Here is a 72,089-nt window from a genome sequence, read left to right as displayed (position 1 = left end):
ACCTGCTGATGCAGCAGCCCTTTCCTGGTGGCGCTGCTGAGGTTCCTGACCTCTTAACTGTTTGATTGGGCCAGCAGCTCTCAGAGGTGAGCTGTCATCCTGAATAGGGCAGCTGCAAAATGGAGGGGGAAGGCTGCCTGTACATCCGATCAGCAAAAAACTGCTTACATGACTTTGGGAGGCATTTTCTGAAATGGCTGTTGCCATTTACTCTGTCAAAATATTTTTTATAATTATGATCTGACCAGGCAATGTCACAGGCCATTTAAAATTAATTATATCAACAGTTATTGCATATAATAGGTAGAATTGTAGCATTCTTTGGGTGTTATTTTAACAGGGATAAAACATCCCAGAAATGACAGGCTCTCAGTCAAACTAAGCCACTGCCAGTTTCCAGAAGATCCTGCCAGAATTACAGTAGGAATCCAGCAGAACCCTAGAGAAACCCTTAGCTTTGACACTCCATGCAGCCTTTTTCAAATTAGATTTTTAAAAATAAACCTGTCCTATTAATTTATGCTTTCGGTAGAAGTCTTTACTTTTCTGTTTGTTTTGGAGAAAAGCACAATAGCTTAAAGGTGGCAAGTTAACTCTTGTGCCTGACAGTTTTAGTTGACGATTTGTAGAATTTTGCAACCATTCTTTGTGAGAATGTGAGGGAATTCCCACTGTCATTATGTGCAGGACTGTTTGATTCTATTGACTTTATGACTGTAGTAAGAGCTACTGCATGAAAAGGATTGCAGTTGTTTAATTCTTTTGCTCCATTCGCTTATTCAGAAATAAAAATTCCATGCAAGTCGGGATCCAACAGAATAAGAATAATTAAATCGGATTATTTCTTATATTTCCTTAAATTAGCTTGAGTGCCCTATTGGTATTTGGGAGTGATTGGGTTAATCCCAGGACGTTGCTGGAAATTGAATTATTGAAACCTGCTTCACAAGTCTCAATGTTCAATGTTTCTATTAATCCGACACATGCTTTTATATAGCCCATTTGGAATTAGTTTCTACCAAAGAGACAATAATCTTCTTCGTTAATTATTAGACATAGATCTTGATGTAATAATCCTTTCTGGTTGCGTTCTTTAGCTCAGGCCTTCTGCATGCAGAAGAGAACTCCCCAGAGTTTTTAAATGCTTCCATTTTAAAGGGATAACTAATGTGATGAACTTATAATTGGGGTGGGGAGAAAGCAGAATATTTCAGTGGTGTTATCCAACTTTGATTTATCTTCTCAGAAGTTCTAGGTACAGGAGATTTCTTTTGTAGCTGCAAGGCTAAATTGGAGCAGGATTAGGAAACCAAGGAGATTTGTGAAAATGTTACTTTTTATTGCTGTATAAGGATATTGGATATATGTGGACATATGTAGACCTTTGGACATAGGTGGATTTTGGTTACTGCGCTATCCTATCATTTCCCCATCATTCCATTGAGTGTGGTGATGTGTTCAATTTTTAAGACCATAAGACATAGGAGCAGAATTAGGCCATTTGGTCCGTTGAGTCTGCTCTGCCATTCAATTATGGCTGATAAGTTTCTCAACCCCATTCTCCCTTGATCCCTTTACCAATCAAGAACCTATCTATCTCTGTCTTTAATGCACTCAATGACCTGGCCTCCACAGCCTTCTGTGGCAATGAATTCCATAGATTCACCACCCTCTGGCTGAAGAAATTCCTCCTCATCTCAGTTCTAAAGGGTCATTCATTTACCCTGAGGCTGTGCCCTCGGGTCCTAGTCTCTCCTACGAATGGAAACATCTTCCCCACATCCACTCTATCCAGGCTTTTCATTATTCTGTAAGTTTCACTGAGATCTCCCCTCATTCTTCTATTCTGCATCGAGTACTCAGAGGCCTCAGATGCTCCTTGTACATCAAGCTTTTCACTCCCAGGGCCATTCTCGTGAACCTCCTTTGGACTCTCTCCAAGGCCAGCACATCCTTCCTTAAATGCGGGGCCCAAAATGGCTCTCATATTCTAAATGTGGTCTCACCAGAGCCTTATAGAGCCTTAGCACTACATCCCTGCTTTTGTATTCTAATGTTATGACTTAAGAATGTTAGAATTTGCTATTTATAATCTTTAATGTTCAAACTAAAATGCAATTATGTCTGGAATTCTCTGGTCTTGCATGCCCCGGTACCGTTGCCAGCAAGAACGGAGAATTTGGCACTCAGCCAAATCTCCATTCACTGCAGCAGGACCGGAGAATCCCAGCCACGGATAAGATCAGAGAATCCTGGCCTATTTTTGATTTTTGTATCTTTATTTATTGTATTTTACTTCCAGTATTTTCTTCAACTGGATGAATGGATTTCCCTTCACTCACTCTGTGATGTCCTACAACCCTCCAAGAACTTTGCATTCTTCTATATTAGGTCTCTTGGGCATCATCATTTACCTCACACCATTGATGGTGGCTTCTAAACATTGCCATTCCCTCCTCGTCTCCCTCCCCTCCTTTAAGATATTCCTTAAAATCTTGTTCCAAGCTTTTGCTATTATAATGGCTTCTTTCTTTGGCTTGGAGTAACGTTTTGTCTGCGTAAAACTCCTGTGAAGTGTCTTAGGGGCAGGGGGGTGATGTGGGATGGGAATGGTGGAGGGGGCAGAGAATTGAGCAGGAGAGCCAAAACAGCTTTTACACCAGTGGGATTTCCCCACTCGAAAGGCTTCGCCCCATCGCCAATGAGGTAATGGGGATCCTGAGTTTAAAAGTCGGAATCCCCAGGTACATCCAGTTTTATGTGCAAATTAGGCATTTGTGCCTGATTGTCCCTCATGTTAAACTGTCTATTCATGTCAGCTTTGAATGCTTTGAATCATGACAATTTGCCATGACATGCAAGCTACAATGCTGGCTGCTCAGTAAGGGGCCCAGCAGCACGGGCTGATATCACAAGGTGCAGCCAGTTTTCCCCTCTGAAAAGTATTTGCCCACTTTTATTAGGGAGCTGTATGCAGGTTAACGGAGCTGCTGTTCATTGTCTGTACAGACATTGGCTGCATGTAAGAAGCTGCACAAATGGAGCCCCAGGCATTGCAACAACAGTCTCCATTCCTGTTGCAGCCTATGTTTGGACAGGTCATCAAATTTTTTTTTCATTCCTGTGAATGTAGGACTTTTTAAATTATGATGTTGTGCAAATTTTCATTAAAAAATGGCTGCATGTCAGGGTCTGACTGAAAAGCGACATATTTCTCTCCAGAAACACAGCCAACTTTTCAGACCAGATTTTCCGACATTTAGTGCACAGAAAAATTTGGGGGTATGGTTAATGCCGTGTCTTTGGCAAAGTGAGGCAGGGCTTGATAGAGCCGGCAAGGCTGACTCCACTGAAAGCAGGACACCATCTTTAAAGGATGTCCTGAATTGCATTTAAAATAAGTTCCCTCAACCTCCCCACAGAGAACACCCCCCCACAAGCATTGGGGTGACCCGCCTCAGCACAGAAGCATTAGGGGGCACTCTCCTCCTTCACAGCCATTGTCCACCATACTCTCCCCCCTCCCCCATTTACTGTCATTGGGGCTCTCCCCTCCTCCCTTGCTGTCATCGGAGCCCTCCCCTCCCTCCCGCCACTAGAGGAACCCACCATTCGAGGAGGGTTGCCCACTCTGCAGAGCCCGCCCCGACAGTGTCCCTCTCATTCATATGCCACCCCCTCATATGCCTCCTGGCACTGCCCTTGGCACACAACTTGGCACCCAGTGGTTAGCTGCCTCACAACATCAGGGACCCGGGTTCAATTCTGGCCTCGGGTGACTGCACATTCTCCCCGTGTATGCGTGGGTTTCCTCCGGGTGCTCCGGTTTCCTCCCACACTCCAAGGATGTGCAGATTAGGTGGATTGGCCATGCTAAATTGTCCCTTAGTGTCCCAAGATGTATAGGTTGGGGGGATTAGTGGGGTAAATACCGGGATATGGCTTGGGTAAGATGCCCTTTTGGAGTATGTGCATATCTGATGGGCTGAATAGTCTCCTTCTGCGCTGTAGGGATTCTATGCTTTAATGAACTACTTGGCAGTGCTCCATTCATGTGCATACTGGCACTGCCCCAAGCACAGCCCCCTGCCATTATCCCCGGCAATGCCCCCTATCAATGCTTTCTGTCAATGCTCCTGGCAATACCCCTTAGAACTACAGGGGCATTGCCCAGCCTTCGACCTCAACACCTGAGGCCTCTGGGCACACCCGCCCTCAGCATGGCCATCATGATTGGTTTTCATTTTCAAAAATAAGTAATGATTTACACCAGTGTGATATCACGCTGCCAGTGGAAGAGGATTCAATGTGGCCAGACGCGACAGTGTAAAGCCGTTTAATAATATTAAGATGTATTTAAAATCATGCAAATCCAGTTCACGCCCTTTCTGTGCATGAACCTGGTCATGTCACCAGTGCATATCCCTCTATACCCATCTTACCCATCTAACTGTCTAAATGCTCTTTAAAAGACAAAATTGTACCCACCTCTACTACTACCTCTGGCAGCTTGTTTCAGACACTCAACCACCCTCTATGTGAAAAAATTGCCCCTCTGGACACTTTTGTATCTCTCCCCTCTCACCTTAAACCTATGCCCTCTAGTTTTAGACTCCCCTACCTTTGGTTGCTGTCATGTTTCATATCCTGATGGTGTGACTTATCTTCTCTGGAGAGTCTGTAGCCTTTTGTGAGTCATTACTTCAAATTGGTTTATATAAACAATTGCATTTTCTTCACAATGAGCTACAAAGTAGACACACCTCTCCTGAATGCTACCTGCTCTTCCTTCTGTACGGAGTCTCTATCACATGATTGCTGATGTCTCTGTTACCTCATGGTCTACATCATTCATTACCATAATTATTCTATTAACCTATTACACTGCATTAGCTTTGTTTGATTGACAGCCTAAAAAGAGAAAAAGTGGGTGGCATGGTGGCACAGTGGCTAGCATTGCTGCCTCACAGCGCCACAGACCTGGGTTCGATTCCTGGTTTGGGTCACTATTGGTGAAGTTCGAACGTTCTCCCCGTGTCTGCGTTCCTCCTGGTGCTCCAGTTTCCCCCCACAAACTAAAAGATGTATTGGTTTGGTGCATTGAACAGACTAGGCACCGGAGTGTGGCGACTAGGGAATTTCACAGTAACTTCATTGCAGCCTTAATGTAAGTCTTACTTGTGACTAATAGATAAACTTTTGTGAAGACATAACTGATGAGTCTTAATTGATGGTTAAATCAGGGAGCCTCATGCTCCCTATTTAAAACAGGTGTTTCAGACTCCCAGCCCGCATTCAGCAGGGAGCAACTGGAGAGCTGGCTGTGTACAGATGTATGGTGTAAATAAAGTGATGGAACTTTCGTCTCCGTGGAGTTATTACAGAGGTGTAGCTCAGTAGCGCAGTAGGTCTGAATGTCAGTTCGAATTCTTTGCCATTAAGTTCTTGATGGTCCTCACCATTCTTTTATCCTCTTCGTTAGCTTGTGGATCGAGAGTAGTACTGGTGACAGGGCTGACCCCATTGCTTTTGGCCATTGGTAAATTGTGGGCCGTTATAGAAGAGAATTTGATCTGGAAATCCACATTTGCAGAACATCAACATTTGCGTAAACTGGTTTCACGACTGTCATAGAGTCAACTTGTTCATGCCGCCTTTTTTTTAAACCCCATAAGCTAATCCCAATCGCCCGCATTTGGCCCATATCCCTCTATACCCATCTTACCCATATAACTGTCTAAAGGCTTTTTAAAAGACAAAATTGTACCCACCTCTACTACTACCTCTGGCAGCTTGTTCCAGACACTCACCACCCTCTATGTGAAAAGATTGGCCCTCTGGACACTTTTGTATCTCTCCCCTCACACCTTAAACCTATGCCCTCTAGTATTAGACTCCCCTCCCTTTGGTTGCTGTCATGTTTCATATCCTGATGGTGTGACTTATCTTCTCTGGAGAGCCTGTAGCCTTTTGTGAGTAGTTACTTCAAATTGGTTTATATAAACAATTGCATTTTCTTCACAATGAGCTACAAAGTAGACACACCTCTCCTGAATGCTACCTGCTCTTCCTTCTGTACGGAGTCTCTATCACATGATTGCTGATGTCTCTGTTACCTCATGGTCTACACCATTCATTACCACAATTATTCTATTAACCTATTACACTGCATTAGCTTTGTTTGATTGACAGCCTTATTATCTTGTAATAACTTGGTCTTTGTGTGAAGTGTTTTTTTCAATGCCTGTGTTTTTATTTGGACAAGATTAAAGGTTCTTTCAATGGGAATTTTACTGGCTTTGTTTGAGTAACAGCTTTCTTTGTAATAAGTTGATCTTTGTGTGGAGTGGTTTTTCAATACTCATTTGTTTATGTGGGCCAAAATTCCTCAGTCTCATGTGCCCCGAAACCACTGCCAGCGAGAATGGAGGATTTGGCACTCAGCCAAATCTCTATTCACTGCAGCAGAAATGCAAAATCCCAGATGCGGGTAAGGTTTGAGAATTCCGGCCATGGACAAAATTATGATCCTGTTCAAAGAATATTGAATGCCTGATTTTTTTTTTTGAGTTTTCATTTCAAAGACTTGCCAGTGTTACTATATGGCTCATTGATACTGTATCTCGTGGATACTGCAACAATACTTCCAAGACACAGCAGATAGCAGGACATTAAATCAATGTGAATACTAAACCACTGCATTGAAAATATATTTAAATCATCACAAACTCTTACACTATCACAATTGAAATTGGCAAGAACTTTTAATCTGTCGAAATTCCACAAATCCGGCTTCCGCCAAGTTCACACAACCTTCAAGAACCCACCCGCATCCACAAAAATACCAAAGGGAAACTTGATTTGGAGCAGGCATTTAAATCGCAAACCCAACGTCACTTAAAGTGAGTATCAGGTTGTGACCTGCCAAGATGATCAACCCGATGGAAATGGCAGGAGGCAGGAATCAGACAAAATATTTTAAAATGTAGCCCCACACTTCCCATTTCCTCCTCCCTTGTAGATTTTATCAGCATTGGGAAACAAAAACTCAGCCCCATATTTCTATTTCTATTTGTCCCATTAATTCATTTATTTGGTTATGAATGTTTCATGGATTCAGATGTAGCATCTTTAATTTTAACTGTTACTATTTGTTCCTGATTTGACCTTATTCACTGATTCAGTGTTACTGTTAAACTTTGTCCCTTCCTATCACACCGATTATCTTTACCATAATTGCTGTACTGCTCTATGAGCTTGAGTCTCTTTCGATTTATAAATTTTCTCTCAACTGCATACCCTCACCCTCCACTTTGCACTTCTTTCCTGGCCATATCAAATTTCAGAACTGCTGAGTCTTGGCCTTATACTACGAATTCAGTGGGCCTATTAATGGAGCCTCTACTTATGCCAAACATTTATCCTTTTAGTTGAAATAGAGCAGGATCATTTAACTGTTGAATTATTAAAGCTTTGACAACATTAATGTGCAAGGAATCCACACATCAACTGAATGTTCAGGTAATGCGCAGTCTGTGTAATTTACATTAAAAATGGGGTTCACATTTGGGCTGCCAACTGTTCAATATAAGTTCAATTAATAACCCTTTAAACTTTGCAACTCTTGGGCAGAGGTATAGTGGGATTGTCTTTGGACTAGTTATCCAGAGAGTCAGGGTAATTCTCTGGCAACCCAGGTTCGAATTCCACCATGGCAGTTGGTGGAATTTGAATTCAATAAAAATCTGGAATTAAAGGTCTAATGGTGACCATGAAACCATTGTCGATTGTCGTAAAAAAAACACATCTGGTTCACAAATGTCCTTGAGGGAAGGAAATCTGTCATCCATACAGGGCGGTACAGTAGCACAGTGGTTAGCACTGCTGCTTCACAGCTCCAGGGACCTGCGTTCGATTCCCGGCTTGGGTCACTGTCTGTGTGGAGTTTGCACATTTTCCTCGTGTCTGCATGGGTTTCCTCCGGGTGCTCTGGTTTCCTCCCACAGTCCAAAGATGTGCGGGTTAGGTCGATTGGCCAAGCTAAAATTGCCCTTTAGTGTCCTAAGATGCGTAGGTTAGAGGGATTAGCGGGTAAATATGTAGGGATATGGGGGTAGGGACTGGGTGGGATTGTGGTCGGTTCATACTCGATGGGCCCAATGGCCTCTTTCTGCACTGTAGGGTTTCTATGATTCTATGATACCTGGTCTGGCCTACATGTGACTCCAGACCCACAACAATGTGGCTGATTCTTAAATGCCCTCAGGGATGGACAATAAATGCTGGCGCAGCCAGCGACGTCCACATCCCATGAAGGAATAAGAAAAAAAATAAATTGATTGCTTTCTCAGTGATCTCACTGGAATCACTATCTGTGCAAACAGAAGTGTCCTAATTACAAAAAGGATCGCAGTGTTCAATGTAAATATGGACAGCACATTGGCACATCTGACAGAAATTTCTGGTAGCTTTGTGGACTGAGCCTCAAGTTTAAATGCTCACAGCTCTGGTGGCTTTATCTTTTGAGTATTCCTTCTCTGGTTTTAACCAATGCAGCAAAAGCAATATTTTAAATTACACTGAGAAGGTGATGGATGAGTCTTCACCTTGGCATAATGTTCTCCTTGGCGGTCCTCACATAATAGTGTTCGTCCATAATTCCAGGATTTTCATCAGTGATGATGAAGGAGCTGCAGTATATGTCTAAGTCAGAATGGTGTATCACTTGGAGGAAATCTGAAAGGTATTTGCCTTTCTATGATCTTTCTGCTCTTATCCTTCTTGCTGGTCAAACTTGTGTAGCTGAAACGTGCTGAGTGACAAACTCTGAACCATACAAGCATACAGCAGGAAAAGGCCCTTCAAATCAGATAACCTGCAACAACAAAATCATTAGCATCCTGGAGATCACCATCAATTGGAACTTAAGTGGATCAGTCATATCAATAATTTGACAAGAACAGAACAGAAACTGGGTTCTTTCAACAATTGTTTCAATTCCTAATCTTCCAAATCCTCTCTGCCATCCAAAAGGCTTGTTACAAGTGTGAAAGAATAATTAACACTCACCTGGATGGTTGCATCTGCAACAACATTTAAAACCTTGTTACCATGGAGGGCATAGCAATCGCACCATTACCTGTGCGATGCATCTGTATTGTGTATTAATCAAGGAGAGTACTTCAGCAATTCACCAATCTTTGAGAGTACACAATCTATATCCAGTTTCTTCATGGGACATCACTTATCCAGCCTGTCCTTAAAAGTGCTAGAATGTTCGACATTCTGTAAATAGGGCAGAGACCTCCTACCCACTTCAAATTCTGATTTTCTGGAGATGTTATTCAATCTTTATGCCCTCCTCTGGCTCTGGAGTTTCAGGTCCAATGTATGTTAACTAATTGCATTCCACATTCTTGTAATGAATTATGGAATAAATTTTTCGATCCTGCCCACTAAAGTAATTGTCAGGTGTAGCACGGACAATTTAGCAGAACATTGACAGGTCCGTTGACCTCGGGTGGGATGTTTTGGTCCGAGGGCGGGATAGAAAAATCTAATAATAACTAACTTTATGATAACTAAGTATCACTCCAGTTATTCATCTCTCAGGGTTTAATGTTCTACATCTAGATTGGCCTAGATTTTCATGGTGCCAAGGAATCTCTATGGCATTTCCAAAATGATGCTAGGAAACTGGATCTGGAGGACCCCTTTTCTGACATCCTATTTTTGCTAGTTGGGAACAGTGGCAGGACATGCCTCACACATGAGGGAAACCCAAATTCAACAGGGCCATCTGAATAGTTTAAACTGACCCCATTTTCACTGGAGCAAAGGCATTTTCCCTCAGGGTGCAAATTACCAATTTTTAGAGTAGACAGAAATACTCATAAGGAGTGAATAAGACCTATTGAACTGTCAAGCAACCAAGTTATTTAAATAGGCTGCCGTTTAAAAATTGAAAAAAGGTGCCTGCGCAGGATAAGCACACCAATAGCAATGTTCTTGATCAGGCTAACATCCCCAACATCTAAGCATTGACCACACTCGATTAGCTCCTTTGGGTGGGCCACATCATCTGCATGCCTGACACAAGACTCCTGAAACAAGTGCTCCACTCAGATTTTCGACATGGCAGGTGAGTTCCAGGAGGCAGAGGAAACAGTTCAAGGACATTATTGAAGCCTCCTTGAAAAAGTGCAACATCCCACTGACACCTGGGAATTCTTGGTCCAAGAACAAAGAACAAAAGAACAAAGAACAATACAGCACAGGAACAGGCCCTTCGGCCCTCCAAGCCCGCGCCGCTCCCTGGTCCAAACTAGACCATTCTTTTGTATCCCTCCATTCCCACTCCGTTCATGTGGCTATCTAGATAAGTCTTAAACGTTCCCAGTGTGTCCGCCTCCACCACCTTGCCCGGCAGCGCATTCCAGGCCCCCACCACCCTCTGTGTAAAATACGTCCTTCTGATATCAGTGTTAAACCTCCCCCCCCTCACCTTGAACCTATGACCCCTCGTGAACGTCACCAACCTGGGAAAAAGCTTCCCACCGTTCACCCTATCTATGCCTTTCTTCTATGCAAGACCACCCAAAGAGGGGGAAAAGCATCTGTGAAGGAGCTGAACATTTTGAGTCTCATCAGCAAGACCAAGCAGCAGCCAATGTTGACAGTGAAAGAAATGCGTGGCAACCCAGGCATCCCACCCTCCCACTTCTCCAACCACCCTCTTCCCCAACTGTGACAGAGACTGTAGCTTGCACATTGGATTCCTCAATCACCTGAGGACTCGTTTTTAACATGGAAGCAAGTCACCCTCAACCCTGAGAAACTGCCCAAGAAGGAGAAGACTTTCTTTATAAGAGCAGACTTAGAAATCTGGAACATTTTACTTTGGAAAAGCATCAGCTTTGAGGGGATATGATTGGGAGCTTTCATATTATGAAAGGATTAAGTTCGATGTGAATAAGAAAACTACAAGACTAAGCACAAGTTATAAAAACATAATTAGATTTAATAGCAAGAAATTCTCCTACTTGCAGAGTTCGACATCTGAAACAAGTTGACAGAACATCACTGAAAATATTCTGAAAATAAAACAGCTGGATAGATTCCTGTGAGTGGAAGCGATCTCAGCTGAAGATGGTTAAGAAGGCATTAAACTGGATTATGGCATTACTCAGAAGTCTCTTGGAGAATCCTTGATTGCCTACAAAGGTTGGAGATGAATTTCTCGAGTTTTCCTCAATGTTTCTGTTTTTCCTCTCCTAGGAGATTATGTTACTGGTGGTGTTTATAACATGAGGGGTGGGATGTTCCAAGCTCTCCTCTCTATGTTACTCTCTGTTACTCTCCTGATATCATGCTTCTTCCTCTATCATTTCAGTGATCTTTGCTAATTGCATTCTTTTCCTTCAGTGATTTCTATTGTCCATTATTCGACAAATGTTCTCACAATGCGACTTGACCCATGGGAACCAATTTGAAGCCGGTTTGAGTACAAATATTTGACTGGGGGAGGACTAATTCCAATGATTTGAAAAGGGATCTGGCCCAGGTGGACTGGAATCACATTTTGATAGACCAAACTGTGATTGAACAATGGAGGCATTTTAAAACGAGATGGTTGAGGTACTTGAGTATGTTGTATATCCAAGTATGCTACTCGATGTGTGCTACCTGAAGTGCACTGCCTGAAGTGTTGATGCGCCCATGAATCGCACGCGGTCGAGGATGTTGAAAATGGCGGCACCCGCAGGTCGCACGTGGCTGACGTCGTCGTCATAGGAAATGGCGGCGACGCCAGTCACGTGCGACCTGCGGGTGCCGCCATTTTCAACATCCTCGACCGCGTGCGATTCATGGGCGCATCAATTTTATTCACTACAAATAGGAGCACACTACTCAACAATATTATCCCAGACTAAAGACTACTAGGAAGTAGCAGTGACCTTTATACTCCTGTAAGAAGGCGGAGTCCTGGGCGGAGCCGAACGGAGTGTACCACATAAACAGTAATAACAGGTGGAACACCCAACAACCCTAACCCCAACAGCAACGAGAGTAACATATATACAAGTACCCATAGTGGTAACCATCTATGGTTCACCACAAGTGTGTTATTTGAAGTGTGTTATCCAAAGTGTGCTATTTGTTTGCAAGTGCACTATCTGAAGTGAGCTATCTGTATACAAGTGTGCGACCTGAAGTATGCTACATGTATACAAGTGTGCTACCTGAAGTGCACTATCTGAAGTGCGCTACCTGACGTGTGCTACCTGAAGTGTGCTACGTGAAGTGCGCTATCTGATGTGTGCTATCTGGAGTGTCTTTAACAAACAGGGTCAAGGAGCATCCCAAGGCTTTTTATGCATATATTAGGAGCAAGAGGGTAGCAAGAGAAAGAGTAGACCTACTCAAGGACAATGGAGGGAAGTTATGCATGGAGCCAAGAGGAAGTGGGTGAGATCCTTAATCATAGAATCATAGAAACCCTACAGTGCAGAAAGAGGCCATTGGGCCCATTGGGTCTGCATCGACCACAACCCCACCCAGGCCCTACCCCCATATCCCTACACATTTACCCGCTAATCCCTCTAACCTACGCATCTCAGGACACTAAGGGGCAATTTTAGCATGGCCAATCAACCTAACCCACACATCTTTGGACTGTGGGAGGAAATCGGAGCACCCGGAGGAAACCCACGCAGACACGAGGAGAACGTGCAAACTCCACACAGACAGTGATCCAAGCCGAGAATCGAACCCAGGTCCCTGGAGCTGTGAAGCAGCAGTGCTAACCACTGTGCTACCGTGCCGCCTGAAGCGCTATCAATTAGGCAAAAGACTACTTGTGTGCCAATACAATTGTAGGCTTTTATTCATTACAGAACTAGGAGCATATCCTAACAGATAACAGACCCGAACTGAACAAGGGGGAGGAAACAGCCACCTTTATACTAGGTGACAAGGGGAGGAGCCGGCAGGGGATGTGTCCAGGCATGACAAACACAACAACGGTGGTCCAGACAGGACAAAGGTGCAACTGTAGTCCACCACCGCCCAAAGCACTTAATGAGTACTTTGAATCGGTATTCACCAAGGAGAATGACATGATAGATGTTGAGGTCAGCTATGGGTATGTGAATATTCTTTAGAATGGAAATATATTGAAAGAGGAAGTGTTGGGTGTTCTAAATTGCATTAAGGTAAAGAAGTCTCCGGGGCCGGATTGGATCTATCCCAGGTTACTGCAGGAGGCAAGGGAAGAAATAGCTGGGGCCTTAACACATATCTTCACGTCCTCTTTGACTACAGACAAGGTTCCAGAGGACTGGAGAATAGCCAATGTTGTTCCCTTGTTTAAGAAAGGAAGTAGGGATAATCCAGGAAATTATAGGTTGATGAGCCTGCTGTCTATGGTGGGGCAGCTTTTGGAGAGATACAGAATATATGCACATTTGGAAGAAAATGGACTAGTTAGTGACAAGCAGCATGGTTTTGTAAGGGGAAGGTCATGTCTCACCAACTTGATAGAGTTTTTTGAAGGAGTGACAAAAATAATTGATGAGGAAAGGGCAGTGGATGTAGTTTATGTGGACTTTAGGAAGGCGCTTGACAAGGTCCCACAGGGCAGACGGTACAAAAACTAAAATCACATGGGATTCGTGGTGGGCTGGCTAGATGGATACAGAACTGGCTTTGTCATAGAAGACAGAGAGTAGTGGTGGAAGGATATTTTTCAGAATGAAGATCTGTAGCTAGTGGTGTTCCGCAGGGATCAGTGCTGGGACCTCTGTTGTTAGAAATGATCTGGAGGAAAATGTGTGTGGTCTGATTAGTTTGCCGATGACATGAAGATTGGTGGAATTGCTGATAGCACTGGTATTGTCAGAGGATACAACAGGATATAGATAAATTGGAGTCTTGAGCTCAGAAATGGCAGGTGGAGTTTAATTCGGACAAATGCAAGGTGATGCATTTTGGAGGATCAAATTTAGGTGTGAATTATACGGTAAATGGCAGAACCCCTAGGAACATTAACATACAGAGGGATCTGGATGTGCAGGTCCACAGTTCCCTAAAGGTGGCTGCATAGATGGCCAAGGTAATTAAGAAGGCATAAAGCATGCTTGCCTTCATTGGCCGGTGTATTGAATACAAGAATTGGCAAATCCTGTTGCAGCTATATAAAACCTTGGTTAGGCCGCATTTTGAGTATTGCATGCAGTTCTGATTGCACACTACCAGGAAGACGTGGAAGCTTTAGAGAGAGTGTAAAGAAGATTCAGCAGAATGTTGCCTGGTCTCGATGGCATTGTCTATGAAGCGAGGTTGAATGAACTAGGATTGTTTTTACTGGAAAGACAGAAGCTGAGGGGAACCTGATAGAGGTCTACAAAATTATGAGAGGCATAGACAGGGTTGATAATCAGAGGCTCTTTCCAAGGGTGGAAGTGTCCATTACAAAGGGACACAGATTCAAGGTGAGAAGGGAAAAGTTTAAGGGAGATGTGGAGGGAAAGTTTGGTGAGTGCTTGGAAAGTGCTGCCAGAGGAGGTGGTGGAAGCAGGCACATAAGCAACATTTAAGAGGCATCTAGATGGGTACATGAATATGGAGGGAATAGAGGGATATGGTCTGAATAAGAGCAGAAAGTTTTTTTAGTTTAGTTAGGGCATCATGATTGGCATGGGCTTGGAGGGCCGAAGGGCCTATTCCTGTGTTGCACTTTTCTTTGTTCTTTGTTCTTTGAAGTCTGCTACCTGTATACAAGTGCACTACCTGAAGTGCGCTATCTTAAGTGTGCTACTGTATACATTGGGAAGAAGCGTCATGTTGGTGTTTTACATAAAATCTTTCAGATACCTCAAAATAATAATTAGAAGAAGTATCAGCACCAGATCCTAAGGGCAACGAGGGACTGGTAATGTTTATGGCTTCGCAAGTGTCACTGACATTGAAGAAGAATTAAAAATAAAGGAATTGTCAGAAACTTATCTTCCACAAGGAATTGCTGAAGGAGCAGGTGCTAGGCAAGGAAGGTGTTGGGTAATGGATAGTGCAGCCTCAAGTGAATCTAGAAATATTGTGAAGGATTGTATGTACAGCAGGGAATACTTCATGCCTGCAATAGTTGCAGTCCAGGATATGTGAGTTAACAATGGAGACCTTTTTGCTCCCTGGTATCATTGAACTTTTCACAGCATCAAAGCCAGATTCTCCCAACGCCACTCTGTACTCACAGCCTCTCACACCTTCTGCTGAGCTCCATGGCCCACTGTTTCCAGAACCCAATAGTCATATTGTGGAAAAAGAAGCACAACTTCAACAGATTATTTTTAAATTCTGAAATCCCTGCTGCTTCTCCAACTGTTGCCAGCCATTTTCATGCTATCATGAACCCATCAGGTGCTGACACCATTTCCAAGGCCAGATCCCATATAAGCAGCAGGTTTTAATTCTCACCTGCTAATGGCTGGGCACAAAATTTCAGATGGCCATCCAATTTGGTTCCTGTCCACAAGATGCTAATGAGCGGAATCTAGTTCAGCCACTTGGGGTCAGTTACAACACAATATGAAGCACTCTATGTATGCTGAGGTGATTAAAGAGTGGTAAACAGGAGGTGAGGTTTTAAAAATATATTGGTAGATCTATTGAAATAGGATTTTTGATGAACTTCATGTTACAAAGGTTTTCAATAAGGTGCTTTGTGAAATTATTATATTTTTAATTGGATACTTACCTATAAAAACAGAGGTCATTTGACACTGGCGTATTGTAAAATGTTTTAACTGCAGTCATGGGTATAAACAAATAAAGGAAACACTGGGAGGAGTGCATCTGAAATTTTGCCAACCACTGTCTCCAAATTTTTTAAAAATCACTTTGTTAAGTTAATTTGATTTTAATGTTTTGTTCACTGCTGGAGCTAAAATAGGAATGAGTTTTGGTTCAATAGCTACAAGATTACATGGATTTATTACTAAAACTGCACTGTAATGCTTGTAAGTGTCTACATCATCACACATCCAGAGGTGAACTTACATTTCTCGAAATAATTTGTGGACGGATGCTGTGATGGTAGCCTTATCCTTAAGCCATTTGTTTTGGATTTAGATATGAAAGGTTTGTGCAGTCATGCTGAGCTGATAAAGCTGCTGTTGCAACAGTGAGGCAGGTCACTTTGGCTCTTGTCCACTTCATTTATTGCAGAGGATGCTTAACCCTGACATATCCCAGTTGTAGGCATTCCAAGCATAATATTTTGTATCAGCTCCTAATTATAGTATAATTCCAAACACTGAAGAAAAGTCTATAAACTAACTTCTTGTAATATGACAAGTTCTTCTTTATCATTTCTCCATGTTATTTTAGAGGGTGATAATACAGATTTGAATATTTATACTTTGTAAAATGGCAGATTTTCTATTTAAAATGTCTTGTCAAATGAAACGATTTTCCACTACAGGTTTGCTAGGTTCATTTATGATACACATTTAATGTTGGCAAAATGTGATTTTGGCTTTACACTGCATGAGGAACATAAGTAAGAAGTTTAACAACACCAGGTTAAAGTCCAACAGGTTTATTTGGTAGCAAAAGCCACACAAGCTTTTGGAGCCTTAAGCCCCTTCTTCAAGTGAGTGGGAATTCTGTTCACAAACAGGGCATATAAAGACACAAACTCAATTTACATGAATAATGGTTGGAATGCGAATACTTACAGCTAATCAAATCTTTAAGATACAAACATTGTGAGTGGAGAGAGCATCAAGACAGGCTAAAGAGATGTGTATTGTCTCCAGACAGGACAGCCAGTGAGACTCTGCAGGTTCAGGCAAGCTGTGGGGATTACAAATAGTGTGACATGAACCCAATATCCCGGTTGAGGCCGTCCTCATGTGTGCGGAACTTGGCTATCAGTTTCTGCTCAGCGACTCTGCGCCGTCGTGTGTCGTGAAGGCTGCCTTGGAGAACGCTTACCTGAATATCAGAGGCCGAATGCCCGTGACCGCTGAAGTGCTCCCCAACACGGGCATTCGGACTCTGATATTCGGGTAAGCGTTCTCCAAAGCGGCCTTCACGACACACGACGGCGCAGAGTCGCTGAGCAGAAACTGATAGCCAAGTTCCGCACACATGAGGACGGCCTCAACCGGGATATTGGGTTCATGTCACACTATTTGCAATCCCCACAGCTTGCCTGGACCTGCAGAGTCTCACTGGCTGTCCTGTCTGGAGATAATACACATCTCTTTAGCCTGTGTTGATGCTCTCTCCACTCACATTGTTCGTATCTTAAAGACTTGATTAGCTGTAAGTATTCGCATTCCAACCATTATTCATGTAAATTGAGTTTGTGTCTCACCTGAAGAAGGGGCTTGAGGCTCCGAAAGCTTGTGTGGCTTTTGCTACCAAATAAACCTGTTGGACTTTAACCTGGTGTTGTTAAACTTCTTACTGTGTTTACCCCAGTCCAACACCGGCATCTCCACATCATGAGGAACATAAGGACAGGAATAAACAGCTTCAGTCATTCAATCGGGACTAAACTTGCATCATGTAAATCTGGTGGTTAAAGTTTCAAGCCGAAGTAGTGAATTTCATTTTGCTTCACTACAGAATCAGTTTGACTTGAACCACCTGATTTGCATGATGCATGTTTAGTAATGATTCGAGTCTGAAACTCTTCACACCTTCAGTGGCTCTCACTGTATTTGGTTCTAATGTCAACTCTGGGCCTGACATTGAATTTAGACTACATTCGAAGCAAAACCACTTTGCAATGTTATAATGGGTGGCACAGTGGTTAGTACTGCTGCCTCACAGCGCCAAGGACCTGGGTTCGAATCCCGGCTTGGGTTGTTGTCTGTGCGGAGTCTGCACGTTCTCCCTGTGTCTGTGTAGGTTTTCTCCGGGTGCTCCAGTTTCCTCCCACAGTCTGAAAGACGTGCTGGTTAGGTGCATTGGTCATGCTAATTTGCCCCTTAGTTAACCCGAACAGGTGCCAGAGTGTGGCAACTGGGGAATTTTCACAGTAACTTCATTGCAGTGTTAATGTACGCCTACTTGTGACACTGATAAATAAACTTTTTAAAAATCCATTCTAAATTGAAGTAAAACTGACGATACAACTTGCTATAATGTCTGAGCCCAGTATAATTTAGCAAGGTGAGATGTGCAATAAATGCTGGCCTAGCCTGCAATGCCCATGTTCCATAAATAAATAAATAACATTCTTCAGGGGACGAATCTCCCCAGTTTGAGTTCACATTAGCTGCAAGATAATTCTGGCTTGGTACTTAAACCACATTTTGATCATTAGGCTGATTGAGAACTTGTGATGTTTGAATAAAATATTTTTCATATGAGCTGTCTTACTTGTATTCTCCAAACATTGAAATTTAGCAGGCCAGGAAGAGGTATGCTGTACACTCTCATCCAACTACCCATTGCACTCCTCAAATACGGGTCCCTGCATCGCAAAAGCAACAATTTGTTTCTATATAGCATCTTTAATTTTTAAAATTCGTTTTACAGGTGTTTGCATCACTGGATAGACCAGCATTTGTTGCCCATCCCAAATTAACCAAGTGAAGGTGTTGTGAGCTTTCTTCTTGAACCGCTGTAGTCCACATGGTGTAGGTACACCCAGAGTGCTGTTAGCAAGGGAGTTCCAGGATTTTGACCCAGCGACAGTGAAGGAACGATGATATATTTCCAAGTCATGATGGTGAGTGCTTTGGAGGGGAACCTCCAGGTGGTGGTGTTCCCAGGCAGCTGCTGCTCTTGTCCTTCTAGATGGTGGCAGTAGTGGATTTGGAAGATGTAGTCTATGGAACCTTGGTGAGTTCATGCAGTGCATTTTGCAGATGGTACACACTACTGCCACTGTTTGTCAGTGGTGGAGGGATTGAACGTAGAACCGCTACCAATCAAGCAGGCTCCTTTGTTCTGGATGAGCCTTTAAAGGGATCCTTTTGAGGGACGATCCTTGAAAACAGATGAGGAGGAATTTCTTCAGCCAGAGAGTGTGAATCTGTGGAACCCTTTGCTGCAGAAAGCTGTGGAGATCAGGTCATTGAGTGTCTTTAAGACAGAGATAAATAGGTTCTTGATTAATAAGGGGATCAGGGGTTATCAGGGGAAAAGGCAGGAGAATGGGGATGAGAAAAATATCAACCATGATTGAATGGCAGAGCAGACTCGATGGGCCAAGTGGCCTAATTCTGCTCCTATGCCTTATGGTCTTATGGATGATGTTGAGCTTTTTGAATTTTGTTGGAGTTGCACTCATCCAGGCAAGTGTAATATATTCCATCACACTCCTGACTTGTGCCTTGCAGTTGGTGGACATCAAGAGGTGAGTTACTCACTGCAGGATTCCAAGCCTCTGACCTGCTCTTGTACCCAGCATGTTGATAGTGGAGGATTCAATGATGGTAATGCCATTGAATGTCAAGGGTTAATGGTTAAATTCTCTCTTGTTGAAGATTGTCAATGCCAGGCACTTGTGTGGCACAAATCTTACTTGCCAATTATTTGCCCAAGCCTGGATACTGTTCAGGTCTTGCAGCATTTGGACATGGACTGCATCAGTGTCTGAGGAGTTGTGAATGGTGCTGAATGTAGTGCAACCATAAACGAACATTTCCACTTCTGATCTTATGAAGAAAGGTGATTGACAAGCAGCTGAAGATGGTTGGGCCTAGGACAATACCCTGAGGAACTCCTGCAGCGTTGTACTGGAACTGAGATGATTGCCCCCAACCACTACAATCATCTTCCTTTGTGTGAGGTATGAGCCCAACTAGAATTTTCACCCAATTCCCATTGACTCCAGTTTTGCTAGGAATCTATGATGTCATACTCGGTCAGATGCTACCTTGATGTCAAGGGTAGTTGCCCTCACTTCTGAAATTCAGCTCTTTTACCTGTGTTTGAACCAAGGTTGTAATGCGGTCAGTAGCTAAGTGACCCTGGTAGAACCCAAACTGAGTGTCTGTGAGCAGGATACTGCTAAGCAAGTGCAACGTGCAACTGTTGATGACCTCTTCCATCACTTTATTGATGATCGAGAGTACAGTGATGAGATGGTAATCAGTCAGATTGGATTTGTTCTGTTTTTTGTGTATAGTGCCAGGTAGATGCCAATGTTGTAGTTGTACGGGAACAGCTTGGCTAGCAGTGCTGCAAGTTCTGGAGCACAAGTCATCAGTACTAATGCCAGAAAATTGTTATGCCCCATTGCCTTTGCATTATCCGTGCCTTCAGCCATTTTTGATATCAAGTGGAGTGAATCAAATTAGCTGAAGACTGGCATCTGTGATTCTGGGGATCTCCAGAGGAGGCTGAAATGGATCATCACTCTGCACAGCTTGATAAAGATTGCTGTGAGTGCTTCAGCCTTATCATTTGCACTGATGTGCAGGGCATCATCATTGAGATTGGAGATATTTGTGGAGCCTCCTCCTTCAGTGACTTGTTTAATTGTCCACCATAATTCACAGCTGGATGTAGCAGGACTGCAGATCTTATATCTGATCTGTTCATTGCGGAATCACTTAGCTCTGTCCATCACTTTTTGCTTATGCGATTAGGCATGCAGGTAGTCCCATGTTGTAGCTTCAGCAGATTGACACCTCATTTTTACGCATGATGGGTGCTGCTCCTGGCATGTTCTCCTGCACTCTTCATTGAACCAGGGTTGATTCCCTGGCTCAGTAGTAATGGTAGAGTGAGGGATATCCCAGGCCATGAAGATACAGATTGTGGTTGAGTACAGGAGAGGCTTAGGAAGGGAATTTCAGAGTTTAAGGTCTTCGCAGCTAAAGACATGGTGGAGTGATCAAAATCAGAGGTGCTCCAAAGACCAGGATTGGAAGAGTGCAGATTTCTCAGAAGGTAGGTTTGGAGGCGATCACAGAGAAAATGAGGGGCAAGGCCATGAATATTCTGGGAGGTGATTACATGATCAAGGACTTTGGAGAGTAAAGGAAGTTGGAGATGGTGCAGCGGGGACTTTGGATCCATTGGTCGGTTCATTGAGTAGACGGGCGATGATGGAACGTTAGAGGACAGGGAGATAGTAGCTAAGATGAGAGAACCATACATAGCATTAATAGATATGTAGACACAAAATGAACACAAAGCTCTCATCTGCTTATTGTGCATTGCGTGCCAGCATAAGAGTGATAATTGCAATATGTCTGGGATGGATAAACAGTTCACAGTAGAATTCTGGCCTATTGGCTGTCCATTGCCTTCAAAAATTAGTAACCACAGTGTAATTGCTGAAGGTAAAATTAATTATTGTACCAGATTCATTACTTGTTGCATTGGCATTTGTTATTCTGATATATTTTGTTACATTTTTTACAAAACAAGTTAAAAAATCACCAAGGATGAATAATAACTTATCATATTCAGGTATAATGTTTAACCTTTTGAGCACTCATTGCATTTTGACATCACATTGAAGTTAGCTGCCCTCAATTTATATTTTAAGTTAATTTAGTTAGTTCTGTGAATTGCAGCTTTAAAAAAAATCCATGTCAATCATTGACAGAGAATCTTTACTTGCATATGTTTCATGACAGAAAACTTGTTTGTTTTGAAACCTGCATGACTGACACATTCCCACAAAGACAAGGAGCAATGATTGACAATATAATGAACACAAGGATTTTATAAATATTTTAATGAGCAGATTGTTAAAATGTCAACATGGGGAAAAAAAACTTTGGTCCAAAGGAGGCAGGAATGGTTATGCTTGCATATGCAGTTCAGAAGGTTCCCTTACCTTATTTTCCTCATATTGAATTTTCCCTTACACTCTATTTGTCAGCCTGTGTGTGTCTCTCTCTCTATGCTAAGGTACTGAGGAAGTAATGAGCCTTGACTTGATTTTACTTCAACACTTTAGTCCCTTTATCCTAACCAGGTTCCCAAAGGATAAAGTAAGCTGTTGGATTGTTTGAAAGCTGTGCTGATAGACGGGAGGAGGAGGTGATCCATGCAGTTTGGTTTTAGAGTTTCCTCTTCGTAGTGAACACTTGAATAAATTCCAAGCTCTTTCAACACTGTCAATGTCCCTTGATTGTTTCCACAAAATAAGACAGGTTGATGATGTGCAGACTTCTGGTCAGGGTTTGCTGTCTCTTTATTTTGTCACTTTACAGATACTAAACGTTGACCTTCCCATGCGATCTTTTCTTGCTTGGTTTTACCTCAGGATGACATCTTCCGACTGCAGATTTCAAGAGAGAGAAAAAAAATGGTCCAGGTAGACAGACGTGCTCCATTAGATCATTAGCCTAATTTGAGCTGAAAGGTCTTTGTTGTGAGTTGGGGGTAGGAAGGGACTTGGGGACTGAAAGAAGGCATTTTGCTGGCAAGCTTGTTGAGATTTGATTGCCTTTGTTGTGATAATCTGAAATTAATTTGCACTTGAACCTGCCTTTCTTCTGAGCTCAATTTGAACAGTGTTATAATTATGCAGCCTGCATGAAATCGAGAAGAGACATTGATATGGCAGGAATGAATATTTCAATTCCCAAGGTATTGAAAGCTTTTTTTCTCACTCCTCTCATGGAGTAATAAAACAAAAAGCCCCAATGCTTCAGCTTAAGGGAAGGGTATTCGCCTGAGGGGAAGCTGTAATAAATGGTGTATCACTACACATTTACTCATGTACATCCTCAGTAGGTCATCTCTGTAACTGATGTTTAACTTGTGCTGATAATAGTGATAAGTATTATGTAATTTATGGCGAAAGTGAAGTTGAAATAAGCTGGCTAACTTTTTCATAACACTTCTTTCGTTGATTCATTACAAGGTTTTGTTTTGATAAGGATTGAAAGATGATTAAAGACAGCTTCCAGTGTTCGAAAATGTGTCCTGCGTATTCCTAGAATGTGCTGTAATAGATCGTTATTGGTTTGCTTTTTAAGATTTATCCCGGGTTTGTGTTTGTGATATGGATACTAATGCACTACAGAAAGATGTCATCTGTAGCTCAGTTTTAATCTTGATTTTAAAATTTGGAAAGTGTTGGAGACCGCGGCAAGCCTTCCACACAACCCACCCCTACACTCACTATTCTTCTCGCTTCTTCTCAGATCACCCATCCCATCTTCTAATCCAACCAACCACCCATTCACCATCAGCCCCCAATCCGAAAATCTGATGTCCATGCAGCCAACTTTTAAAGGTTGGGTTCATGGTGCTCGTAGTTCTCCCATCCCTGCACACCCGACCTGGGAACCAGGAAGGGGCCATTATTCCGCTTACTTCATGTGGGTTCTGCCCAAAGACAGGTCCTTGGCTCATTCTCTGCTGATGCAGCATCCTGAGCTGTTTCTCTCAGTAACTTTTTTTTCAGTGGTGTTTGCCATTACCTTCCACCCTCAGAATTGGGTAGCAAGATCTACCTCAGCCAGAACAGAAGATGAACCATAATGTTATTCTTAGGTTGAAATGAAACCTGCAATATTCTGATCCAGAATTTGACTGCGTATTATCCTTTGAGCTATTGGTTTTCCTTGTGTTATAGAAATAGGTTAACATAGCATAACAATGAACAGAACAAAAGTCCATGAGTTCTTCGCAAAATCTAAATTACTCAGGAGGGTATGACATTTAACAGCATTGTAAAACCAACTTTAGCAAATTACAATAGCTTATAAAAGATCTAGTCCTAACTTTAAAAGCTTTAGGACTGCTGTTACACTGATCAACAAAGCCCCCAATGTTAAAACAGTAACTAAGCAGTTCATTAGCTGTAAAGCAATTTGGGAGGTCCTGTGAGGCATCATATAAATGCAAGCATTTTTCTTTCTTCTTAGACTCCAACTTTTGTGATAATGTAAAGCTCCTTTGAATGCTCATTGATGGGAAAATAACAGGAAATCTCAGGTATTGGACTACATAGCATCACCTGAGAATGTTTACATTATTTCAATGTCAAACTGAAGTGAGGCCTTCTGCTCACTCTTTGTTAATATTATAAATTATTACCCTGGACCAAAATTCTGTATTTAAGTCATTCCACAATATAGTTAAATTGTTTAATTGAGAGAACTTTGAGGCCTGAACAACATGCAGTTACCAGTGTAACTTCAATCTGTGAGTCAATGGTCTAAGGGCAAAAAACAGCCACAGCTGCAGAAGATCCAGACAACTTTGACAGTAGTAAAATTACCAGGAGTTTTAAGCACGAGACAAAGATTTAAATAACTTTCTTCATTGTGGAGCTAGTGTGATCCTATTTTAAAGTCATAAACCCTTACATTTCATATTTCTAGGTACCTAGATTATAGAAGAGGTTTCTTTTGCATAATTCTATCAATTTCCTAAGACGGAATTCAGTTAATAACATGACTTGTCTATGTATTTTATAATTCACATGGAAAATGTCATTCTCCAGTCTCAAAGTGCTTTATAAAACATCCCTCAGTTTCAAACTGTCATCTTCATCAATGCATGTGCATTTACTAAAGCTAGCACAGTAGAATCCTTTTTAGTGAAATCTTGATTGGCACATTTCACCATTTCAGGAGTTCACTGTGCCTGGCTAAGTAAGCACTGCAAATGTGTAGCTAGGTGAAAACAGAGATGTAGCAAGTTATAGTAAATGCATCCCCCCACTTGATCCTGTCACTGGTTCAAAAGCTCATTAAATGAAGGCTTTGCATTCTGTTTCTTTAGGTTGCCAGACTGATCTGAATCCAGCTGATATAAATCATTTGGCAAAAAACAATAGCAAGTGCCTTTTACAGTATTCAGTTCTTAAAAAGGCACCATTATGAAACTAACTTCTAGTACAGAATAGTCCAATTGTATAGCTGATATGTGGTGAAGAGATTTCCTACAGTACAGGAATGAGTTGACCAGTTTCTTCATTCCTAGTTTGTAGGAGGTGTTGGCAAGTTTGGCATCCCTACTTGACCTCTGAAAGTGAAAGATTTTCTTTAACTGCTGCAGTCCGCATGGTGCAGGTACTCCCAAAGTGCTGTTTTATCAGGATTCCCCAGTTCGTGATCCTGTGACAATGAAGAAACAGCGATATATGTCGAGATGGCTTGACTTTGCCATCTGAGGAACTGTGCACCTTTCTTTCTAGATGGTGGGGGTGACGGGTTTGAGAATTGCTGTTGAAGATGCCTTGGATAATTGCCCACTTAGAATTTCATCATGCCACCACTGGTATTAACAACTGGTGGATCGGGGGGGCGTGGAGGGGTGATGCTTGAAAAGCAAAGTCATGCAGGGTTGCTTGCCACCCTGGAGAGGAGGTGTCCCTCATTCAAAGGGACTCAGGGACTGAATAAGGAACCTGGCATCAGGAAGGGGTGGGCCCTTGCTCTTGCTGTGACACTTCTCCCCCTCACCCCCCACCCCCCCTCACCCCCACGACCCTCCTCATCATTCACCTGTGACCTGGGATCGTAGATGGATGTAACCCCCTCATGGCATCACCTCTCAGGTGGCGCTGCTGCTCAATAGAGCTGCCAACCTCTGATTAACGGGTGGCTCTGGGCAGATTGGACTTCCACCCTCACAGTCGTTGATCCAGGGAAGACCCTTCCCTGTCCAGTTCAGTGCCTGAGTAGCGCTTAATTTGCCTGCACTTTCCTAAAAGAAGCCCTCTGGGGCATCTATCAGTCCATCAGCTGGCAGGTGAGACACTCATTGCCTCTATTAAATACTGCCCAATCTCTCTGATATTATCTTTTCCCAATTGTGATGTATCATCCATGAAATAGAATTACAAGAGCATCTCTGTGAAACATTGTGTAATATAATCAAATAATTCTTTGAGAAATCTACGTATGCATTTGAAAATATTTTAAATACAGGCTCAGGATCACAGAATCTTTACAATGCATGATTTGTGTTAAATCCCTGGTCTGTGTTGAGTTAGTGGATCTCAGCCAGAACGATAAAGGGAATACAACTGTTGTTAGTACCTGGGTTATGGAAGCAGATATTGGATTAGGCCACACTACTGGTAGTAATCAAAGGACACACTCCTGAAAGATCCTAAGCCTAGGCATTGGTTGAGGCAGTTTCAAGGTTATAAAACTAGTCCGTAATTACTGTCTGCATTCATGTATGAAGAGCCATCACTAAGCCAATGTCTAAGGATAATCAGCATCTGTGTCAAAGAGCAGAAAGGAATCGACACTTTTTAGAGGTGGAGGAAAGAAAATGGATAGAATAAAGAATAGAGAAATAAAGAAAAAATGTTTCCTAATGTGATGGTAAAATTATGAAAGAAAGACTTGCATCTTTCATGACCTCAGGATGCTCCAAAGCACTTTATAGTCATTTAAGTACTTTTAAAGTGCAGATATTGCTGGGATGAAGGAAATAATGAGGGGAAGAAACTGACATGTGAGCCAACATCTGTTTTTTTTAACAGTTATTTAGATTAAATGAGTCTATCTGCGATAACAACTGATATGTGATGCTTTGCTTTATTGACACATGCAATAAACCTGACTTTAGTATAGCTGACTTCACATGCTGTGGCACTGAGGTCAGGTTTGAGGTCTTTACATGAGGTAAAAACAAAATGTTAGCGTGCACTCACATAGCACCTGGTGTTCCAGTCTCTTGGTACAGTGACAATGGAGTTGAAGAATACAAGTTTGTTCCCATGATTCAAGGCCCACTGATTTCCTGAAAGTTGGCATCTATTGAAGCAATTAGTGGAAGGTTCCTAGTCGATCCTCAGTCCTGAACTCACTGTTTTCATCGAGAGCTGCAATAGGTCAACGGTAATATAATTGGCCTTTGTGAGCCCCAGTAAGAGACACAAACATTTGTGAGGTACTCTGATGAATGATGATTAACGAGGTTTGATGTCCCATTTGTGGTTTAACAATTAGCTTATCTAAATTATGGTCACATGTGATTAACCTTAGAATCCTTAGGGAGGTCAAAATATGGCAGGGTTTCCACACCTCAGGCGGAATTTTGGGGCTAAGTACCTTGGAGGGACAAGACCATGGAATGTTTTCTGCTGCTGAGACCGGCAGGAAAACATGCCAAATATTCCAACCCCGTCCTCATTAATTATTCAGCCTTGTGTTTTGAGCTGTATTTCATGGCGGGGCAGGCCTGATGGCATGCTTTCCACTGTCCTATCCGGGTGCCATATTAAAAAGTCGCCCAACATCACTGACCCACTATTGAAAAAAGATGGACCTCTTGAAAATATAGACCTCTGGGAGCATTCTAGGACTGGAAGGTGGATGTCCTGGGACTGAAGATGGATTTCCAGGAACATTCTGAGGCTGGAAGATGGACCCCTCCTGGACACCAAATTTGGGAGGTCCATCTGCAGATGCTCCCCTGACCCACGGCTATGGTGTTCCAGGTTCCAGGATTGTGGGCGGCCTCCATCCCAAACTCCAAAGTCAGCCCCAGGCATTGCTCATTGAGTCCTGAAATCTGCATGCCATGTTGTGCTTGACATGTTTTGCACTGATGTGTTCGCCTGCTGGTGCCACAGGTGGTCGGAACTTCATCTGCATCCCATCAGCGGGAAGAGTTTCACGCTGGCCTCCAGAAGATTTTCTGACCTGCCCTGGCAAAATCCCGCTGTGAATCCACACCAATGTGAAACCACTTTTTGGGCCTCCTGCCAACTTCTCTCCCCCCTCCCTCCACCCTCACCCCCCAGCCTGCTATTGTACCTGCTGACGGGGGCTTGGGAGAATTACGTCCTTAATTGCTGTTCAGTGACTGCTACTGGAAATGAGCATTATTAGAATACGGTTAGCATCAGTTGCAGACAGCATTGAATTCAGCTGTATACATGCCAAAGTTGAATAGACTTGCTACCAGCACTGGAAAATACTCAAAGCACTGAAGCAATTAGTTAGGTTGGCTCTTCAGTGCAGTGCAGAGGATGATGTACAGTTAGAGGTGCCACCCTTTGGTGAGACATTAAACTGAGCCCCCATCTGCCCCCAATGTAAAATATCCCATGGCATCATTTGAAAAAGAACAGAGAAATTTCTTCATCATCCTGGCCAAACTTTATCTTTAAACAAACACCTTCAATAATAAATTGTTTGGCCACTCATCTTCTTGCTGTTTGTGGGAGCTTGCTGTGCACGAATTGTCTGCTATATTTGCCTGTATTACAATAGTCACTGCACTTCAAAATCAATGTACTGGCTGTGAAACAATTGTAAAATCAGAAAGAGTTTTATAAATGCATGCACTTTTCTTCTTTGCATATAGAGAAAGCTAGGAAAGAAATATTATTGGTAATGACTATATTAATGCACTAAAATAGAAAATTCATGGGGATTAGATTTTAGACATTGCATATTCTTTTTATGTGAAACTCTGAACAGTAGATACTAAATTTGGTTTAAAAAAATTTTCAGTTCTAACAATCACACCTTAATTGCATGATTTAATCTACAAATTTAGTAAAATATGAAAATCTAATACTAGTCTTTGCCACACAATACCATATTTATATATTAGAGTTTAATTAAAATTTTAAAGTGTGAGAATTTGTAAATTGGTATCATTGACCTAATTTGACCTTTGTTGTAACATAAATGTTGATTTAGATTCGCAGAATGCTTACATTTGCATTCTTTGTGATTTAAACTCATTAGCAGGTGTTGTGTAATCAAGACCAAGCAATTCAGGATTTTCCAAAACAGTGCAAAGCATTTATTATACTATTTTGCTCCACTGTTTTCTGTTCTTTCTGCTACATTTCCTTGTGACTTTATCTTGGTTCATTCAATCACACAGTGTACATTATGATCACTGACAAGGGGACCTGGCACTTGCATTCCCCAAGACAATCTTTTCCAAACAAAACATCCAAGTACTGTTTCTCTAATGATAACATCTTCTGATCTCATTATTGATTAGGCACTCTCAGTGCCTTTAGTTTCCTGAAAGTTTGATATGGGACAGCAGAGGTGACAACGGATAGGCATTTGGGCCTGGAAATTAAATGGCTGCCTATTAGATCATCAGCAAGTAAGGTGAGTCTGAAGTGTTTGGCAGCACTGTTTGAAGCAGGCATGCCTTAATCTCTCCCCTTATCTTGAAGCTGGTTTGAACCCTCCCAGGCAATTTTCTATTCAAGGCATTGATTTTTATCACTTAATGTGCCTCTCTGAAGGATTACATTTTTTAAAGGATAAAGCAGCCTCTCTTTGAAGCAGTGCAGGCCTCACTTGAATCGTGAAAATGAAATGTAAATTGCAGAAAAAGGTGCGAATTGCAATCGTTGTTTGATTTTACGTCCAAATTATTTTTAATTGGCTTTAACTTTTAAAGAGGGAAAAGGAGTAATTGATGACTTGTTCCTTATACTAAAAATGGAGTGAGAATGTTTTTCATTTGAGTTTTACAAGACAAACTTAATTTTTTTTAAATTTCTGCCTTGCTCTATGATAATAATCGCTTAAAATTTAAGGCAGAACAACAAAGTTAAGCCATAAAATGAAATAAATATATTTTTGTATCTTAAAGAGCCAAACAAAATCCACAGGATGGCAGTGTAGATGCCCGTGTAGCAAGTAAACTTTGTAGCGTTCTGGTGTTTGACCTATACTCACAATTCCACTTGACCACAGCAAATACATATATCTGGCAGACTTCATGAATAGCATTTTGGCTGGCAGGCACACATATACAAACACAGACAAATGCTGAAAGTAAGCAAAAGGAAATACTTCTTAAAAATCATTTTAGTAGTTTGTATGTAATTCTTTTTTCACAAAGCATAGTGTATCAGTAACATTTTTCATGTAATATACTGAACAAGTTAAATGCTTTAGCAAATACTAGAATGGAAAGTAAGAAATGTCAGTGCAGCGTATTGATGTCCAATGTAAATTCAAGCTCTCATCTTAATCTCAGTCACTCTATTATACAGAAATTAGACTGATCAAGCATTGGGGGGCAGGCAGGGAAAATGCTAATGGGGAGAGGGTGGTCTTTCTTGGTGAGTCTTTTGCACTTGTCTTCCTTATGTTAAACTCAGGTTCATTGCCTGAAGATTGGGAGTAAATTATCTAGCTCCTTTCAACCTTGAGAAATCCTAGAGGTGCTTTTAGATTCTTGAACCTGTTTCAGGAGAATAACCTCCACCTACTGACCTCCTCTTTTACTGTCTAAACTGGGGACCGAGATCTCTGTAGTTCTGCAGGGTCTCATGTGAATACTGAGAACCACAGTGCACAAACAATTCCTTGTATTTATTTTAATTGAGTAAATTTGGTTTTTTTTCTTTTTTTTCATAGGCCCACATTTTTTGTCATTTTATTGTAGACTTTTACTATGCTCATTTATTTTGCATAGAGGAAAATTTGTTTGTCTAGTTAACTGAAGTTTGGTGTTATTTACAGACAAGGCAGGAAATAAAATGGATTATATACTCTGCAAGAAATAAAAGTAAAGTAAAATATAAAAAAACTCAATTAAATGTGAAATTTTACAGGCAGTAGTGTAGAGAATTGAAACTTCTAAAATTATTTTTTCTGGGCCAGAGAGGCTGTTCAGCAGTGATTATGATGTAGTACACTATTAAAAATTCAAACATTTCTCATTCAACAAGGTGCAACATTGTCAATAGTTTTTATAGTGAGGGTGGCATGCAAAAAGATGGTTTGTGCCCAGTCCACTGATTTTTACGATGCATGCATTTACAAAGACAGCAAAAGTAAACAATGTAGAGAATCCTGACAGCAACTTCCAGATATTCACATTCAGCTTCAAACGTGAGGTCACCAGAAGTTTCCAGCAGTTTCACAAAATAATGACAGCAAACACTAACAATTTCACCATCATTACAACAGCAAAATCAGGCCATTGATTTTATGAAGAATGGTATTATGCTGTTATCCATTTTGTGTAGGTCCCAATACTCTACACCATGAGGCTTTTTCCAGATCTGGAGATAATTATTACATTTCTTACATTTTGGTAATGCTACAGCTAATAGTTGGTGTCTCAAAAATAATAATTATTATTCATCGTGTCAATGGATCCATCACTTGGTCTCCTTTGTTTTACAATATAACCTGATCAAGAGTATGGTCAGGTGGCATTTTCTTACACCTTTGCCAATTCACTTCGACAGACAGTGGCCTGGGAGGAATGTGTGGGGATTTGCCTTTCATTTTTCCCTCTCTTATCTGGAGTAGTTGCCAGCTGAACGTTTTACGTGCTGTTTCATTTACCACCCTGTTTTTTTAATAATGCAGATTTTTAAACAGCATTGTGATAATTCAATGGCAATGTGTACGTACAGATGTACACCATGTTACAATACATCCTAAATGGAGAAGATATTAATGTGGTGGTCTGAGCAGCGCTGGATGACAGACTGGAATGTAATGTATCCAGGTTTGCTGATAAGAACAAAGAACAAAGAACAGTACGGCACAGGAAACAGGCCCTTCGGTCCTCCAAACCTGTGCCGCTCAATGGTCCAACTAGACCATTCGTTTGTATCCCTCCATTCTCAGACTCTCATGTGACTATCCAGGTAAGTCTTAAACGATGCCAGCGTGTCTGCCTCCACCACCCTACTTGGCAGCGCATTCCAGGCTCCCACCACTCTCTGTGTAAAAAACGTCCCTCTGATATCTGAGTTATACCTCGCCCCTCTCACCTTGAGCCCCTGACCCCTCGTGATCGTCACCTCCGACCTGGGAAAAAGCTTCCCACTGTTCACCCTATCTATACCCTTCATAATTTTGTACACCTCTATTAGGTCTCCCCTCATTCTCTGTCTTTCCAGGGAGAACAAGCCCAGTTTACCCAATCTCTCCTCATAGCTAAGACGCTCCACACCAGGCAAAATCATGGTAAACCTTCTCTGCACTCTCTCTAAAGCCTCCACGTCCTTCTGGTAGTGCGGCGACCAGAACTGGACACAGTACTCCAAATGTGGCCTAGTGTTCTATACAGCCGCAACATCAGACTCCAGATTTTATACTCTATACCCCGTCCTATAAAGGCAAGCATACTATATGCCTTCTTCACCATCTTCTCCACCTGTGCTGCCACCTTCAAGGATTTGTGGACTTGCACACCTAGGTCCCTCTGTGTTTCTATACTCTTGATGGCTCTGCCATTTATTGTATAACTCCCCCCTACATTAGTTCTTCCAAAATGCATCACTTTGCATTTATCTGGATTAAATTCCATCTGCCATTTCTCCGCCCAATTTTCCAGCCTATCTATATCCTGCTGTATTGTCCGACAATGTTCATCGCTATCTGCAAGTCCAGCCATCTTCATTTCATCCGCAAACTTGCTGATAACACCAGTTACACCTTCTTCCAAATCATTTATATATATCATAAATAGCAGAGGTCCCAATAAAGAGCCCTGCGGAACACCACTAGTCACAGACCTCCAGCCGGAAAAAGACCCTTTGACTGCTACCCTCTGTCTCCTGTGGCCAAGCCAGTTCTCTACCCATCTAGCCACCTCTCCTTGTATCCCATGAGCCTTAACCTTCTTAACCAACCTGCCATGAGGGCCTTTGTCAAATGCCTTACTGCAATCCATATAGATGACATCTACGGCCCTTGCTTCGTCAACCGTTTTTGTCACTTCCTCAAAAAACTCCACCAAATTTGTAAGGCACGACCTCCCTCTTACAAAACCATGCTGTCTGTCACTAATGAGATTGTTCCGTTCTAAGTACGCATACATCCTGTCTCTAAGAATCCTCTCCAACAACTTCCCTACCACGGACGTCAAGCTCACCGGCCTATAATTTCCCGGGTTATCCCTGCTACCCTTCTTAAATAACGGTACCACATTCGTTATCCTCCAATCCTCAGGGACCTCACTTGTGTCCAATGAAGAGACAAAGATTTCTGTTAGAGGCCCAGCAATTACATCTCTTGTCTCCCTGAGCAGTCTAGGATAGATGCCCTGGGGATGTGTCAGTTTTAATGTTACCTAAAAAACCTAACACTTCCTCCCTTGTAATGGAGATTCTCTCTAACAGGTCAACACCTCCCTCTGAGACACTCCCAGTCAACAAGTCCCTCTCCTTTGTGAATACCGATGCAAAGTATTCATTTAGGATCTCCCCTATTCCCTTGGGTTCTAAGCATAATTCCCCTCCTTTGTCTCTGAGAGGTCCGACTTTTTTCCTGACAACTCTTTTGTTCCTAACATATGAATAAAATGCCTTAGGATTCTCCTTAATCCTGTCTGCCAAGAATATTTCGTGACCTTTCTTTGCCCTTCTAACTCCCCGTTTGAGTTCTTTCCTACTCTCTCTGTATTCCTCCAGAGCTGCATCTGTTTTCAGTTGCCTGGACCTAATGTATGCCTCTCTTTTCTTTTTGATCAGATCCTCAATTTCCCTGGTTTTCCACGGCTCTCGAATCCTACCTTTCCTATCCTTCCTTTTTACAGGCACATGCCTGTCCTGCAGCCTGCAGATGATACAAAGTTGGGAGAAAGCAAACTGTAACAATACAAAGAGGTTGCAAAATGATATCGAGCAGTTGAGTGCATGAGCAAGAACATAGCAGATGGAATATAATGTGGAGAAATGTGAAGTTTTGCATTTGAGTTGGAGAAATAACAAAGCACAATAGTTTTTAATAGGTGAGAAACCTGTAAGTGTTTACATTCAGAGGGACCTGGGTGTCCTCGTACATGAATCACAGAACCTAACATGCAGGAACAGCTAGCAATTAAGAAAGTAAATTGTCTCTTGGCCTTTTCTATAAAAGGGACTGAAGAATAAAAGCAAAACAAGCCATACAGCAATTTTACAGGGTTTTAGGGAGATCACACCTCAAGTGCTCGCTGCAGTTTTGGTCTCCTTACCTAAGGAAGTATATACTTTCCTCAGAGGGAGCACAACAAAGATTCACTAAACTGATTCCTGGGATGATGGTTTGTTCTATGAGGAGAGATTGAGCAAAACAGGCCTATATTTCCTAGAATTGAGCAGAATAAGAGGTGATTTCCTTGAATAAATAACATTCTTAATGGGCTTGATAGGGTAGTTGCTGAGCGAATGTTTCCTCTGGCTGGTGAATCCAAAACTACTGGTCAGTGTATTGTGATAAGGGGTCCTCCATTTCAGACTGAGATGTGGAGAAATTTCTTTATTGAAAGATGTGCAGGTTAGGTGGATTGGCCATGCTAAATCACCCCTTAGTGTCCCAAAATGTGTAAATTAGATGGATTAACCATGGGAAATGTGTGGGGTTATGGGCATAGGGTGGGGGAGAGGGCCTGAGTAAGATACTCTGGTACATTGGGGAAACCATGCAGACGCTACGACAACGGATAAATGAACACCGCTCGACAATCACCAGGCAAGACTGTTCTCTTCCTGTGGGGAGCACTTCAGCAGTCACGGGCATTCAGCCTTGGATCTTCAGGTAAGCGTTCTCCAAGGCGGCCTTCACGACACACGACAGCGCAGTCGCTGAGCAGAAACTGATAGCCAAGTTCCGCACACATGAGGACGGCCTAAACCGGGATGTTGGATTTATGTCACATTATCAGTAACCCCCACAGCTTGCCCCCTGGACTTGCATAATCTCACTAGCTGTTCTGTCTGGAGACAATAGACATCTCTTTAACCTGTGTTTAATGCTCCCTCCACCCACATTGTCTGTACCTTTAAGACCTGGCTGGTTGTAGGGATTCGCATTCGAATTAGTATTCTGTAAATTGAATTCTGTGTCTCTGTGCACTGTTTGAGAGCACATTTCCACTCCATCTGACGAAGCAGCAGTGCTCCGAAAGCTTATGGTATTTGCTACCAAATAAACCTGTTGGACTTTAACCTGGTGTTGTGAGACTTCTTACTAAGATACTCTATGACAGAGTCAGTGTAGACTCAATGGGCCGACTGGCTTCTTCTGCACTGAAGGGATTCTATGAAAGGGTTGTGAATCTTTGAAAATCTCTTCCCCAGAAAGCTGTGGATGCTCAGTTCCTTTGTTTGTTTGCTGAGCAATAATGAAATAAAAGTACGCTGCATGATGCAGACTGTTGAGATCTTACTAAATAGTCTTTGCAGGTACCCGAATATGCATTCCTAGCTGTCAATCAATGCAGCGCCCCACTAGCTACAGACAATTCATCAGTATTTAAATATATGTTAATTAGACTGAGCTGTGATTAGAGATTTTTGAATATACATGAACTTAATTTATTAACTCACAGCAGGTCAGTCTGATAAGAAAAGAAGAACAAAACATGTTTCATTTTTTTACTTCAATAACTTGCCCAAACTAAAATGAATTGGCATTGCTTGTTTAGATCATTGCATTTTTTTTCAAATTGTTCAGCAGCAAATAATTATAATCGGCACTTTAGTTGCGTGTTGATGCAAGAGTATATCAGAAAGAATAATTTTATAGATTTAAGTGTGCGATACACAGAGAACGGAATATAATGCCTTCGCCCATGTAGTGATTGGTGGCGGGGAGGACATTTAATCGGGTGGCGGCGGGTAGGATGTTGGGAGGGCCCCTGTCTTCTTCCCTCCTCCACCCTAATTAAATCGGATAGGAAGACCCGTGGATGGCATTGGCTCTTCCCATTTCCCATGTGGTCAGCCTATCCCTGAGTAATTCTTGGAGAATAAAATGTAAAAAAGGAAATTGGAATAAGTATTAAAGATTAAGAAGATTAGAGGAATCATGTCCTCCTGGGGGCAAATATTAATAATTGCCCAAGAAGAAGGCTAAAGATTTTAGTGAATGCTACCTTATAATTTATCTATTAATAATTGTCAGCACAAGTAAATCATGACCATAGCTGCGCACAATTAAATATCAAACAAATATCCTCACAATTTAATAACAGTTAGATTACATTTTATTTAAAGAAATTCTAATTTTTAATTTTTTTCTCACTGGGATGTAATAAAAAACTCTTTATGTGGCTAAGTCTTTCCAGTTAAAATAGATTGTTTCATACTCGAGAATATCCTTGATCCTGTTTTTGTGTGTTAGAGCAAATGATTAAGGTTTTTTTTCAGTGATAGTCATGATATGTTTTCATGTTGTTACAAGCCTACATAATACAGAGATACCTCAACTGTAGATTTTCTTGGTTGGTATAGATTTGCTGTCACTAGGTAGGCCTCTCTGACATGACAGAAGTTGTTGTGGGCTCAGCAGGAACATGAGGCTTGAGGGGGTTAAGTGTTGCTTACCTCCTGGCTTGCCACAGTCTCCTCCGCACACATACAGAGACAAGGTATTGCTACAGCCATCAGAGTACTGATGACATGATGGATTACTCTTGTCACTGTCAGTACAGTCAGAATTGGACTGCTGCTGATATGTGGGCCTGTTGCTTTGCTCAGAATGAATTCAGACTTTTTTATCTTAAAGAGACAGGCGCCATTCTTTTGTTAGTCTGCCCTGATTATACTTTGAAAAGTGTTACCAGGCTATCAGATTTCCACATCTTGTTTGACATAGCATGACTCCCTAACAAACCCCACACTTATTTAGTGAAAATGGACAATTGTATAATTTGGTCAATAAATCTGAAAAAGAATACTTGAAATGATTTTATAATGAGTTCGCTTAAATTAGGATTACAAAAAAACTCTTTGATGTTCAATGACTGAAAAAAAGTGCATAAATTAGGAGGGTAATTGAATTAAAATACCAATCTGCACTGAAGGCAAGTAGTGGGAGACCACTACAAGAACATATTCTCCCCACCACTTTGGTTATATACCAGGTACAATATAATAATAATCCGATATGAAACCAAGATTAAAAAGGTCCCAAGTGGTATGTGAAAAATTTAAATTTGGAAATTATGTATGTTAAGAAAGAATCAATTATTCTGTCAACTCAGGATGGCAAGGTGGCATAGTAGTTAGCACTGCTGCCTCACAGCGCCAGGGACCTAGGTTCAATTCCCGGCTCGGGTCACTGTCTGTGTGGAGTTTGCACGTTCTCCCCGTGTCTGCGTGTGTTTCCTCTGGGTGTTGGGTTTCCTCCCACAGTCCAAAGGTGTGCGGGTTAGGTGGATTGGCTGTGCTAAATTGCCCCTTAATGTCAGGGGGATTAGCAGAGTAATATATGGGGTTAAGGGAATAAGGCCTGGGTGGGATTGTTGTTGGTGCAGGCTCGATGGGCCGAATGGCCTCCTTCTGCACTGTAGGTATTCTATGATTCTTACCGAACATTACAATTTAACTGGCATTCAGGAAACTAATGTATAAAGCAAACATATATTGAGGCACTGGGCAGATTGATGTGAGATCAATCACCATAATTTGGCTTTGCTAATCTTCCAATGCACTCCACCTAAATAGCTAGAACGCATAATTGAATGAAAACACTTCCCTCATATGAAAGGGGGCAGCAAGAAAACAGCAGTTCAAACACTTCCATTGTGGCAACATGAACCAGACTGCATAATTACTATACCAAACCCACAACCAAAACATATGGCCTGCAAAATGCATGAAATATTAAGTGTACTTTCACTGTAACTTTGCAGGACTGTGCTGAACCTAGATGGATTAGTAGGCAAGCATCTACTTGGGGGTGGGGGGAGGGGGAGGGGAGGAGGAAGGGATGTGTGGATTGAGACCTGGAACTCAAAAATTAGTTTCTGACATAGAACATAGAACATAGAAAAACTACAGCACAAACAGGCCCTTCGGCCCACAAGTTGTGTCGAACGCATCCCTACCTTCTAGACCGACCTATAATCCTCCACCCTATTAAGCTCCATGTACTCATCCAGGAGTCTCTTAAAAGACCCTATTGAGTTTGCCTCTGCCACCACTGACGGCAGCCGATTCCACTCGCCCACCACCCTCTGTGTGAAAAACTTCCCCCTAACATTTCCCCTGTACCTACCCCCCAGCACCTTAAACCTGTGTCCTCTCGTAGCAGCCATTTCCACCCTGGGAAAAAGCCTCTGAGAGTCCACCTGATCTATGCCTCTCAACATCTTATACAACTCTATTAGGTCTCCTCTCATCCTTCGTCTCTCCAAGGAGAAAAGACCGAGCTCCCTCAGCCTATCCTCATAAGGCATGCCACTCAATCCAGGCAACATCCTTGTAAATCTCCTCTGCACCCTTTCAATCTTTTCCACATCCTTCCTACAGTGAGGTGACCAGAACTGAGCACAGTACTCCAAGTGGGATCTGACGAGGATCTTATGTAGCTGCATCATTATCCCCGGACTCCTAAACTCAATCCCTCGATTGATAAAGGCCAGCACACCATATGCCTTCTTAACCACCTCCTCCACCTGCGGGGCCGATTTCAGAGTCCTATGGACCCGGACCCCAAGGTCCTTCTGATCCTCTACAGTACTAAGAGTCTTTCCCTTTATATTGTACTCCTTCATCCCATTTGATCTACCAAAATGGACCATGACACATTTATCTGGGTTGAAGTCTATCTGCCACTTGTCCGCCCAGTCTTGCATCCTATCTATGTCCCTCTGTAACTTCTGACATCCCTCCAGACTATCCACAACCCTACCAACCTTTGTGTCGTCTGCAAACTTACCAACCCATCCCTCCGCTTCCTCATCCAGGTCATTTATGAAAATGACAAACAGCAAGGGTCCCACAACAGATCCCTGGGGCACACCACTGGTGACCGGCCTCCATTTAGAAAAAGACCCATCTATACCCACTCTCTGCCTCCTTTGGGCAAGCCAGTTCTGGATCCACCGGGCAGCAGCCCGTTGGATCCCATGCCCTCTCACTTTTTCTAGAAGCCTTGCATGGGGGATCTTATCGAATGCCTTGCTAAAATCCATATAAACCACATCTACCGCCTTCCCTTCGTCAATGTGTTTAGTCACATTTTCGAAGAACTCCACCAGGCTCGTAAGGCACGATCTGCTCTTGACAAAGCCCTTGACATTATTCATTTTTTTAATTTTAGAAGGATCTCCTTTGCAAACATGTCACAGATTACCTCCTGATAGACAGAGATCCAACAATCCCCAAAAAATGTCCAGCCAAATGCCAATGACAGAAGTCTTAGATGCAGCCCAAGAGACCCCAGTTCATACCAGTGTAATGATAATTAAGGGAGCGGGTATCTTTGGCAATGTTAGTGGGGTCTGGAAAATACCTGTACTCGTGCTGAGTTGTGCTACTCTGCCAAATTTCAGGTCCCGCATTCTCACTTCACCTTTTTACCTCATTTTATCAATTGAAAAACATATCTCTAATTTTCCAGCAAGTATCTATAATATGAAAAAAGTAGAATTTTTGACAATTGACACAAGTTGTGCCCAAACCTTTGAGAAGTGTTTTATTGTTCTCAAGTTGCTGCTTAAACTAATTTGAACATCACTGAATATAAAATTTGGCATGAGCCAGTGTAATTCAGCCATGGCCAGAATTCTCTGATCATTCACATTGGTAGAATTCTCTTATCCCGCCAATAGTGCACTCTATGCTGCAGGTTTCCTGGCATCATAGAGTGGCTTCAATGGGAATTCCCATTGACAACAGTGGGACCAGAAGATCTCCCCCCACCAGCAAACAGCATGCCACCCCCCATCACTGAGAAAAACACTGAGGGGAGGCCAGAGAATCTCCCCCCATGTTTGAGAATATAATTCGTTTTGAAAGATTTTCCTTTAAAACCTAATTCTTAACATAATAATTAAGAGTACTGAGTTGGTGCAGTTTGATGATACAGCTGAAAATGATTCAGCTCAGACAATAATAAAACAACATTTTGAATCACTGAACTAACCTTCTACTTTGTCAGTAATTTGATTTTAAATAGCTCATGCTGCACTGCGGTGACATCATCCAAGCACGCAGCCTTAGTTTGCACATGTGTACTGATGACAACTCTACCCCACCACCAGCTTGATCAACAGCTCCATTGTCTCACAGCTATCAGACCACTTGTCTGATATCTAGCACAGGTTGAGCAGAAATTTCATATGACTAAATACTATTGGGAAGACTGAAGTCATTGTAATTGGTCCCTGCCACAATCATGATTCCTTAGTCACTGGGGTCGATTTTAACAAATCGGCTATAAGTGCCGGGTGCAGTCGTAAATCAGACCCGCGCCCGGCAGCCGCGCTCCAGCGCCCCCATACGCCTTTTTTTGGCGTGGGTCCAGTGGGCGGGGCCTAGCGCGTTTGCATCTGTCAGAGCGCCGAACTGCGCATGGCCGACAGCACTCAGCGCACCCGAGCGCGAAAGTCAAAGGCAGCGCTGACAGCACTGCTGTCTGTGGTGCCTTTGACATTCCCTGGTGGGGGCGGGGGGGGGGGGGGGTGGGATGTGACGTCTCTTCCCTGGAGGAGGGGGGAGGGGGGGGGATCGATCTGACATCTCTTCCCTGAGGGGGGGAATGTGACGTATTTTCCCTGTGGGAGGTAAGGTGGGGGATCTGATATCTCTTCCCTGACGGGGGGCGGGGGGAGGGGGGGGATTTAATGTCTCTCCCATAAAGGGGGTGGGGGGGGGGATGTGACGTCTCTTCCCTGAGGGGGGGTGGGGGGGGGGGGAATGTGACGTCTCATCCCTGAGTGTGGGGGGGGGGGGTAGGGGGGGATGTGACGTCTCCGCCCCCCCAGGGGCAGAGATGTCACATCCCCCCCTACCCCCCCCTCAGGGAAGAGACATCACATCACCCCCCCCCCCCTTCAGGGAAGAGATGTCACATCCCCCCCCCACCCCCCCTCAGGGAAGAGACGTCACATCCCCCCCCTACCCCTCCCCCAGGGAAGAGACGTCACATTCCCCACCCCCCCCCCCCACCCCCCCTGCAGGGAAGAGATGTCACATCCCCTCCTAACCACCCCAAGCCGGGAATCGAACCCAGGTCCCTGGAGCTGTGAAGCAGCAGTGCTAACCACTGTGCTACCATGCCGCCTGCATGCAATGCAAGCAAATGCATTTAAATCGGCCCGCTGGCTGATTCGGGCGCGCACTGGATCGGCGCCCGGATCGGCCGTTGGTAAAGGCGCGATTGGCCTTGGGTCGGGTCTGGACCACGTTTTAGGCCCGACGCCCAACTGTACCACGATTTCGCGCCTGAAAACGGGCGCGAAATGTTGGTAAAATTGGGCCCACTGACTCCATTCCTTTCCCTGGCAACAGCCTATACAGAGCCTCAACGCCAAGCTCTCAAAATGAGCTTCTGACCACATATCAGCGCCATCACTAAGATGGGCTGTATCTCTGTAACATTGCCCGAGTGCATCCCTGCCTCAGCTTTACTGCTGCTGAAACTGTCATCCATTACTTCTAGCTGTGGCTATTCCATTACACTCCTGGCTGGCCTCCCAACCTTTGCACTCCAAGAATTTAACATCATCTAAAATTCTGCAGTCTGTGTCCTAACTGCTGCAGTCCCACTCACCCATCACCCCTACACTGACCTATACTGGCTAACAATTGAGCAATGACTCAATTTTAAAATTCCCATCCTTGTTTCCAAATCTCTCCACGGCCTCACCGCTCCATATTGTTATACCCTCCTTAAGCCCCACAGTCCTCTGAAGAATCTGTATTCCTCGAATTCTGGCCTCTCGTGCATTCCCAGTTTCAATTGCTAAACCATTAGCAGCCATGCTATCTGCTGCTCAGACCATAAGCTCGGAAAAACCCTCCCTAAATTTATTTGCTTCTTCAACTCTCTTTAATCCTATTAGAAGGTTTTAATATCTGCTTCTTTCATCAAGCTTTTGGTCATCTTTGCAAATACCTTCTTATGAGGCTTTGAGTGGGATTTCCTCAAAAAATAGCAAAGTGTCAGGTTCTAACTGATAACCATTGGGCAGGTTTTCTCTCCAGATCTTAAGACACTTTGCCATTTTAAACAGGGGGTGTGTTTTGTGCCGTTATTGTGTGAAGCGGGGACTAAGGATGTTATTCCCAATCTCAAATTAACATGAAAGAGCCGCCACCGCCCCACCTCGCTATTCACCAGCATTTGGTCTTCGAGGCATTGCACTCCCCACTACATTCACTGGCATTAGGTCGTCAGGGCATCATAACCACCCCCCCCCTCACCCCCCGGTTCTCCATGTAAAGTGAACCCCACTATGTTGATGTCAATGGGCCCTGCCCCTATAGGCCCAATCCTATAGCACCTGCAGAAGTGCCAACCTGGAACTGCTGGTCAGCACTGCCGGGGCCATGGCCCTGACCACCCGGGGGCTATGCCTCCGTGTCCCTGGCATGGTCATCACGACCCGTTTCCATTTTTGGAAACAAGTAGCCATTGCCAGTGGTATAGTGTCATGCCAGTATGCGGGGTGGGGGAACATATGGCAAACCCGGAAGCAATGGCATGAAGCCATTTTTGAATATTGAAATGTGTGTTAATCCATGGTTATCAGCTTCACTCCTTCGCTGGACATGGACCTAATGACATCACTGGTGGGCCGCTGGGAATATTTCATTCAGTGCAATCCCGTTATGGCCCTCTTGCAAGAGTGTACAGCCAAAATGGGATTTGTGTCCACTGTGAACAAGGCCGGAAAATGCCCCTTAGTATTAAATTTAATTTAACAAAGCTTTTGTTAAGTATCTCGAGACAGTTATGGGCCAAATTTTCCAGTTTTTTGATAAGTGTCTTTTGGGGCAGGTAAAGTGGTGAGTAGCAAGTTGGTTCCACTGGCGGCTTTTCCAATCATACTTTTCAAATCTTGGTTGGAAAAAAAATGCTGGAGGTGGGTCCTAAGCCATCATGCCGGTGGGGTGGTGGGCTTTGAATGAGCCCATCCCACCAGCAACCCCGGTCTTCAAAAGAAAGGGCACCCCAATCTAACAGAAATAAAAATAAATCAATGATCCCTCTACGGAAATGGAGACACCCTCCCATGCACACAGGGAAACGCCCCCACCCATGGATCTCCCCAGTGGAAGCCCGCCACCCGGCACTTCCCCCGGCACAACCTCTGGAATGTCCCTCTCTCCCTTTGGGATTCGTGCCGACCCAGTCAGCAGAATTCTCAGTTTTTTCCCGCCAGAGATAACACTTATGCCGATCTCGTCCATGGCTCGGATTATCCAGTGCTGCTGCAGTGAATTTTGGCTGGAACACTAACTTCTCCATTCCCACTTGCAGTGGGGCAGGTATGGATGAGATTGGAGAATCCTGGGAGAATTTGGCCCATTAGTTTCCTTGTACCCAATAAAAGCAGTTTAATTTTAAGTCTCCTTAATTGTCTTCAAATAGGCACAATGGATGGAAACTCAGCATCGTGATTAATTTAATTGGGGGATTGTATGGTGAATTTTGTTGGTGGGGTCTAGCACAAGTTTTAACTAGTGCAAAAGGTTGTGAAAACTCGATTTATGCTGGAAGTTACATTTGCTTGAAATTCTGTCAAGGTTTGCATTGGTTTAGCTTATTTTGTGCCGAAATAAAATTAAATGCATCTGAATAGGAACTCACGGCCTCAATGTGCAAATTGTTGCTGTATTTTGAAAACAGTAAACTAAAGAAAACCAAATTGCATTCTGCCTCTGGCGATAAACACCAAGTTTGTTTATACATAGATTATTTTTTAATTTGGTTACACAAAGTGATAGCATTTACCCAACACTTAAAAACATTGGCTCAACAACAATTCAAAGAATTTTAATCAAGCTAAAGAAGAATTTCTTTGGTGAGCTCCGTGGGTTTCTTTCTCTCTCAATTTGCTCGTTTTGGCTTGTGGTGTGGCCTTGAATTGCAAATATCTCTAACATGCCTAATGAGCTCCACGTTAAACTCTTTGGTGTTTTTGTCATTCACAATACCAGTTTAACAGTGTTAAATAAAAAAGAATCTGCTTGGTGAATGACAAAACCTGTCTCTGCAAAAGATGGATGTTGGGCTGTCTAAGCAAAGGTATCCATTCAGTTTGGGAAAAAAATAAATTTGCCAGATATGAAAAATTTCAATGAGTCACAAAGGAAAAATGACTTGTATGCCGTGGTGTGTGTGTGTGTGCACATGTGTTTGTGTGTGTCGGGGGGTTGGGGGAGAGAGAAGGGGGGTGGGGTGGGATTATATGGAGCCTGCAAGGGCATGAAAATGGCATGTGGGTTGACTGAATTAGGTGCAAAATGAAATTTTGATTTATGGACACAGTGGCACAGTGATTACTACTGCTGCCTCACAGCGCCATGGACCTGGGTTTGATTCTGGCCTTGGGTGACTGTCTGTGTGGAATTTGCACCATGTCTGCGTAGGTTTCCTCTGGGTGCTCTGGTTCCCTCCCACAGTCCAAAGATATGCAGGTTAGGTGGATTGGCCATGGGAAATGCATGGGGTTACGGGGATAGGGTGAGGGTTGGGTCTGGGTAGGATGCTTTTTCGGAGAGCCTCTGCAGACTCAATGGGCTGAATGGCCCCTTCTGCACTTTAGAGATACTATGGAATTGTGATGCAGAGATTAAGTCAGTGTGCATGTTCCCATTCATAATTCATTTACATGCCATAAATATTCATTCGCAAAAAACTTTCTTTTAGTTACCTCCTACCTTCAAGATAGAGACACTGGCAATAATCTTGTGGTTATTTCAAGGTGATGTACAGTCATTGGTTTTGTGAAATTGTACCTGAGGTTTTCCTTATTGCACATTGCAGCAGAAGGGAAGGAGCAGGTGAATGGCAGCTTGCTTGGAAGCTCGGGTCTCCGTTAGTCCAGAACTTATTTTTTTGTGCTGTCACAGGTACAGAGTCCAGAAAGTTTGAGGCTATTACAATCTCTTGCAGGACAAGAGAGGGTGGCACCCTTTTGCGTAACAGGGGACAACTTAAGGACCTAAGCATTGGCTATGTGAACCCCTGGCCGATGTTCAAAGGTACATTTGTAAGCAACAAGAACAGTGCCAATTGCTGTTTACGAGCAGAAGCATTTGGTAAAATCACCTTGACCTCCTTGAAGAGCCCTATAAGTGTTTATGTCTGTGATAATAGTAAAATGTTTCCTGTATATGTGTTGATGAAACTTTTTGATGTCACAGATAACAGCTAGACCTTCTTTCTCTATCTGGGAGAATCCTCATTCCATGTCTGACAAGGTTCTTGATACATATCTGATGGATCTCTCGGACCCATCCATTGTGTAGGATAACACAACCCCAACCCCATATGGTTATGCATCACATGTAAGTACTAACTTCTCAAAGGGGTCAAAGCATGTTGATTGAAGTGCCTGCTTAACTTTAAAGCCTCTTTTTGTGTTGTTTTCCAACACCATCTCGGGTGCTTCTTTAATAGTGCATGCAACAGTGCTAGTAATGTCGATAGATTTGGGAGGAACTGCCATATTAGTTGATCATTCCCAAAGAAGGATCTGAGGTCTGAGGTGTTTCTAGTGGCTGGTGCCTCTTTAATTACTCTCACTTGGTCCTACATTGGATATAACCTTTGAGCATTGACCCGATAACCAAGATAAGCCATCTCATCCACTTGGAAGATGCGCTTTTCTCTTTTTAGGTGCACTCCTGCCTTCTAGAATCTCTTCAAAACTTTGTCAAATTTTGCTAAAAGTTCCTCCTCAGTGGGCTCTGTTATTAGGAAGTCATCCAAATAAATGACAACTCTGTGAAACCCTGAAGCAAACTCTTCATAGATCACTGTAAGCTGATGAAATCCCAAATGTTAGACGTGTAATTCGATACAGCCCTTTATGCGTATTTATGGTGGCATAAGCCCTTGACGTGTCGTCTAGTTCTAACTGTTGTAAATGTGGCTTATGTCCAATATGGTACATGTCAGACTTCCCAGCCAACTTCACATCCATATCCTCTATTTATGGATTGGGTAGCTATCCAGTTTCGCAGCCTTGTTTACTGTCAGCTCGTATTCCCCACAGATACGGATGGTCTTGTTTGGTTTAACTACTGGCACAATGGGTGCTGCCCACTCCTCAAATTGTATGGGCCTGATGATACCCAAATCTTCCAGTCATTTTAGCTCCATCTCTACTTTTTCTACTAATGTGTAAGGCACAGGTCTTGCTCTAAAAAGGTGGATCTTAACTTGCAATCCTTTAATCTTTCCAAATTCCTCTTGGAACACTCTTGGGACTTCCTAATGACCACATGCAGGCCCCCTTCGTTTATCTTAAAGACCTCCAGCCAGCTCAACTTAATCTCCTGAAGTCAATTACACTCCATTAAACTTGGCCCAACACCATCATCAGCGGTAACTGTGCCGACTGATGTCTGTAACTCATGGGAGTTGTAGTTGTTTCTACTATCTTTATGGCTTCTCTGGTATACAAAGCTGGTCTTGCTGCAGTATTCATCAACTTCAGGGATTTGAACTCCTTATTTAAGATGCCTGTTGTTCAGCTCACTCACAACTGATGTTGTAGTTGATGCCCCCATGTGTACCTCCATCTTCAGTGGCCAGCCATTTACTAACAACATTACTGTGTCTGCGTCCACATTGCTTAATGACATAACGTTTTGTTCCTCCACTGGACAATCCTCCATACTATGTCCTAGGGCTGGATTATTTACTCTGCTTGTACTGGGCTGACCCTACTTGCTTTTAAATTTGTATCTCAAACAACCTTTTTTCTGCACCTGAAACATTCTGCTCCTATAAATCAATACACATCTGGAGAGTGGCTTCCCACACATCAAAAACACTGTGTTACTCCAAAGCTGCTTAAGTCTTCAGTATTTAGTGATTCTTCCCAATTCTGAATTCAACTCATTGCTTGAGCTTGATCCTGCACCCTTGCTTCTGACATCATTACTATTAGCGGCTTCCCCCCTAACTGGCAGACTTTGATGCTTTGCTCATTCTGTAACTGTGGGTGCCCCTCTTGGTGCTCTCTATCATTGCCACAATTTTCATCGTCTTTTTAAAAGTCAACTCAGACTCAGCCAAGAGTATGCTTCTATTGCTACATTATTGACACCACATACTAATCGATCTCTTAACATGTCGCTTCAAGCTGACCTGAAAAATCGCAATGCTCTGCAATCTGCTTTAGCTTTGCTGCGAAGGCTGCAATGGTCTTCCTCCCTCAGCAACCTCCTTCCCCCGCCCCGCCCCCCCCTCCGCCCCCCCCCTCCAGGAGCCCTCTCCATCGCATTAAACTTATATCTTTGCAGTGTTACCAAGGCTTTAGAGTGGTAATGCCCCTTTACTAGCTCAATGAGCTCTGCAAATGTCTTCATATCAGGAGCATCCAGGGACATTAAACTTCAGATCAAGTTATATGTCTGGGTCCCACATGCTGTAAGCAAAATTACTTTCTTCTTATTTTCACTTTCACTTAACCGCTTACTCCAATTCAGGGTCACGGGGAGTCGGAGCCTATCCCGACAGACACTAGGCACTAGGAAAGACACACCCAGGACAGGATATCAATCCATCATAGGGCACACATAAACACAGACAAATTGAGGGGCAATTTAGCATGGCCAAACCACCTAACCTGCACGTCTTTGGATTGTGGGAGGAAACCGGAATACCTGGCAAAAACACACACAGTAAGAGTTTCAACAACACCAGGTTAAAGTCTAACAGGTTTATTTGGTAGCAAATACCATCAGCTTTCGGAGCGCTGCTCCTTCGTCAGATGGAGTGGAAATGTGCAGACAGGGGAAGAATGTGTAAACTCCACACAGACACCTGAGACTGGAATCAAACCCCACATCCCTGGAGTTGCGAGGAAGCAGCGCGAACAACTGCACAACTGTGCTGCCCCGCTCTTCTTATCCTCCGCTGAAAAAATACTGCAACCATTCCACATACTGTACCCAGGTCTCTGTGGTCACATCAAAGGCTTCTAGTTTCCCAAAGAGGGGCATGTCTGCTCACTCTTTTTCAGGCTTGGATCAATCTGATTAACTCTGCAGTTTTGCAATGATGTTCTTTTCGAATTCCTTGCTGCCAATGGAGTTGCTTTGATTTACCTCATCGACAATGTAGTAATTGCAAGGATTGGCACCCAGCAGTTGGTATAACAGACTACAATGGTTTAATTACAAGCAGATAAATATACAGAGTACTTTCACGCTGTTAACAATTCCAGCTCTAGGATCTACTCTGGCTGCAAAAGCCCACATTCTGCATTGAGATCCCTGTGCTTCCCGCCCATTGGGCAATTGGGCCACGTGACCCTTCTGATGTATGCCCCTTAAGGGAGCCAGCAACTACAGATGAGAATTTTAAAATAAAGATATTGCTTGGATGTAGATCAGCAAACACAAGAGTAATAGGAGAATTGAACTTGGTGCAAGTTAAGATATGGACAGAGTTGGCAGAGTTTTGGATCATCTCAAGTTTACGGAGAGTGAAAAGTGGAAGTTAGTTATGGGATCTTTTATATCCAGTAAGCAGATGGAGCTTTAATTTAACGTCTAATCAGGTCAGCATCCCTGACAATGCAGCACTGGAGTATCAGCCAACAACTGGTTTAATCATTCATCCACCATCAGAAGAGGCTGGACCACATAACAAGCTTATCTTGTCCATAAGACCCATCTCCTGCTCTCTCAACCCTATTTCTATGAAATACAATTGCTGATCCCCCAACCTCCTATCTTAGACCCTGTGTTCGTATGATGGTTGACATTATTAATAGTTCTCAATCTTTGCCTTCACCGCTAAATGTGTTCAAAGTTTATTTATTAGTGTCACAAATAGGCTTACAATGAAGTTACTGTGAAAATCTCCTAGTCGTCACACTCTGGTGCCTGTTCAGCTACACTGAGGGAGAATTTAGCATGGCCAATGTACCTAACCAGCACGTATTTCAGACTGTGGGTGGAAACTGGAGCACCCGGAGAAAACCCACGCAGACTCGAGGAGAATGTGCAGACTCCGCACAGGTAGTAACCCAAACAAGGAATTAAACCAGGGTCCCTGGTGCTATGAGGTAGCAGTGCTAACCACTTTCATTAAGTGGTAATCATTTTCATAATGAAAACACTTCCATGAAAGTACTTTCATTATCCGTCTCCTCAAAAAAAATCAAAGCTTGATCTCACTATCCTAGCAAAGTACTGATCCAACTCCAACTTCCCTTTTCTCTCCAAAGTTGTTGAATGTGTAGCCTCTCAAATATGAGCCCATTTTGACCAGAACTCCATGTTAGAATCTTTCCAATCCACCCATCACAGTATTGCAGTGACTCTTACCAAAGTCACAGATTACATCTTATATATATCTCGTTCTCCAACTGTTTGAACCTTTGACATGGTTTACAACACCAACCTCCTCCAATGCTCATCCACCTCTGTCCTGCTGGGACTGTTCCAACCAGATTCTATTCTGATCTCTCTAAATATAGCCAGAGAATCACTTGCAATTACTTCTCTTCCTGATCTCACACCGTTACCTCTGGCGTTCCTCAAGTATCTACCTTGGCCCCATCCTGTTTCTCAACTACATGCTGCCTTCAGTGACTTCATCTAAAAACACAGCTTTATTTTAACAGGTGCACTGACAACACCCACCTCTACTTCACCACCTCTCAGGATTCCTGCACTGTTGCTAAACGTTTATGCTGCTTCTCTGACATCCAATATTGAATGAGCAGTAATTTACTCAAATTAAATATTGTGAAGGCTGAAGCCATTGTGTGGACTCTGCTACAAACTGTGTTCCCAGCCACTAATGCAATACCTCTCACTGTCAACTGTCTGAGGCTGAACCAGAATCTTTGCAAATTTGGTTTCTTATTAACCCTGAGATGAATTTTCAATCACATATGCATGCCATCACGAAGGTCACCTACATCCATCTTTATAACACCGCATGACTCCACTCCTGCTTCAACTCATCTGCTGCTGAAGCCCTTAATCATACCTTTGTTACCTCCTGATTTGACTACTCTAACACACTCATTGTTGTTCTCCCAAATTCCATCCTTCATAAACTTGAGGTTACCCAAAAATCTGCTTGTTTGCCCCAAATCCTGTTCACCCCTCACCTTGTGTTCTCTTACTCAGTTTGCCTTTTGGTTAAGTGATTCCTCGATTTTTAAAATTCTCATCCTTATTTTCAATCCCTCCATGACATCTTTGCGATCATCTCCAGCCCCACAACACTCTGAGATATCTGCACTCATCTGATTCTAGCCACTTCAACAACTCCGATTCTAATTGTGTTCCACCTTCGGAGGTTATGCTTTGAGTTGCTAAGGCTCTAAGCTCAGGAGTTCCTCCAATAAACCTCTCCACCATTTTTCTCCTTTAAGATTCTCCTTAACACCTAGATCTATGACAAACTTTTGACTGTTTGCCCTAATATCACCTTAAGTGGCTTGGTGTCAAATTTTGTTTTCTAACATTCTAACATTTGGCATATTTTATTACATTAAAGGCATTATATGAATAACGATTGTTGATGTGTTGCCCCAGGCGGAGACTTGAGCTCAGAACTGAGGCTGGGAAAAAAAGTGCTGTATTGCTGGAGGTGCTGGGCAGTAGTTTACATTCCCCAACAGACAGGAGGAATCCAGGGGAAGGAGGGATGCCTGGAAATTAACCGCATTCGGTGGGAGATAGCCTCCATTAGCAGTCTCCTTTTAACATTGGACACACAATCCCACTCCCCTGCCCCACTCCATACCGCCAACCTTCCCCAAAAAAGGTTCGGCTGCTTCCAGTACTCCCTCCACCTGGGCCTCTCCACCTACAGTCCCACCCACTTCTGCCCACTCCCTGGCCCACTTCCCCATTCTGTCCTGAGACCTCCACACACTTACCTGGCCCTGGACTCCCAGGATATAGGCTCTAAGCTTGCAGTCCCAGCCCTGTCCACTGCAGCTTCTGCAGATTGGCCAGCAGTTCTCTGAGGCAGGACTTCCTCCTGAATGAGGAATGGAGGTCCCACCTCCAGCCAATTATTACTTGTTGAAGCAGGCAATGGTTGGGTGGGCGGGGGCAGGCAGTATCAGTGGGATGCATTCTCCCATGACTATTCGGATGCTGGGAAGGCAAACCCTACCACCCTAAGAATCCTGACTGCTTCCATTCTAAAACAGACCTTAAACTGAAACCTAGCCTGCCTACTGCGGTGAAAGATCCCATGGTGCAATTTGAAGAAGAGCAGGGGAATTCTCACAATTTCCTCGCCAGCCTTTATGCCTCACTGAACTTATCAAACTATTATATCGGTCATTTATTCGACTGATTTTTGTAGGATTTTGTTGTGTGCATATTAAATCTCTTATTTTCGTAACAACACATTATACTTCAAAAATGCTTCACTGACTACAAAGTGACTTTGGATGTCTTGAAGATGTGAAAAATACTATAGAAGTCAGAGTTCTTACTTTCTATTTTAAACTTATTTCTTAATGTAAATGCATAGCAGTTCTAAATTTATCATTTTCATTTTTTCAATTACTTGCTGCCAGCAAAGTTACTCAGCAATAGCATACATTGGAAAAATAAAACTTTTACCATTTGAATACCTCCTTTACTGCCTTCTTTTTAATTTGCAGAGTTTAGGTTTCAATTTTGGGTTTTTGGGATCAATTTTGTAGCTCCTATTTGTACCTTTCCAATGCTTGTGCAAATTTTTTTGTGGCACAGTGTCCAGAATTGAACCGTACCCTCAGTTACATTCCTCCAGTACATTGTATAGCACAGCATAAGCTCTGAATATTTATATTCCACCAATCTGCTGATCACAGAATCAAATTGCATTTGTATGTGTCCTAACATTGAAAGTAAAGGCAATCACAGAATTACAGAATGGTTACAGTGCAGAAGGAGGCTCCAAATGAGCAATTCACCAAGTGCCATTTCCCCACCTTCTCCCTCCCTACAACCCTGCACATTGTTCCTTCTGAGATGACAATCTAATCTGCCAGGCACTGAGTTCCAGACCTTAATCAGTTACTGCGTGAATTTTTTTTACCTTAGGTTGCTTTTGGTTCTTTTGCTAATGACTTTCAATCTGCGCCCTCTCGTTTTTGATCCTTTCATGAGTGGGAATAGGTTCTCCCTCTCTAGTATGTCCAGACCTCTCACAATCTTGAATTCCTCTACAAAATGTCTTCTTGGTCTTCTCTTCTCCAAGGCAAACACAACTCAAATTCCTCATTTCTGAAACCATACTCGTGAATCTTTTCTGCATCCTCCCTGATGCCTTCATATCCTTCCTATAGTGTGACACCCAGAACTAGATCCAATACCCAACTGAGGCTGAACCAGTATCTTATATATGTTCAACATAACCTCCTTGCTCTTGTCTCCCAGTCTCCCTCTGTCATTGTAATTCCACTTACTGTATACTTCTTTTACCAAGCTGTACCTTTGTTCTGCCATTAACGCATTCTGATCACTCAATGGATACTTTCAACACCTTCAACACCTTCTCAGCCTTCTGCATGCTCATTTACATTCTCTTTGTCTAATTCTACCATCCCTCCCTACCCTCATAGTATAAATCTCTGTTGACTCTCTTTCCTCTCAGCTCTAACGAAGGGTCATCTAGACTCGAAATGTTGGCTCCAATCTCTCTCCACAGATGCTGTCAGACCTGCTGAGATTTTCCAGCATTTTTCTGTTTTTGTACTATATACTTATTGTGCACAATTTCTCAACAATATGGAATTATGTAAGGGGTTTATTAACCATAATGGGCAGAAAATGCTGCAGAGGCTAACATCCATGTTAAAATCTTCAATATCTGTTCTTGAATGACAAAATTCTACATCGGGGCATAAATTCATAAACTTAGCTTTGAATTTATTATTGTTTAATTTTGTTGACTTTCTGTGCCTTTTTTTTGTAAATCTTCTGCTGCATTTCTTATTTTTCCTGTTCTCCACATTTCTGAATTAGCAGCAGATTCAAGCTTACATTCAGTTCTGATGTTCAGATTATTAAGTGAGATAAGGAACAACAAATGACCAAGTACAAACGCTTTGGAAAGCCATTGAAAACTCAACCTAGTTCTAACACTACATATAAGCACCCTTCTTTCTTTTTAGATTTTCCTAATCCAATCTTTGATCAAAGTTGAGAGTACTCAAGGAAAGAAAAAGGGAATAGAAGAACAAAAAGAGTGAGGGGGAAAGAATATCAAGGTTGAACAGAACAAAAGCTTTACATTCAGCTTCAATTCCTTAATCCAACTGAACTATAATAAACAAGAAAGTTCACATTCAATCTCTGCTCTTTCCCAAATTATTTAATCTCAGCTATACCGAAGATATTGTCCACTCAAATTAGCCTCAGTACCTTGTGAAAAGCACTGGCTGGAATTCTTCAGCCATTCATGCCCCGCCGCCAACGCCAGCGAGAACAGAAAATTTGGCGCTCAGCCAAATCTCCATTCATTGCAGCAGGACCAGAGAATCTCGACTGAGGTTGGAGAATCTGGCCCATCATCTTTGTTATTGTAATAAGTATTTGTTTTAACATTACAGAACTTCAGATGGAAATTGAAGGAGTGTCATCTGAAGAAAGTTGTCATTTCCCTGACTGCATTGACAGTGCATGGACCAATCTTACAAACAGGTAATCTTAAACACAAACATAAGAACATAAGAAATAGGAGCAAGACTAAGCCATTTGACACCTTGACCCTTCCATGCTAGTCAATAAGATCATGGCTGATCTGATGTGGCCTCAACTCCACTTTCCTGCCTGCCCCCTTAACCTTGACTACTGTGTCAATCAAAATTCTGTCTAATTCAAGCCTGATTATTTCCACTGACTCAGCCTCCGCAGTTCAATGGGGGAGAAAATTCCAAACATAGAATCATAGAATCCTACAGTGCAGAAAGAGGCCATTCGCCCCATCGAGTCTGCGCCAACCACAATCCCACCCAGGCCCTATCCACATATCCCTACATATTTACCCATTAACCCCTCTAACCTATGCATCCCGGGACACTAAGGGACAATTTAGAATGGCCAATCAACCTAGCCCGCACATCTTTGGACTGAGGTTGGAGCTAACACTAACACTAACAGCTTTCTGAGTGAAAAAATTCTTCCTTATCTTCATCTTAAATGAGGGACTCCTTATTTTGCAACTGTGCCCCCTGTTTCTGGATTCTCCACGAGACGATATATCCAACTGGATATATCCTCTCAGCCTGTCAAACCCCCTCAGAATTTTATATATTTCAACAAGTCACCTCTCATTCTTCTAAATTCTAATGAGTACAGACCCAACCTGTTCAACCTTAAAATAAAAGTTAATTTATCAAAATGAGGATATAATCAAATCATTTTTTAAAAAAATCAACACTTGTATTCAATAATTAAATTAATTCAACTTGGAGTACACAGCAATTAGGCTGTGAAACCTTTTCAGATTTATTTGCAAATTAAGTCAATATTGTGAAGTGGTGTTCCATTCGGAATAATAATTGCAGGGCTGTATGTGCTCTTAAGTTATCTGAGGTGCAAATCTCAACACTCCATCATGTTGTGTAAAAGAACAGGTACGCCTGCAGGACTTGCCAGTGGGACTGGTTGAGCCACCTGCTATTTGGAGAAATAAATCTTGAAGAAATTATATAAAGAGTGCTGTGGCGGTAAATGATAGCTAAAGGCAGTTCACCTTCAGAATTCTAACTTTTGTATGTACGTGATTCATTCCACCAAACTCTTTAGTACAAGGAAATTAAATGTAACTTTGTACCGACATATTGAATGCTTCCAATAATTTATGTCTGTCTGTCAGGAGACTATTTGAGTAGGAGGCTTATGCATAAGCATATATATATTTTTTAATATGCATGAGTCATGTGCTTGAGCATGTCTTCACATGTGTATGCAGGGTGTGGTGGGTGGATGTGAATTTGTATGCTCTTGTACCTGTCAATTTTCATTTAATTTTTATTATAAAATTAAGGTCTAAGATGTGAAAAAGATAAGGGCTGGAATTCTCCGGTCCCACTGTAGTGAATGGAGATTTGGCTGAGTGCCAAATTCTCTGTTCTCACTGGTAGCAGTGGTGGGCCGTTCAGTATTGGAGAATTCCAGCCAAAGAATTTAGGCTCATGAGTAAATGGTAATTGGGTGAAGCCAAACTTTGCATTTAAACACTTGAAGATTGTAGAAGGGAAACTGAGATACACAAGGAGATCCACGTTAGGAAAGAATGAGTCAGAGAAGGAGACAGTCGAGCAGTTCTCCATTTGAATAGCATGAGAATGCAAATGGCAGAAAGAGGGTATAGATTATTTTATTTGAAACTTCAAAGAAAACAGTAAAAAAGTTGAAGAACCAGTGGCCACTTCTGTGTAATGGCACAGGCAAAATCAGAATTCAGCATGTCAGGAATCTGTGGACAAACTCACATGTGGTAAAATTTATTGAAGCTCTATCTGCAATAGGGAAAATGCTTGAATCTATCATCAAAGAAGAAATAGCGAGACATCTGGATATAAATTGTCCCATTGGGAAGATGCAGCATAGGTTCATGAAGGACAGGTCATGTTTGACTAATTTGGTGGAATTCTTTGAGAACATTATGTGTGCAGCGGAAGTTGGGAACCTGTGGATGTGGTGTATCTGGATTTCCAGAAGGCATTTGACAAGGTGCCGCACCAAAGGCTGCAACATAAGATAAAGGTGCACGGTGTTATGGGTAATGTATTAGCATGGATAGAGGATTGGTTAACTAACAGAAAGCAAAGAGTGGGGGTAAATGGGTGTTTTTCTGGTTGGCGATCAGTGAGTAGCAGTGTGTCTCAGGGATCAGTGTTGGGACCGCAATTGTTTATGATTTGCATAGATGATTTGGAGTTGGGGACCAAGTGTAGTGTGTCAAAATTTGCAGATAACACTAAGATGAGTGGCAGAGCAAAGTGTGCAGAGGACGCTGAAAGTCTGCAAAGGGATATAGACAGTCAAAGTGAGTGGGCAAGGGTCTGGCCAACATTTCCCAATGTTGGTAAATGTGAGGTCATCCATTTTGGTAGGAATAACAGCAAAATGCTGCAAGAGGATGAATTATCTCCTCTGTTCAACCAGGGCAAGTCACTATTCTCATCACTCTCACCTCATACACTTACAGATTAATCACACAATAGAGAGATCTCACTCAATGCTAGCTCAAGTATAGCATCACTTACTCTCCCACATACCACTTCATCTCTCACCACCTCTTTGGTCCCACTCACTATCCACAAATGCTAAACATTCTTATCATTTCCCTGGCACACGTCCTGCTTATACCCTTTCCATGTGTCTTCATGCAGGACAAGCTGGCTCACAACAAGAGGGAGGGATCTCAGACGGGCAGAGGGATGCCAGAACTTAAGATCCTCGTGGACTTTGAGGACAGAGCCATTCAGCTGGTCGGGGAGGGCATTGACTGCTCCTGTGCTGATGATGAGGTTGGCAGTACTGAACCAAGTGAGGATTCAGAACTGCATCATCCATCAGACAATCATGCTGAGTGATGTCTCCTGTTTCTCAGGCCCCTGTCATGCACTAATGAGCTTTCCTTTCTGTTGCAGGCACATCTGGGAAGCAGCCAAGTGGGTCCACGAGCCCTGTCCTCGACTCCAGCCCTGAGAGCAGCACAGCAGAGGATTCAAGGAGCCTGAAATAGAAGAACTATCACAACACTCACACACACCCTCCAGCAGTGCAGAGACACTCATCTTGATGGGGCCTAGTTTTAGAGCAGTCTCGGGGTCACAATCTGGTGAGAACATCGCACTGTCTGATCCACAGCAGGCACATCCCAGAATCCTGGCACTCAGGGGATTTCTGGAGGCCAGAAATCTGCTGAGCCCAAGTCAGATGAGAAGCCTCTGGACTCGATCATGCCTCAGTTCCTGGAGCTCTAAAGGCAAAGGAGAGAATAAGGAAGGGATGTCTGGTACACCCTCAGATTGCAAGGCACAATTGATTTTATTTATTTATTTTTTATTGTCACACGTATTAGTGTATACAGTGAAAAGTATTGTTCCTTGTGTGCTATACAGATAAAGCACACCGTTTATAAAGAAGGAAAGGACAGAGTGCAAACTTAGTTTTACAGTCATAGTCAGAGTGTAGAGAAAGATCAATTTAATACGAAGTAGGTCCATTCAAAAGTCTGATGGCAGCAGGGAAGAAGCTGTTCTTGAGTCAGTTGGTATGTTACCTCAAACTTTGGTATCCTTTTCCCGATGGAAAGAGGTGGGAGATTGTATGTTTGGGGTATGTGGTGTCCTTGATTATGCTGGCTGCTTTTCTGAGGCAGCGGGAAATGTAGACAGAGTCAATGGATAGGAGACTGTTTTGCGTGATGGACTGGGCTTCGTTCATGAATCTTTGTAGTTTCTGTGGTCTTGGACAGAGCAGGAGCCATACCAAGCTGTGATACAACCAGAAAGGATACTTTCTATGATGCATCTGTAGGAGTTGGTGAGAGTCGTAGCGGACATGCTGAATTTCCTTAGCCTCCTGAGAATATGGAGGCGTTGGTGGGCTTTCTTAACTATAGCATTGGCATGGAGGGACCAGGATAAGTTGTTGGTGATCTGGACACCTAGAAACTTGAAGCTCTCAACCATTTCCACTTCATCCCCATTGATGTAGACAGGAGCATGTCCTTCACCTTGCTTCCTGAAGTTTATGACTATCTCCTTCATCTTATTGACATTGAGGGAGAAATTATTTTTGTCGCCAGACTCTCTATCTTTTTTCCTGTAATCTGTCTCATCATTGTTTGAGATCCGACCCACTACAATGGTGTCATCAGCAAACTTGAAATTCAACTTGGAGGGGAATTTGGCCATACAGTCATCAGTGTACAGGGAGTATAGTAAGGGGCTGAGGACAGAGTCTTGCGGGGCACCGATGTTGAGGATGATTGTGGAGGAGGTGCTGTTGCCTATCCTTAATTGAAGAGTCCATCTGCTTTCTGACTGAGGTGATAGTGCTGATTTGCCAACGCATCGAAGTCAACACTGGGAGGGTGGTGGCTATCATAGAGACCTAGTACTCAATGGCAGAGGCACTTGTTGGCATCCACGAGTTGCACTCAATGGCAGAGGCACTTGTTGGCATCCACCAGTGTCTAAATCAGATGGGGATAAAGGCTTCTTGAGTTCACTCCAGCTATTCGTACCTCTCAAGGAGACAACCAGGGACGCTCAGGCACCCACAGGGAGAAGGCACAGCTGATGCACATTCCGGGGCCATCCACCCAGGTGACTTGTGGTGTGTCCCACCCATCTGAATCCCCTCTTTCTGTGACCGCATCAGCTTCAGCTCCACAGGCCAAGGAGGGTGGCATTCCACAAAACAGAACCCTGAAAGTCTTGGCCCTCCAGAGGATGCCTGCCAAGGTCATCACAGACAGCAGGATGTGGACTGCCTCCACCTCCACTGTGGATTTGATTTGATTTTGATTTGATTTATTATTGTCACATGTATTAACATACAGTGAAAAATATTGTTTCTTGCACTCTATACAGACAAAACATACCGTTCATAGAGAAGGAAACGAGAGACTGCAGAACGTACTATTACAGTTATAACTAGGGTGCAGAGAAAGATGTTGGGGATGCACCAAAATGTAACGGCAGGGTAAGAAAGATTGAGAAGTTGCAATTGCCCAGCGTGGGAATAGGTGTTAATTACATGTACATAACAGTCACAACTGTAAATATACTCCACTTGCTTCATCCTGTCTATGGCTCCTTCATATGATGAGCTGCGTTACTGTCAATCTGAAGTGAAAATTTTATTCCTGCACAAGGTAAGTGCAGGGTTCTCAGTCCCGGGCTTCCTCCCTGTGCTGTGTACAACCATCCCAGCACAATGATGGTGTTCCTTCACAGTGACTGAACACATCAGTCATGCCTTTATCTCAATGGAAATTATCATTGCTGTTAGAATGTCCTGGGCTGGCATCACAGAGTTTGCTCATTCTCCCTGTGTGCTCTCTGCAACTTTGGAGGTGTGGCTGCTTCCCGCCCCATCCCACCAGCTTCTGTCTCCAGTGACACTGTGGTCCTCAGGAGTCCAGCTCACAAAGGATGCCATAGGACCAGGAGGCGTTAAAGTTTCCCCACTGTATCTCCATGATATGACATTGATCATTGAGAGAAAACCAGCTGCCGTTAGCCAGACAGGAGTCAGACATTGACAGAAGCTCCGTGAGGATCTACACACTGTCCCCATTGCAAGATGGTAACATCCTCCTGCAATGTAGGTACTGAGGATATCCGCTGTGTCTCCATGACAGGAACCTTATCACAAAAAGTGTACGCTGCCATCAGTCAGATGTGAGTGCACTGCTTACGGATGCCATTTGAAGATAATGGGCTGTCCTCACTGCAAATCCTTATCACCATCCAGGAATCTAGCTGCAATGAGTGTGTTCTGAGCTTGTCTGCCTCATTGAGATATTGCCATTGCCTCATATTCTACATCCCTACATTCAAGGACCTCTTCAGCCTCATCCCCTTTGATGCACTCATCATCGGGTAAAATATGTCATTCCTCCATCTTGTCCTCAGGCAGTTCCTCCCCCTGTTATGCAGGGTGCAGCAGGTGACAATGATATGTGACACGCTCTGCGGATTATGTTGCAGGGCTCCACCAGATCAGTCCAGACACCAGATCCTCATCCTCAGCATCCCAATGCCTGCTCCAGCAAAGTGTGAATCGTAGCATGAGCCTCATTGTATCTTGTCTCAGCTGCACAGCCGTCATCAGCCATGTCCTCTGTAGCCCTTGTCCCTGAGGACCCAACATTGCCGCCTCTGTGGCCCCTGAAACGTCAGAGATCTGAGTGACTCAGAATGTAAGCGTTGTGCACACTTAAATTGCGCAGGAAGCACTTGCTATGGTCAAAGACAGGCTGAACATTTGGTGAGTGGAAGCCCTTGCAGTTCACTGCTTGAACTCTGAGTGCCACATGAGTGTAGCTGATGGCACCCTTCACCTGTGGAAAACCGGAGATCTGCACAAAGCCCATTGCTCTTGAATATTTGCTTGCCTGATCCCAGTAGAAATGGACAAAGTTGTGTGCCCTTGTGAAGACTGCATCCCTCATCTCCTGGATGCACTTGTATGCGGAGGCTTGCAAAAACCCACAGATGTCACCTGTGAAGCCCTGGAAGGAGCCACTGGCAGGGAAATTGAATGCTGCAGTCAGTTTCATTGACGTGGCAGTGGATGCGCTCCAAGTCCCAGTGGCATCAAATCCTGCAGCAAGTGGCAAATGTGACCAATGAGTTCCCGGGACATATGTAGTCATCAGCAATATTGTTTCTCAGACACCTGCAGGTATGTCAAATGATGTCTGTAGACCAGGTGTTGAGCGAGGTGCCTCCAAACGACTCTCTGGCATTCATCCTCTGCGAGGGGAGCAGTTCATGCCAACTCATCACTTGGTGGCTCTGCTTCTCCTTTTGGTGAGTCCAGCACTGCTGTTGACATCTTCCTCTTCTTCTCTCCTACCTAAAAGTGAAGGATGACACTGAGATCACCAGGTTTCATGTTTCTGATGGCCTTCTCATTGCAGTATCAAACAGAGAGACTTGACGATTAGTATCTGTCTGCTGAAGATTCTTTGCCCATTCATTATCTGCAGCTGCCTCTCAAAGTCCATGAACTCATAACTTATTTTTAAAATTCATTTATAGGATGTGAGCATCATTGGCTAGGCCAGCATTTAGTGCCAATCCCTAATTGCCCTTGAGAAATTTGTGGTGAGCTGCCATCTTGAACTGCTGCAGTCCCGGAGGTATAGATACACCCACAGTGCTGTTAAGGAGGGATGTCCAGGATTTTGACCCAGCAACAGCGAAGGAATGGTGACATACTTCTAAGTCAGGATTGTGAGTGGCTTGGAGGGCAACCTCCAGGTGGGGTGCTCTCAGGCATCTGCGGTTCGAATCCTTCTAAATGATAATGGTTATGGGTTTAGAAGGTGATGCCTAAGGAACCATGATGAGTTCCTACAACGTATCTTGTAGATGGTACATATGGTTGCCACTGTTCCTCGGTGGTGGAGGAATTGAATGTTTGTGGAAAGGTAGCAATCAAGCGGCCTGCTTTGTCCTGGAGTGTGTCAAGCTTCTTGAGTGTTGTTGGAGCTGCATTCATTCAGGCAAGTAGAAAGTATTCCATTACTTTCCTGACTTGTGCTCTGTAGATGATGGATAGGCTTTGAGGGGGGGTCAAGAGGTGAGTTACTCTCTGCAGGATTCCTAGCCTCTGACCCACTCTTGTGTTTATGTGGCAAGTCAGTTTCTGGTCAATGGTAACTCCCAGAATGTTGATAGTGGGGCATTCAGCAATGGTAATGCCACTGAATGGCAAGGGACAATGGTTAGATCCTCTGTTGTTAGAGATGGTCATGTCTGGCACTTGTGTGGCACAATTGTTACTTATGACTTGTAAGCCCAAGCCTGGATATTGTTTATGTCTTGCTGCATTCAGTATCTGAACAGTCACTGAATGGTGCTGAACATTGTGCAGCTGAAGATTGTTGGGCCTAGGGCACTAATCTGAGGGACTCCTGCAGAGATGTCTTGGAGCTGAGATGATTGACCTCCAACAACCACAACCATCTTTCTTTGCGCTAGATATGATTCCAACTTTTGGAGAGTTTTCCCTGATTCCCATTGACTCCAGTTTTGCTAGAGCTCCTTGATGCCATACTTGGTCAAATGCTGCTTTGTTGTCAAGGGCAGTTACTTTCACCTCACCTCTGGCATTCAGCTCTTTAGTCCATGTATGAACCAAGGCTTAATGAAGTCAGAAGCTGAGTGACTCTGACAGAACCCAAACAAAGCATCCATGAACAGCTTATTGCTGAGTAAGTGCCTCTTAATAACACTGTTGATGACCCCTTTCATCACTTTGCTGATGATCGAGAATGGATTGATTGGATGGTAATTGATCAGGTTGGATTTCTCTTGTTTTTTGTGTACAAAAACAGGACAGACCTGGGTAATTTTCCACATTGCTGGGGAAATGCCAGTTTTGTAACTGAACTGGAATAGCTTGGCTAGGGGCGTGGCAAATTCTGAAGCACAAGTCTTCAGGACTATAGGTGGAATATTGTCAAGGCCCATAGCCTTTGCAGTGGTCCAGTGCCTTCAGCCATTTCTTGATATTGTGGCCACAACAATGATGCTCTATCCTTTGTTTGCATGCGAGTTGAATAAGACCATTGCGATCCATCCCACATAACCGACAGCTTTGGCCACCCAACTGCATTCTGAGCTCTCATCTCTCATCCATTGTTCTAACCTAAAGCCTTGTGCTCAATTTTGCCCATTGTGGGAGCACTTGTAAAGAGACACTTAGGCATAGAGTCAAGAATTAGGAGGACTATCCTTGGGTAGTGTGCTACAGCCACCTTTCTAAGGTGATATAACCGAGGTGTGCTCGGTTGTACAATGGTACAGTCAAGCCATAGCAGTCAGTGAACTTGAAAGTGTGTGTGCCAAGGGAAATGCTGAGCAGCAAACATTGGCACTCTCATACATAAGTGCAGGTTGAATGGGCACAAGTACATGACTAATCTTGGGTACTGATCATTGATACATTTTTCCATTAGCGTTGCCTTGTCTAAATCCCACTTCCAAAAGCCCCACCTCCCTCTCCTGTGATTGCGTGGAGCCTTCAGTCTGTGCTGACTCCCACCACCCCACCACAATGAAGCCTCTGACCCAGGCCTCACTTCCCTCTCAAAGAAGCCCATGGCCCTGCGCCAAAAAGTAGCCTAGAATACACTGCTGCTAAAACCTGCCTGTGACCCCCTTCACCTCCAATCTTCTCCCCCACTCTCTGCTCTGAAGACGCAAAACCACTCTGCAAGCACTGTGCCAGCTTGAGTGCACTAACCTCTGAGCTCCCCTTGGGGTTCTGCACACCAGGTCCACACCTTCTGAAATCAATCATACATCATGCCACCATGGATGCTTTATTTGATGTGGAGCTATAATTCTAGCATATGGGCCTGATAATTATATGCTAATGTATTATAATGAGGTCCCCAAAGTTGAATGGGGAGGTGACGATTGTGTCCTTCATTTATACCACTGGGAAACCTGTCGAGGGCCTTCCCGTGAGATTTTCTGCTGACACCACCAAACCCACTCAACGTGCTTGGGAGTGAAAATCCCAGCCAGTGTGATTTCTTTTAAGCTAATTTATTTTAAATTAATTTAGCTCTATTTTAAACTAATTTAATGCTGTACAATTACACCAGATATGGAGTTTAAAGTATAGTATTCATTTTTCTGCAGGAAATGACAATCAACTGCCCTTCTGCCCACTTTCCAAAGACTGAATAAAGAGCGACATTGACAGACACAGCATAACGAAGTGTGTGGCGCTAGGAGAGTTGAGCAGGGGACTTGAGAAAATAGTGATTTCAGAATGTGTTGATTACAGGATGTAGTGATTGACAGATTAATTAGAGTGCTAAAAAAGTATGAAGCTCTAAACTCTGATACTGTTCCCCTGTCAGTTCTCTTGGGAACATAGCCAAACATGTGTTATTTCCTGGATTGTTTTGCAATAAGTAATGTCAAAGACACAGTGCTCTCTAATTGCTTCCTGAGTAATGTAAATATATGTAAATATGAACGAGAGTAATATGTGAAAAATATCTTATACTTCAAACCAAATCCTTTTCCAAGATATTTATTTTTCTTCCAGCAGAGTTTGAGTGCATTTTTTGTGCAATGAACTGCAGCCTTTGCTTCTCAATCTCCTGTAATTGGTAGGAAGCAGGAATGAAGAATTGAGGTCAGCACTTTGCATACACAAACCATCCACATCCTGGTCTGAATACTAGAAATTGTGTTATCTTGATATCTGATCATACATAGATTAAGGAGCAGAATTCCAGTAAAATCACCATGTTACTCAATTGCCTTTGTGATATATTTCATGGTGCAGGCACCAGGTACTTCCTTACAAGCAAAATGCATGGTGACAGGATGACTGCACCATCCAAGTTGTTGCGACTGGAATTTATATGTCCAACAAGACATGGATTTTAACCCCTGCCCCACCTTCAATTTATGTCACGGAGCTGCATAATATATGCAGAACCTAATTTCAATGCCATTGTAATCACATTAGCAGGCCCGCGACTGAAATCTCCAGGCCCCCTAGCGCCTCCCCCCCATCCCCCGCGCCCCACCCGACAGGTATGGCTCTCTCCAGCAGGGTGTAGTATAGCTCCCCACTTGCAGAGAGCTGGCATTCCCACTCCATTGGAGTGGCATGGGGGCAATCGAGGCCCTCCCAGAGGGTCGGGCGCCAGGGCAAGTGCCCCCTGGCCATTGCCAGCTTGGCAGTACCAGCCTGGGCCCCCTGGCAGTGCCCAAGGGGCAAAGTACAAAAGCCAGGGGGGCAACTTGGCACTGCCCATCAGGCATCGGGCAGTCCCAAGGGAGTGGGGCCTAATGGGGTGGGCGGTGATTGATGGCACGGGCCATTTGGGGGTGATCGGTGGGGGGTGGGATTTCCTGTTGCCACTATGCATTTGGACTGGGTGACAGGGAAGGAGGCTAGCGATCGGGGCAGGGACAGCCTGCTGGGGAAGTCGGGGCTGCAAGGGAGAGTCAGGACTGCGGGGGGGAGGGGTCGGGACTGCCGGTGTGGGGTGGGGTGGGAGGGGGGTGGGGGGTGGAGCCGGAGATCGGGACTACGGGAGTGGGGTGGGTTGAGGTGGGCTGGGGTGTCAAGGCTGGCCTGGGCATGTTCAGGGGGCCAGCACAGACAGCAATGTGAGGGCCGCGGGGCTGGCCTGCGGACAGGGGCCACTATGCATGTGCCAATCTTGGCGCTGACAAATCGGGGCATGCGCAGTGGCCCACTCAGCATTATGCTGCCGACCTCTCCAGTGGGAATAGGCCCCACCCACTGATTTCTGGACTTATTCATGCTAGTGCACTCTGCAGTGCACAGAGTGTGGGAGATTCATTTTGAAACTCCCATTGAAAAAAGCCACTGTGATTTACTTCAGTTTTTACACAAATTCGTCACTTAGAATTTATTTGGGAGAATCACCCCCTATTAATTTCCCACTTCACTCACTGAGTCGAAGCATCAATGCTTTCAGGTTGGATACAACATTGACGACGCATTGAATGGACTTCACTCAAAACTGCCCTACTAAACATTGCAAGGATGATGTCAGATTGGAGCCATTTTATGCTGCGGTCTCTGTTAAGGACAAAATTTCAGGCTTATTTGACTGTACATGATCAATGTGTTTCGTATCTGAGTTGCAGGTATTTTCTTGCCCTCAGTGTGATTGTCCCAAGTTAAATAGTTCCAGCTGCAAACAATCTTGTGAGTTTAAAAATAAAGCTATTTATTGTTCCACACTGGCCACGGAGATTTAAAAAAAAAGTAACATCTCACTCACTTACCTCATGCACAAACATTATCACCCACACAGTGATTAGATACAGATGAAGAAAAAAAAATATGATTACAAAATGTAGTTGGCTCAATCTCATGTGTGTTGCAGGCCTGTATTTTCTTAGATGAGTTGATGCTTTTAGTTGAAATGAAGGTCTTGTAAGCAGAAGATTCACAATAAGCTGCAAGGCATCTTATTTCTGGATTTCCAACTTGAAGTGGGACAGGTTGGGGAGAGTCTTTCTCCCATTAATAAACGGCATTGCTGTTTATTACTTGGCTGTTCTGTTGACTGCAATTGGTTCTATGGCTTTCTGGTGTCTCTGGTGTATGTGCAGAGCTGCTTTTTGCTATTTTAAAAGTAAACCAGTGAGCTTGCCAGTGGGACAGAGACTGCAGTCGGAGTGAGATTCAGCGTGATTAGAAATTAGAGTAAGGGTATTGGAAATTTGGAGCGAGTGGGAATTCAGTGCTGAGAGGAAAGAGGTGCTCATTTTTGGGAGGAGTGGAGAGGCAGACCCGCGAGGGAGACTCAAGGGCAAGTGAGAGGTAGAAAGAAATTGAACCATGATGTCATTGCCAGCAGGTAAGTGATTGGTTGGTGACTGGTAAATAGATTTTCTTTTTTTTTTCTATTTTTCTCTTGGCATAGTAGTTGTTGTTGTAATTCATGGCAGGTGGTCCCAGATCCATGTCATGCTCCTCTTGTGCGATGTGGGAATTCAGGGACCTTCCAGTGTCCCTGGCTCCTTCACGTGCAAGAAATGTGTCCAACTACAGCTCCTTTAGAACGCTTGATGGTGCTGGAGCTGCAGATGGATTCACTTTGGAGCATCCAGGATGCTGATGAAGTTGTGGATAACACGTTCAGTGAGTTGGTCACACCTCAAATAAAAACTAATAGGGAGATAGGGACTGGGTGACCACCAGGCAGAGGGAGAGTAGGAAGGCATTGCAGGGGTCCCCTGCGGTCATCTTCCTCCAAAACAGATATACTGTTTTGGATACTGTAGGGGGAGATGGCTCACCATGGAAAGTGAGCAGCAGCCAGGTTCATGGCACCATGGCTGGCTCTGAGAACAGGAGGGCAGGAAAAAGAGTGGCAGAGCTATAGCGATAGGAGATTCAATTGTAAGGGGAATAGACTGGTATTTCTGCAGACACAAATGAGACTCCAGGATGGTTTGTTGCCTCCCTGGTGCAAGGGTCAAGAATGTCTCAGAGCAGCTGCAGGGTATTCTGGAGGGGGAAGGTGAACAGCCAGCTTTTGTGGTGTATATAGGCACCAACAATATAGGTATAAAATGGGATGAGGTCCTAGAAGCTGAATTTAGGGAGTTAGGAGTTAAACTGAAAAGTAGGACCTCAAAAGGTAATAATCTCAGTATTGCTACCAGTGCCTCGTGCTAGTCAGAGTAGGAATCTCAGGATAGCTAAGATGAATCCGTGGCTTATGGGATAGTACAAGAGGGAGGGATTCAAATTCCTGGGACATTGGAACCAGTTCTGAGGGAGGTGGGACCAGTTCAAATTGGATGGTCTGCACCTGGGCAGGACTGGAACCAATGTCCTAGGGGGGAGTTTTTGCTAGTGCTATTGGGAAAGGTTTAAATGAATGTGGCAGGGGGATGGGAACCAATGCAGGAAGTCAGAGGGAAATAATGTGGGGACAGAAACAAAACGCAATAAAGGGAAAAGTGGAAGGCTGAGAAATCAAAGAAAAAAGTCAAAAATGGCCACAATACAGAGTACAGAGACTGTGGAGAACTCAGTGAATGGGTCCAGTAAGGCTAAGAGAAATAAAACACAGGGAGAATGTACAGAACATGACAGGACAGATGGTCTGAGGTGCGTTTGCTTTAATGCAAGGAGCAGGACAGGTAAAGCGATGAATTTAAAGCCTGGATTACCACATGGAACTATGATGTTGTGGTAATTCCTGAGACTTGGAAGAAAAACGGGCAAGACTGGCAGCTTAGCATTCCAGGATTTAGATGTTTCAGGTGAGATACAGCGGGTGACAAAAGAGGTGGGAGTATTGCTTTACTGATTAGGGAGAATGTCACAGCTATACAGAGGTAGGACACCTTACACCTCATGGACTGCAGCAATTCAAGAAGGCAGCTCACCACCGCCTTCTCAAGGGCAATTGGGGATGGGCAATAAATGCTGGCCTAGCCAGCAATGCCCACATCCCAAGAATGAAAATAAACTCCCCAAGTATCGACTGCCTCTCCAACATCCAGTACTGGAAGAGCAGAAATTTCTGTCCAATTAAATATTGGGAAGAGTGAAGCTGCTGTTTCCAATCTCCACTCCAAATTCTGTTCCCTAACTACCAACTCCATTCTTCTGCTCAGTAACAGCCAGGTTTCAGCCAGTCTGCTCGCAATCTTGGTGTCGCATTTGATCCTGAGAGGAGCTTCTCACCTCAAAAACATGTCATTATTAAGACCATCTATTTCAACCTCTGTAACATTGCCTGACTTCTCCCCGGTCTTAACTTATTTGCTGCTGAAACTCTTGTTCATGCCTTTTGTTGGCCTGGATTCTCTGAACTCATCCACGGCTAGGATTTTTCTGCACTCCTGCTGTAAATAAAGATTTGGCTGAGTGCCAAATTCCCCGTTCTTGCTGGCAGTGGCGACATCAGTACGATATCAGAGAATTTTGGCCGGTACACTGAATGCAACTATTCCTTTGCTCTCCTTTCTGGTCTCCCAGATCCTACCCTCTGTAAACTTGAAGTCACCCAAAACTGCTCATGTCTTAATTTATACCAAAACCCTTTCCCCTCTCCCCAGTAGTCGCTGCCTACATTGGCTCCTGGTCAAACAACGTCTTGGTTTTTAAATTTTCATCGTCGTTTCCTCCATGACTTCACCCTTTCCTATCTCTAGAATCTCCTCAGGCACATAAGCCTCCAAGACATTTGCGCTCCTCTAAGTCTGGTCTCATGTACCCATTTTAGTCCCTCCATAATTGGTGCCTGTGCCTTCAGTTGCCTAGGCCCTAAGCTCTGGAATATCATTTCTACACCTCTCCACCTCTTTACTGCATTTTATTCCTTTAAGACACTGAAGCCAACTTTCTTAATCAAACTGCTGGTCCTCTGACCTAATATCTCCCTTTTTGTGTTGCTTAGTGTCAGACTTTGTTTTATATTGCTCCTGTGAAGTGGCTTGGGGTGGTTCATTACATTAAAGGCACTAAGTAAGTTGTTGCTGTGTTAAAAACACAGTAAGAGCAATGTTCAGACGGCATGCAGCCTTATACACTAGATGTTTCAATCAGGAATTCACAAACATGCTCCTCATGCTCTTCAATTCATGTCTTTGCCTCTGCATCCCTGCGAGAGCTGGACTGGGAGGTGCAAAGGCTCCAGTGTAAAAAATGGTAAGTGAGCAGATTAACTCACAGCCAGTATCGGGTGCACCCTCTCCAGTGCTGACCAGAAGATCTGGGCCAATGTTAAATAGTTGCATGTTTATGATACTCAGGTAATTATATACAGTCACAAAAGCAAATTCAAGGTGACATAGAGCACTGGAGCATTTAATTATAGAACAGAGTATTTATACTTATCTGAACCTTCAATTCTCTTTCAGTTAGGTTATGAAAGATGACTTAGCTAGAAATTCCTTGACTTATTTCAATTTCATGTGCATAGTGAACACAATTACCCATAATTTGTTATCAAAATAATGACAAGGCAAATAGGGCTCACCATTATTTATGCACAAATGCTACAGGAAAAGGCCAGAGCTGCTGCGAGGTTAAACACAGAGTTACTCTATATTGCTGTTAGTTTTGGAAATCTTGCTTGTTGCTTCAGATTTGGAATGCACTGAATAATGGGACTGCTCTATTTGTCCAGCAGATATGAACTAGACTCAGCACACAAAGTTAAATCTTGTCCATTTCAGTCTTAGCACCCATTTAATGATGAGATAGCAGACAACCAGGAAGGTCAGCCTCTGAAATCTGGATCAGATGATCTGGCACAAGAACTTTAATGTTCTCACACTGATGGTCAAAGTCAGTGAACATGTCTTCTCATGACAGCTCCCAGCCACTACAAAACCAACTTTTCACACTGTTGAAAGCACCACAACCCCATCACTCATCTTGTAGCACTTGCTGGAACTCCAGACTCCTGCCAAAGTTCCAGATACTCCACCTCACTGGAGGATAAAGTGGCCAATAAGGGATAAAGGATGGCTTGTCTACCAGCTCACTGAAGGGTGAGATGACAGACTGGTATTGCTGTGGAGGACATGGATGGGCTGGCTAAGTTTGCCAGATCAGTTTGCCCCTGTTAAGGATCATGGGGGAGACCAGCTCCAACTTGGCAGAGAACATGGCATGGTGCTTTCCCTCTCCGCAGCCTCTTCACCATTTGTGTCCTGCTGCCCTACTTGCTGTTGCTGCCTTTGTATGGATAGGTCCTCTACTCCTCTAACTTCTTTCCAGAAGGATGCGGCAACATGCTCTCCAAACAGTTTTTATATTTGTATTTTTGGAAGTGAACAATGAAAAGGCTGGCTGCATGTGCATTGCTCAAAGTGGGATCCTGGCATCACATTAGCTGGTTGGACTTAATGACACCAGGATCAACATCTTACAGCATATGCAGGGACTGTATCTGTGTGCACCCTTATCTTCAAAGAATGCCTTGCAGGCTGCACAGTAAACAGCCACACTGCAAGGCCCTACCTAACACAAGGCAATTACACATTCTGAATTTAATTACTCTAATTTATACTTTATTCTCAATCCTTGCACTGTTTATTTCCCAAATCTTCAGTATGATCAATAAGGAGATACATAGTTAATTGTGATCGCTTCGGTCCCAGATGCCTTGTTTCCTTTGCAGCAATGTTACCAACTTGTCACACAAAAATTGGAAAGAGTGACAGGGTAAATAATGGCAGACACTATTCAATGCCCTGCCACAGCAAAATCTTGGTAATTCATTATGATCTAGGAGTTGCAGCGAAAGTGGCAACTTTATGAAAGTCGTTTTCCTGCCTCTAGATAATAGTACCATGGAAGAGATGTGTAAGTTAAATTGGCACAAAACTGTGTTAAAAACTGACAATAATATGACCTGTTTTTAACTCTAGTTGTTATACTTGTGGCACTATGCCACTATAATTTTGTTTAATACAATTTAGGATTTAAATTAAAAAAGATGTCTTACAAGGAAAATATTCTGTGTGGTATGTATGGCCTTGAAGCACTCAGAGTAGTAAGGTTTCTGTCTGGATCCATGACTGATGCTCGGTTATTTGGGCAGCAATTGGCATAATCGAGAGAGAAAGAGTCCCTAGGGTAGGAAGAAGAAAAAAAAATGGCCATGATTCCTGCTGCCAATTACCATACAGTAATTGTAGCACATGTTGAAAGTCTGCACATTTGGATTTTTGTGAGGAGACAACTCACCGACGAAAGTTGCAATGTTTAAATAGCCTGCAGTCACTCACCGCTCAGACTCAAATGAGAGCAGGGCTCATGTACAAGTAGGCTGCAGCCCTCTGTGGACCCATATCCAACTTGGATCATTAATTTTAGGAGAAAAGAAGAGAACACAGACTGGAAAAATACACCTTCAAAAGATTATACATCAAAACATAGAATGTTTACAGCACAAATGGAAGCTATTTGGCCCATTGGGCTGGATTGTCATGGAGGCAGGGAGACTCCATCGAGGGATGGAAAAGTGGCCATGACACGAGTCTGGAATTCTCAACCCCATTCCTGAGGATTCCAATTTTCAACAGTGTCTTTTCAGGGTGTGAGTTGGTATAGGTTGAGAGCCCGCACCCATCCAGCACTACCAACCTGGCCAGCCCCGTTGCGGGGTTAGGCATGTCATAGAGTCATAGAGTTATAGACTTTTACAGCATGGAAACAGGCCCTTCGGCCCAACTTGTCCATGCCAACCTTTTTTTTAAAACCCCCTAAGCTGGTCCCAATTGCCCACATTTGGCCCAAATCCTTCTATACCCATCTTACCCATGTAACTGCTTTTAAAAATCCTTTTATACCCATCTTACCCATGTGACGCTTTTTAAAAGACAAAATTGTACTCGCCTCTACTACTATCTCTGGCAGCTTGTTCCAGACACTCACCACCCTTTGTGTGAAAATATTGCCTCTCTGGACCCTTTTGCATCTCTCCCCTCTCACCTTAAACCTCTAGTTTTAGACTCACCTACCTTTGGGAAAAGATATTGACTATCTAGCTGATCTATGCCCCTCATTATTTTATAGACCTCTATAAGATCAACCCTCAGCCTTCTACGCTCCATAGAAAAAAGTCCCAGTCTATCCAGCCTCTCCTTATAGCTCAAACCATCAAGTCTCGGTAACATCCTAGCAAATCTCTTCTGCACTCTTTCTAGTTTAATAATATTGTTTCTATAATAGGGTGACCAGAACTGTACACAGTATTCCAAGTGTGACCTTACCAATGTCTTGTACAACTTTAACAAGACGTCCCAACTCCTGCATTCAATGTTCTGACCAATTAAACCAAGCATGCTGAAAGCCTTCTTCACCACTCTGTCCACCTGTGACTCCACTTTCAAGGAGCTATGAACCTGTACCCCTAGATCTCTTTGTTCTGTAAGTCTCCCCAATGCCTACCATTAACTGAATAAGTCCTGCCCTGGTTCAGTCTACCAAAATGCATCACCCCGCATTTATCTAAATTAAACTCCATCTGCCATTCGTCAGTCCACTGGCCCAATTGATCAAGATTCCG

The sequence above is a fragment of the Mustelus asterias genome, chromosome 2, assembly GCF_964213995.1.
Source record: "Mustelus asterias chromosome 2, sMusAst1.hap1.1, whole genome shotgun sequence".
Classification (NCBI taxonomy): Eukaryota; Metazoa; Chordata; class Chondrichthyes; order Carcharhiniformes; family Triakidae; genus Mustelus; species Mustelus asterias.
This window is presented reverse-complemented; position numbering follows the sequence as displayed.